General features: G+C 35.8%; 1 protein-coding gene across 1 annotated transcript; it reads right to left on the minus strand.

Moving 5' to 3' along the window:
• Positions 1-4,410: 4,410 nt before the first annotated feature.
• On the minus strand, positions 4,411-31,019 carry LOC129253700 (uncharacterized). The gene is made up of 12 exons (XM_064106823.1): positions 30,737-31,019; positions 30,313-30,424; positions 25,876-25,969; positions 20,179-20,233; positions 17,084-17,224; positions 13,137-13,297; positions 12,534-12,638; positions 11,737-11,879; positions 10,194-10,365; positions 9,872-9,984; positions 6,993-7,077; positions 4,411-6,584 (listed from the first exon to the last, which is right to left on the minus strand). Exons 1-12 carry the CDS (start codon positions 30,741-30,743, stop codon positions 6,528-6,530), a joined length of 1,245 nt encoding a protein of 414 aa, XP_063962893.1. The 5' UTR covers positions 30,744-31,019; the 3' UTR covers positions 4,411-6,527.
• Between the last annotated feature and the right edge of the window lie 31,884 nt (positions 31,020-62,903).

A 62,903-nucleotide genomic window follows, 5' to 3' on the forward strand; every position in this document is an offset into this window, starting at 1 on the left:
ACAATAAAAAACAAAAGAAATAGTGAGTGATGGACATCATGGACTCTCTCATTTGCATATCGTTGAGTTGTGCATTTAACTGTTTTGTAAAAAATAAGCGAAACTTAAAAATGTCATAACTTTCTTATTTTACATCCGATTTCGATGAAATTTGCAACGTTATGTTTGTCGATTTTTCTCTATCGATTCAAATCAAAAATTTTCTGGGGTAGACTTGACCTTTAAGATGAGATAAAGCATTTGGAATTTTCAAGCGAATAAAATAATGATGTAGTACATATATCTGATCCAAGTATTAAGGAGTACATTGATGGTTATAGATCCTTGTAGTACACACAGTCCTACAATGTACAGTACATATAGTCTAGTAATCATTTCTTGGTTCAATTTAAAATTGTTTTTTGTCATTTTGGAATATTGTATACCAATCTATAGATTTTGTTTGTGAAGTTAACTACTAGTAATATTAAGTTTCTTAAATGAACCTGGTGTTTGTGCGTACAGTGCACACGTACAATCTACTTCTTTTTTAAATCATTCTGTATCAAATAAGGAAGGGAAGTCATTCAGAAAATGAAGTAGATTGCAAATGGTCATGTAATTAAGATATATATTTTGGAATTTCTATTATGTTAGAATTGAAATATATGATAAGGCATTGTGTATATGATTTTGCTTGTATTTTTTAAAGAGATTTGTGGAGTTTTGGGATCAAAATTTGGTGTTGAATAAGCAGAAATTGTGTAGAAAAATACGACTCTACTCCAAACAAAATAATTAAAAGATATTTAGGGGGACATATGGAATAATATTCTGGTCTTAAATCATTAAGTTGCCAGATTATTATTATAAAATGAGCAGTGTGAATCCCTTATACTGCTTTCCCAAATTGATTTCTATCTAAAATAATGTCTGCTGCCATCTATTGTTGAATACACTACAATTTCATTCTAATATTCCTCTCTCGATGCAAAGGTATTAACTGAAAGAGAAAAAATGTACTTTATAATTTGGGGAAACAATGTACTAGATATTTCAGTTAATGCAAACTTTATTTAGAAAAGAAAAAAGAGCTTGGTTTGTTTTTCTCATGTTACAAATATTACATAATAATCCCTGTAATACTTGATTCATCTTCAATTTAGCTTCTTTAAAATAAAGGTGTTTTTGGTGATGTAATTTGCTGGTAATTATTCTTGTCTATTTTATAATATGCCTTTCTCCAATCTGCACAAGTATATGAAGCTGAATGTAATTGTAACTTTACGTTTAACAATTTTACTATCACATTACAGTTGAAAGCAAAATCTCATTTGTTTTAATATGTCTTTGTAATCTCTAATGTAATGGTATTGTCAAATGTTCTATTCTTTAAAGCCTACACAGTATTAATCACATAATGCACAATTTTGTGTTTATGATTTCTTTCTTTTCTATGTGTTCTTTGAAATCAGAAAGGTGATATAGGAGTTACTCCAAACAAACACAACCCATTCTTGGGTCCTATGACATAAAGATTAACGATCAAAACATTTGCTTGATTTTAATGATAAACATTGTTAGTCAATTAAGTCAATCATGAAAAAAATTGTTGTACGATGATTGATAAGCTTTGTGTCATTGGGCTCTTAAAAGAACACAATTCTCTTCATTCATCCATCCAAGAAGTGTGAACTTTTATATTTTTTCAGATTAATTTTCAGTTAATTTTCTAATTGATCAAGATGAAAGCTTTACAAACCTATTTGCCTTATTTACATGTTAAAACTAGTATTTATCTGTAACATGTTAGATTTACATCTCCCCTTGTAAAACAGAATTTGTCCTCAGAAAATTATTTGCTTTTAAAAGTGAGAATTTGGGGAGTATGTTGTCTTTAAATTCTGTGTACAGTGTAATAACTTGTCTAAAAGAAAATGAAATCTGTTTCACAATTAATGTTGTTGAATATTGTGATGTTGTCTTGTGACATCTTGGCTTTGTTTTAAATTCTTCGACCAACACAAAATATGACATGGTCCTTTATTTTCATGTGAAGGAGTTTTTGTAAAATTTACACCTTTTTGTAAATTAAGGTATTTATTATAGAATGAAAATTTCTCCCTTTTGTGAAATTTGATGTTTTATTGGACCAAATGGCATGATACTAAAGTGGGGCGTATTGCTTAAACCTAATTTAACCAAAATTATTTTCTACTTAAGAATACACAACGATAACCAAACTTGAACTATGTTATCTGTTATTTGTTTATTATGAATATTCAATATATTGGGATTTTCTTTTGATATAGAAGTATCATGGTCACAAGGAATAGGATATAATTGTTGATATTGTACATGTATAATAAAGAGATTCTGATACATGTATGTTTATTTTTTTGTACTTGTACAAGTGGAGTACGGTATGTTTGGTTAATGTTAAATATTGACAAACATGTTATATTTTTACTATTGTATGGGGAAATGTTTTCTAGTGGTCAACGTTTAGGTAGAATGATGGAAAGAAAATGATTTGCATTGATTGATTTAATAGGAATGGATTTTGTTTTGCTTTGAAAAGTTTAGAGTTAGTGTTTGCATGATAACGGTACATGTATTTTTTTCCATGTATAGTGTGTTACACTTGATGATACAAAATGTGTAATTGAAATCAAATTATTTTGATGTAATCTATTGTTATTTTTGTATATTGTATGCTTGCTTCATTAGTATATATATGTGAAGATATATATAAATCAAAGATTATATTTGCAATATCAGAGTATAATTTAGATAGAAGATTGGTTGTTGTGATGATCAATGTTCACTATTTTTGTTAAAGAAATGCACTTGTACATGTATATGTGTATAATGTCAATGAGAGACTTACAAGGGGTAGCATGATCAAGAAGAATCACATTCTTTTCAATGTCTTTTGGCACATGTATGTACATGTAGGTGGCCACTTTTTAGTAAGCTTGAGAGGTTTTTCAAGGTAAATCTCTTCAATGTTTTGTTTCCATGTTTCCTTGTTTGTAATCTTTGGTTGTGGGAAATAGATTAAAAGAATGAAAAGATGGAAAATTGATCGTGAAATAAATGATTAATTAAAAATATACAAAACTGTTTGTCCTGTGTCTACATTTGTTGTGAAAATTTGAGATAAGTTTAACATGTAGAATAAGAGTCAGATAGAATAAAGGTAAGAGGGAGAGGATGATAAAGATGGAGGGAGGGAGCGATGGGTGAGAAGGGTGTAAGGGTTTGGGGAGAAAGGGAGATTGGTTTGGGGAGAGGAAGATGAAGTGAGAGGGATTGGAAAGGGGGAGGCAGACAGACAGACATAGAGGAGAGGTAGATCAAGAAGTTGGAGTGATTGGAAAAAGATGGAGACAGAGAAGGGGCAGAGAAAGAGCTCTCGATGTTGGAATAGAAATAGAAAACACCAAAAGAGAGGAAGGGGGAGAAGTATACATTAAGGCCCAATTTACAAGAAGTTTAAGAGGGGATACAAAATCATAAACTATTTATATTATATTGGATGGCTCAGAATGGAATACCAGAAATATTTGGGAAAATATTCCACGAATCGCAGACGAGTGAAATAAAGCCATCCAATATAATTATCATCTATACACCCCCCCCCCCCAAAAAAGGGAGAAATTTGATTTAACAAGTCTCTGAACTATGAGAAATAAGTGTGCTGAAATGTCATGAAACCACAATACAGCAATCAATTGAAAATATAGTTATCAATGAAAATAGAGCTTTAACTAAAAATAAAATGGTGGTGTTTATTGTAGAGAGAGATTTTTATATTATATTGGATGGCTCATGTGCCCTAGACTGTTGAATATGGTCTCGTACTCAACGGTAAACTTTATGGGATATTTGATGGATTTCGGTCATTCTAGGGATACTCTGTTACTGCACAGGCAATTGATGCAGACCAAAAATATGTGTTTTTAATGTATGGCTAAAACGCTCTAGACAATAAATATTATTTGTGTGACCATTCTTCAAGCATATCTAGTGCCCTTTGCCAAAAAGGTGCAATTATACTTGGACCAGAATCTCTGTTAATGGTTTTGTATGCCCTCCTAGGTTAGACTGCTTTTAATTTGGGCCAACATCATCATCACCATCATAAACATCCATCAATCCCTCATCATCACCAATATCAGCAGCAGCATGGGCATCATCACTATCATATACGCACCTCTAATATTAACATTTCATTTATGAAAACGGCTAATACTCTGCCCACCAACTGATTTTAATGGTTGTTGGATGATAGTATCGTTGGTATGGTAGTGTCGCAATAAATGACAAGTGCACATCATGAAACTCATTTCAGAACCCTACTTCAGCACTATCCTCACGCTCATTAGATATCACAATAATTTAACTGCACAACAGATGGCGCCAGACTTTTTTCTCTATCACGGACTTTAATTTCATTCTTGTGCATTGAAGTAATGACCTACAGATGATTTCAGATTTGAGGCAACAGGGATACAGTTCTTGAGGCAGTCAAACTTAAAAAAAATGATTATCAAATAATATTATCAGATTGCAGTTGGAACATTACAATAGGCAAAATAACTCATTCTTATACTGCTGATAGTTTTGTAAAGTGCAATTTGACATGGGCAAGAAAAAAAAGTTCATCTACAAATAAGCAAATCACACACATCAACTGGAAAACCTACACAGCTAGAGATTTTAAGGTACATTGTAGTTGGAAATAAAACGTTTGGAGATTAATAGTCACTCAGTCACTACTGAATACTCAAATTACATGGACAGGGATGACCCAGTTCCCATAGCCAATACATTGAGAAAGTAATCTTATAGACAGTTTTTTTTTCTGTAACCTGTATAGAACATCATTCTCCAAATTCCAACTGAAATAGGTCATAATTCCTGATTTTTTAAATAAAAAGCAATTAACTTTGAAAGATTGGATTGTCATTTTCAAATGCTGATTGACCCACACAAAAGTATGGTAAATTGATATCTTAAAAAAATGATAGCTGGAGATTACAATAATGAGAAGGAATATACTTTATCAATAGTTTTCTCTGTACAAAATACTTCAGATAATAAGAGGCACTTGGCGTTTTTATGGAAAATTAAACAATCATGGTGATTTTCAAACTGAACTTGCTACGACAAACATTTTATCCCAGGCATGTCACTTTAAGAAAAAAATATTTTACATCTATAATGTTTCTTATCATATACAGACTTTAAAAATTATTTTTGCGCTGTCAAGAATACATAACTGTATTATACTGCACAAAATATTGAAAAATAATATTATATTACTCACAAACCCTCCTCCCTTCAGTTTCTAATACTAAAGAAAATTCTCAAATTATTTAATTATCTTAAGAAATGTGATATGACAAACATTCAATTTAATTCAAATGATTATCATCTTGCTTTTTAAAAATTCCATTGCAAAACTGTTAATGCTTAAATCATAATCTGATAAAGTTGAACATTACCTCTTTCAAAGTTGATAGCAATATAATTTTATAACTTGTAATATTGTGATAGTCTTTTTTAATTCATGGAATATCGAATAAACCACAACTGATAAATACAATATTCTATTTTTTATACAAATATCCAAAGTTACAGATCATTTATTTAAACATTTGGTCTCAAATTTGATGGCATGATAAGAGGTCTCTGGAATTGCTATTAAAAGAAGAATTGACAACATCAGTCCTTTATACCATTGTAATCGTACAATTCATTATATTTTATATTTTATGCAAGTTTACTTAACAAATTCAAATCAACCAAATATTCAGATCAATTTTTCAAATTGGCTTGACCAAGTATTTATTGAACAAAATAAAAATCTATTTCAAAACAAATCATTTGTTAATGAATCTAACTTGTTAAACATATGGTACTTCTTTGCAAATAGTAGAAGCAATTTACTACCTGAGAACTTGACAAGGTCTATCCAATAATTCACTTACATCTGTTTGTTTCAAATGGTTATCAAGAAGATTTGAAGTTCTCTGATTCTTTTTAGATTTTTGATCTGTGTTTAAACTCTCGACCCTGGTTAGACCACATAGCTAGGGATATCATACAGAATTAACTTATAAAGGGAGGCTAAATAATCATATGCAGCATAATTTCATACATTAAGCTATCATAAGTGCTTCTATTTTAATCAATTCATAATTTCAAATAATGAAATTGTAAAATATGAACTTAAAATTAATTCCAAATTCACATCTTCATTAATCAGTAAGCTAACAATTTTGTTGTTGTAAATTTGCTTTGAGTGCCTTAAGCATCTAATTAAGATAAAAAGTGCGCTATGAAAACCTTAATTATCATCTATCACTATCTTTCAAAGTGTTACTTCATGGCCCTTCATCTATATATCCAATCAATACAACTGCAGTTTATTATTACATTCTTATTTAGATGCCGTGATTGTGATTTGTAATACCATGGTTTGTTTATATTACAAGGTAGACATTATTAGTACTCTGTTGGTGTATAGAGATGGTCCTTTAGCTTAGGTCAGAGATAGCTACACATTGGTTCAGGTATTCTGAGTACAACTTCTCCTGGAGAACAAAGAGACAAACAAAAAATAAAAAGACAATTGTAATTAAAGACTGCAACAATGAATACAAAAAGTGCTATTTTTTCTACCACACCTAATAAAGCATGTAAAACTAATTTGGCCTCATTTGGGTATTATGAGCCCTGTGGGTTCTTCCATTGCAAGTGCCTACTTCAATGTGCAGATGATACCAGATATGGGGTGACTCGGTCTCATAAATGATAGGTTATGGGTTCAAACAAGACCAAGTCATACTATAGATATAAACATGGGACCTTCTGCCTTCTTCCTCAGCATTTAGATTGGAGAAGGGTAATTATAGTATGTTATATTATGCAGGGACTGCTGGAGAACCCTGGGTAAATAAAATATTTTTTTTATTATTATTACATACTGATTGATATCTTACCTTTGCTCCCTTTACTTGTTTCTGTACATACTCTCTCTGTTCACTGAAGTACCTCTTCTCTTTACGAGTCAATGTAGGCTTTAATCTGTATTATGATGACAATATATAAAACAACTGATTAATAACCATTATCAGGTTTAACACTTTGTCATTGATTACCAGAGGAATGTTACATAAATACAGACTTAAAAATCATTAATATGTCATTTAAGGTGAAAAGGAATTTTTTTCATGCAACCATTCGTCAGAGTGAATATTTGAACCAATACGCCAGGATAGGACGGCATTAACAAGCACCCTGGGTATTCAAGAATTGTACATCATAGAAAGTGGCATTATTTCATATATCAGATTACACATATACAATAGAACATTCAATTTGTACTTTCATACATTGGGGGAAAAAAACCCTGAAAAGTCATGCTCAGAATCTCCGAGAAAACTTATGTCTCTATATAAAGACACATACCCGGTACCCAACTAAAACTTAATCTTACATACAACTCTGGAGGACGAATGAGTGCCTCCACAATCCAATCCAAGGTTCTACTGTATACATAGGATAACTTTGCCATTATGGCAATAACCATGGTAATGGAGCTCCGTAGCTAATCCAAATCAAGATTCCCATGGCCATTTCCATAATGGAAAAATTTTCATGTATTATGGGTTTATAAATACAATAGTACCAAGTACAGTGTACTACCAAGAATGCATAGATGATACTTTCTAAAGGCGTTTATTTAATAAGATATTTCTTTAATTGGTCTTAACTTCTTACTTAATTGGGTATGAATATCCTGTCTGTTCATAATTATGCAGGAAATTCAAAAAATTAGTCTGGAATCTGATTTATTAGAGATTGCATTACAATTATACAATTCCAACCGCCAACGCAATAAGAAATTTCAGGGATTGTGTGAAATGAGATTGCACTTGATTTAGCCAAAACTAGATGCTCAACAATCCTGGGATTTGAAATATTGATGAGGACAAGGACTTAAAAGAGGGCTTAGAGTCCTTGATATACAATAAAAGACAGATTAAATTCCCCCCCCCCCCCCCCCCCCCCGGTCATACTCCCAGGTACATGGATGTTTAGAATCATAACAAAGCAATCAATCTTTTAATCCTTTATCAGAATTAGAAATAAATCCGAATTCACATGGTAGATTGACAAATAAGAGCAACGCCCATATTCTAAACATCCTTGTACCTGGGAGTATGAAGGAGGAGGAAATTTCATCAGTCTTTTGTTGCATTTCTATATGTTCATTCCCCTACCAACACTTAAAACACATCCATTAGTCTGTCTATAGTGTTAGTGGTTTCTAAAGGAGGCTTAAATATACAAAAAAAGATAAAAGAATTAAACATGGGGATACATGTCTGACTTACATTCTAATAAATAGCAAATAACAATTTATATTTGTAAACATATTATCAAAGCAAGCCTATTGTCTAAATTGAACAGAAAAGTGCATTACACTTGTTATTTATAGATTATACAATGAGGGGGGGGGGGTGGGGGGTAGTGTTTGTATGAAATTTTTAATTCTATGTATATTAAACATGCCAGAGGCTCACTAGACAAAGCAACATATGTAGGCTTTATTGCAAGTTATTTCAGTTTAATTCAGAATATTCCAGGGAGGAAATGAAACTGTCATTATTACCTACTTCTGCAATACTGCAGTATTTCATACAAAACACCCCCCTCCTCCACATTGCATAACAGGAAATGAAAGAGACATAATAAATAGCTATGAGTCTCTAATGTAAACCAGTCTGAGCTAGTCTATTTATAGACTACCAAATTCTTTCATAATCATATCAATTCCACACAAAACAAATAACATTAGACTATCACCTGCTACATAATAACAGTATGTAGATTCTATCATAGGGCATAATGGTTGACATAAAACCTAAGATGTGCTTATCAGATATTGATATCTTTCAATACATAGAGCAAATACTGTATATCTGCTAGACTTGTTCTTTTTCACACCAAGAAGTAGTTGATGCATATAAAGTCCTCATTCAAACCCAGACATAATGACATAATAGCATAAATTGATTTAATGTGTTATGCCAGGCCAGCATATTGCATTACATGAATGGGGAATGATAACGTTCTGGATATAGCAACAGCAGGGGGCCTCCCTTAACATTTAAACAGGAAGTCATTAACAGGTGAATAGCTAGCTGTCTGTCTGGATCTCATTTTGATTCTATAGACAGATTCTTATACACATTATGTGCTTCAATAGAAACTGATTTTAGTAATCATTATTGGTAGGTAGACTAATAAAGAGGTGACTGCTCTAACAAGTTTTGACTATTCTCAAATAAGATATTAGAGGAGCACAACATCTATTTACAGCATTTAAAATTATATTTAACTATCTATGATGAAGATGAAAAGAAAACAAAAGTTCCTTAATCCCAAGTGTTTTGAAAGCTCATATATACTGAAGTCTAGTTCCATATATTTGTTTATATTGGAAGTTTGTTAACCATCTTTTCTCCATATTTTAATGGTAAATTTCACTATCTTAGTTACCATTTCTAGACAATTATCAACAATTGAGCACCGAATGTGCTGACGAATTTAACGTCTAATGTTAGTGATTATTGTCGCAATTGGCTATCCATAGCTAAACTACAACTTAAGATTAGAATTATACTGAAGACCAGGGGAGAGCTTCATGAAATAAAAGGTGATTTTCACTGATAAATTAGTACTGAGCTAAACAGATGCAAAGATTTTGGCACTTAATAATAGTCAGTGAAAAACACTATTTGTTTCCTAAAACTGCTCCCTGGAATACGGGCCAAGGGATTCATGACCCTGGATGTTAAATCTATATACCCACCTTGTTGACAGCTTAGCAAAGAGAAGAAGGAGGAAGCATATAAGAGCTATACCAATCATAGCATGTAGATGATACTCAATAGGAATAGTATGCCAAATACCTCCTATAGGACTCTGAAAAAGATAAAAAAATAAATATGATAACATTTATCATCATCAATCATCATCGTCATCATCATCATCCTCAACAAAATCATCAACATTGACATCATCATTGACCAATTCACCATTATCACTACCATCATCGCCACCGATACTGATATATCAACATCAAAGATAACCATTCCACCCCACCCACCCTCATCACCCAGAATCTTATTTACCAGGTATGATTTCAGCATGGTAGCTCCATCTTCTCCTAGTAATCCTGATGTAAACTCATCAGACACGGTACTGGCCAAGAAGTTAATGAAGAGAAGAAATGGAAGCAACAATCCAAGGGCGTAGAAGATCAATGATTTACCCTTAGCTCGGAAGTTGTAGGAATTTGCTTGCCTATGAAGAATACAAAATAAAGAGACTAGGTTATTCAAAAATAAAAATTTGAAATACTAATGGAGCTTAATCTGACTTCTCTTTTCAGCATTGTAAACTATTTAACAAGGACAATGACCCATTTCATGTTCACTTTTTTCATTCAATAATCATAGATCATGAAAAGAAATATTTTATAGATGTATGAATTGATAAGGGCAGATCGTACACAGAAGAAAACTATGGTATGTGAACATTATGGGAAGTGAGGTTTCTCAAAAATCAAAGAATATCAAAAGTCATTGGAGTGACATCACACTCTGAATCTGAGGAAATGATCAGTGGTATACAGACAGGTCAATTCATTCAATGTTCTGATACATATTAGCCTATACATGTATCATCAGATGGTGTTTACAATTGTATTTTTGTACATGGTTTGCTATATAGACTTACAATTAAACTTAATCAACAATTTGTTGTATCTAGTCACAGGTATTGTAAAATAATGATTTGTAATCAATTCTCGCTACCCCAAATAGCGATTTCCCCGAGATCCGGGAAAATCCCTGTAACGCGCATTGCATTATGGGATAGCTTTTCGGTATTACAACTTCCTGTTCGGAAGTCCAATGCACTGTTTTGCCATTCAGATCAACAGTGCCGTCATGCACAACACAACGCTGCTTTCGCTCGGAAAGTTCGTGATCACAACCCTCTCTTTCACGATTACAGTTTAACGGCCTTTTCTGCTTAATTAAGTCACTAATTCTGCCCGAAGCTTTCCATTGTAAGGTATTCCTCTGTCAGTTAAGATTTTTTAAAGTTCCGAAACTGATTTTTTATCCATTTTGTGGTCGACAAAAAATTGAACGGAATGAATGCTGTATATATTTAGCGTCTAGTCGAATACGATCGTGATGTCAGGCTGGTCGCTAAATGCAAAATTTTAAGATATTCATTATTTGTTTAATTTTTTTATAACCAAATAAAAACATGAATAAAAATTATTTTCACGTGAAATATATTTTTCATTTTTATTTATAATCCAAATTGAATAAAAAGTATTATAATCTGTACATATTACGCTGATTGGCATCGATTTCAGCGTGGTGGAAAACTCAGTATCGCGAACCTCGCGCGAGCATGACTCTGAACCGGAAGTGGTAATGACGACCCGACGGAGTGAAAATTATCTCGTCTCGCGCATTATGAGATTTTTGTTCCTATTTGGGGTAGCGAGAATTGCAAATTTCAAAACCTTGCTTAAGAATGGTTTATTGTACCTCCCTGGTATGCAGAATAAAGAGCACAATTACATGTTTGTGTAATCCTTAATCCAGATCAACAAGTATCACGGATTACAGAAACATGAGATGGGAAACTACTTACCTGTCTTCATCTAGCTTATCATCAATGATTTTTGAGATGTGTTCACAATCAGTCTCTAGAGTATTGAGTGAGTTCTGAATGGTTTGTTTGATTGTTTTTTCTATATCCTTACACACCTCCTCTATCTGGTTCACACATCGACTCTAAAAGGTCAGAAATGAATGAAAAATCATTTAATTTCAAGTCAAAACATTACACATTCATTCATTTTAGGTAATGGCTTGTCAAAAATTTTAAATGACAAATTTGCTCTCGGCCAATCAAATGCATCGATTTCACTGATGAATTTGATCTCAACCAATCAAGATTAAAGGATTTCAGTAGATTTTAACACTTGTCTGAAAATTGCAAACAAGACAAGAACATTGCCCTGATCCACAAAAGCACTAGGAGAAAATCCCACTTAGCATTTTCCAAGGCAGCTTTTCTTCATTTCCTATGATTTGGTGTATGCAAAAATGGGAGGATAAAGAGCAAAAACACTGAGCAATATTCCTGCTAGGACGAGCTGAATTTGTTTTTAGTGATGATGACTTAATAAAAAAAAATTATTCTGTCAATAGTTTAAAAAAAAAAACCCTTTCATCAAAATATCAAATTGAAGGAATATCAGCAGTGTATTTCGCATATTCTATTCATAGTTTGAGCATCCTCATTATATATGAGACATTGTGTCAATTTGATAAAACTAATTTAAATTGTATCTTATATGTCCCTAGGCTCATCCCAACACTTTTAAGTATATGACCTCAGTTATGATTTCTAATTCTGTCCCAAGACAAGTGTTGATATCATACCTTTCCTGATGATAATGTTGGGATGTATATCGTTGGCATGTTGAAGCCGGCTCGGTTTAAACCAGGTCTCTTACATAGCTCCTGGACAATCTGCATGAGTACACGCTGCATGTAGGAAACAGTTAAAAAATAGTATTTCACAAATAATGTTACAGATTAATCATTCAGAATGCTTTTCTCATTAAGACTCTTCAAGAAACCTTTCCATTCTGATTTTATTTTGGATACTGCTGAAGAGTACTCATCCTGAACATCCATCCAACCCCCATTTTTCTCCATTCTTACCTCATTACATGAAATAGTCAAGCCAATACAATCTTGGTAGATTTTCAGAGGACTTTTGTATGAACTATAAAGCAGAAATAAATACTTTCAGATAGGTCCCACAATAGGGTGAAATGTACAAATGAAATTTTCATTTTGTTTTCATATGGTCCATGAATTTAACTGAAAGAAACATCAGATTCACAATTCACAATCAAATGGATTTGGTTTTACTTGTGTATCTTTTGAGCAGAAGTGTTTTGGTAGTTTATATTTCATGTCACCTAACCTGTAAAGAGATATTCAGGTAGAACTTGGAGATTGACAACATCATCTTACCTGTCTGTCACTCTCATGTCCAGCCTCATCAGCCTTCGTAAGATAGAACTTGACCCGGTCAGCATGTTTCTCATTCAGCTTCTCAACCAGGTTCATTGTCCGTTTACACAGAGCTTGACCAATGGGGTCAAAGAACACAAAGATCAGATCAGCGAGGTCACCTATAGAGTGAGAGAAAGGTGGATTAAGAGAAATTGATTATTCTGATTCTAGTGAGAATTAAAGAAAGAAATATTCATTATATTAATTCTCACATTAAGAAAATCTGATAAATAAGCTTCAGACTGTTATCAATGAAGAGTATTAATTGGGACTTCTAATCCCAGCACATATATCATATCAGTTGGGTGGAAAAAGGTGTCACTTTGGTGTCATAAAAACCAAAGTTTTGTCACAGATGTTCATATAGTAGTAGATAATTAGCAAGGTGCTAATGCAAAATGTATACTAGGTGTTCAAATCCAATTGTTCCAGGTGTTATGATGGTGCTAAATGCCAATGAGTCTATATCAATTGTCATAATCATGTGTCAGATCATCCCAGATCATTTATATCTGGGTTAACATGTACACAGAGCTGGTAAATGAATCATTGATCTATGACTTAGAGCAGATTATACCAGACTATGATTGTCGACTGACATTCAACAAATCAAAAGAAATATAATGTAATGCTGATTATCGTTGCTACTGCCATGTTTGAATGGTCAACAAATTATTGTAGAAGGAATGGTATCCCGTGTGCCAGTTGATTGATGTAAAGAGTTTCTGGTTTTGATCTAAAGAGCAAACCAACAATTCTTTTTAATTTAATACATGATTGAAAAACTATGGAACAGAGACTAGATGTGAACAGACGGACCAGAATAGGAGGCATAGAGGGGAAGAAAGAATCAAGAGATGGATAGATAGAGGGAGATAGAAGAGGTAGAACTGAAAGAGAAAGAATCAAGGGAGGGATGGATGGATAGATAGAGAGAGAGTGAGAGGGAGGGAGAAGAGGAGGGAGACAGAATAGGGAAGAGGTGAAAGAGAAAGAATCAATGAGAGGTAGGTAGAGTGTAAGCTATTGAGGTAAAGGGGAAGAGAGATATAGAAGGGAGAGGGGAAGAGGGAGGTGGCAAGAAAATGAGAAAAAATAGAGGCATGAATAACCCTTAGGATAAAGAGAGAAATAGAAAAACAAAAGAAATAGATGCAACATGGGATAGAAAATGTTAGAGACGACTCTGGAATGAATCCAACAAACAGATCAAAGAATACATGTAGTAGCTTGAAACCTTCCCCAGCCTTCCCGACGCTCCGCCATCTACTGTAAGTACCATCATCCAAATAGCTCTATCGTCACACAGCACAGATGTAAATAGATGCATGCAATCTCCAACCAAACTCCAACCAATCCATACACACACGCCCCCTCAAAAATGCTAATAACTGTCAAATGGCAAAAACCTCACCCACATAACACATCTAATGTTTCATCTTGGTGCCAAGGATGAAATATACATGTAATCACATTGCAGTCGTATTAGAGTTTGAAGCAACCGAGAGAATAACATTCACATCTGAGGAAGTTAGGTTACCAAGAGGAAATATATTCATTAGATACATTTGGCAAAAAGTTGAAATAGTTTTTTTTTATGAGATAAGAATGTTCATCTGTAAAATCGTATCCGATTTCTATTACTTTGTATTATGTTTGAACATGTTGAATGGAAATGAAATAAAGAATTGAATTGAACTGAATTGAAATTTATCCAAGCAGACTAGACTTTTGATCTTCCTTGAAAGAAATATGAAACAAATAAAAATAATTTACTTCACTAAAAATGCTGAAAAGTATCTTTCAGCTTATTAACCAGAAGTAACCTCTTTCTTCTCCTGTAACTAGACTTGTGATTATTCACAACTTTTGACTTCTATCAATAATGCTTGAAACAAAGCGTTAATTTATGAATTAAGCAGCCCAAAAGCAATATTTTGGTACTGTCTGCATAGTATTTGATTATGAAATCACACCTTCCAAGCAAAATGCACTAGATAACCACAATCTCACCAATCTTTTACTCTCATCTATTCTTGCCACAAAATAACTATATTCTTATTTTACTCCTCTATATCATATTGCTGACCCACAGGCTCCGATGCAGCCTAGCCCCAGATTTTCTTAATTACGAGATAACTGGATACATCTACTTGAGTCCCTCCCACAGGCCCCTCGCCTTGCTTGGCAACATGTCTCAGACGACTGGCATCTAGTCACAGACTCCAAGGTGAAGCTTCTCTCTCACCTCGCCCTACTCCTTCGGGTAACTCAGGAGTTAGGTGTTAGAAATCAGAGCTTACTCCCTCCCGCATTCCCAATTACTTGGGCGCCGACATTCCAAACCAGATCGCCCCGCCCAGTTCCGACAAGGTATGGTCGATCATGTCCCTCGCTCGCTACCTCCAGGGACGCAGCCACGTGAGGGCCCGTGTCTGGCTACGACTGTTGGGTTACATGTCCAGTCTAGTCGACATTTTATCAGATTGTCGCCTACACATGAGGCCATTCCAGAGGCATCGTCTTCGCCATTACAAGCCTGGCATTGATTCGCTGCAGTTAAGGATCCCCCTCCCGGCTGACATCTGACACAGCCTAGCCCCATGTACCCACACGTCATTTGTGGCTCTGGGCAAGCCATAAAAGTGCTGGAGATGCGAGGTGTGCGCAACTCCCTCCGACACTTCCAGCACAAGCTGGTAGGCCGAACTGTATTAATCCGCACAGACAACAGGTCTGTTGCAGATTACATAAACCAGCAGGGCGGCACACGGTCAAGCTCCCTCGACACGCTTGCCGCGGACCTCTGGAGGTGGTGCCGTTCGTTGGAGATCGTCCCAGTTGCCTCGTCTATCTCGGGCAGGGACAACCCGATAGTCAAGAAGTGTCTAGCGATCTCTTTATAAGTGTATGTTTCATTGATAAATCTTAATCTTTGATGATTCATGCCTAGTGTTACTAATGGACAATTTTAGAATGTTTCATTTCTGCTGCAGATATAGAGTGAGTATCTCACCACACACCTGTCTTTTCACCCCTTTTATCTCCTCCCCTCCTCACCCTTCCTGTACATGTAGACATTGTACAGGTAAGTTACTTGTAATCAATAGCAAATTAGCAATCAATCACTTGTCTACTTCCTAGATTATTAAAAAGTCTACTCCTGCAATATTAAGGATGATATGGTGCTCAATCAATTACAAGAATTGCAACTGAATTTTCAATCAATTTCAAATAAGTTTCTTGCAAATTTCAATCTCTCCTATTGTCTCTCCCATTCAGTCACCCCCTCTCTCTCTCTATCTTTGGTGTCTGGTCTTTGTCAGTGGGTGTTGAACCAACTAATCTCAATTGCGTCACAGTCTAAAGAAAGCAGAAATGACGTACATTGACTCAATAATCAAACAAACCTACAATGATAATGGAAATGTATCTTCCACATAGGAATGACTTTAAATGATGTATGCAGGAATACAGTGAATTGGATTGCTGATATTCAACATTTGATTTCTAAATCAAGAATTTGTCACATACATTTTCTAAAATTAATTCCCCCACACCAATCCCACATACTCAGATTCAGATAGAATGAAAATGTGACATTTCTATTGATAGGATTATTGAGGCCTATGCGTATTTTAAAAGAATAAAACTTTATAAATTAAAGTAAGTCGATTTGCTCATGCATTTTTTCCTTTGGATGGTACTAGTACCAATATGTAGCTGGTATGTTTATAACAGTTGTCAGTGAATGATTGGAAAGATGTTTCATAAAAGCAACCTTTGTGCCCAATTCATAAAGCACTTTAATACAAACCTTGTTATGACTTTAATTAGTATAATCAAGAGTTTTTCAAGCTATGCTACCCTTGTTTCAAATACTAAGACAATATTTATTGATTTACCTAGCCATAAGATAGCCTGCTCCACATCAAAGGGATACTTCATATCACCATCCACTAACCCTGGTGTGTCTACAAAGGTAACCAGACTAAACTTCTTCTGCTTAGATGTGATCACTTCAGTGTTCAAGTATTCCACCACTCCTGTACATAGGATGGAAACATAGTGGGTTATGGTAAAGGAAACACACTTGAAACATGGTTAGGCAATTAGCATAGTAAAAAAAACTTTCAGGGAACTAATGACCCAGCAATTGGACAGTACTAACATCCAGGTTTCATAATTGTGCAAACTTCATTTAGTAGATCATAAAATATACATTTCAGGGGACAGAGCTTAGTGTAAACAATGACCATAAAATTAACAGGGTGGTCTATAACAATGGTTACTAAAAATAAGATAATATATATTTTTCTTAAAGTCCTTCACATGGTGAAGTTTGACTGTTCATACTGTATCATACAGTATCAACAATGTGAACAAATGTCTGTTAACTTAATATAATTATTAGAACAGACTTTTAGAAACCAGGAATGATTTATATTCAGCATTACACCACAAATATATATAGTTCCTAAAGTGAGATCAAGTATATTACTCTACAGGTAAGTCAAAACATCTGGCCTCAAAGTCACTGGATTGACCTGACTGGAAATAGTTGAATTATCACTAGTATTACAGATTCTAAAAATCCTCAGATATAATTGAATGAAGAAGAAGAGGATATACTCATCTATCTGGATGAACTGGTCTTACTGAGCTACACCACTACATCATGCTGCATTTCCCTGAAACAGAAGTCACAATGCAACTAGATGTAGCAGCGTAGAGCAGAAGACAATCAAGTTACTGGTCTCCAAGATGACTCAAGTCCTCATCAAAACAACGCTCATTTTTAGAGGGTTTTTTTTTAAAAATACACTGTAAAATAATACATAAATTATGTTGGCAATGTCCTGGTGGTGTGGTAAGCTACAAGAAAGTGCATAACTTTCCCATTTAGAGCCTTCTCATCAGCCAAAACATTTTGCCTCTCTAAAAATGTGGGCCAAGCAAAGTGGTGGTTCAGGTCTGACCAAAGCTGACTTAACTTTGATGGGAAAGGGCACAAACATATTAGCTAGCCAAAATCACAAGGCAATGGATGCATGACTGGCTGCAATTTTTCATTTTTATTTATACATGTTATTTCATTCTATACATTTTTTTTTTTTTTTTTTTTTTTGGGGGGGGGGGGGGGCTGGCCCAAATTTTCATCACAGTGAGAAGCTTTTGGCATGGCCTTTGCCCACTGACCTGAAATTACATTTTCCAATTGCCAATACATGATTACCATTAGCCAATATGAAAGTTAAATGGAATTATGAGTTATAGCCTACTTGCAAAATCTTGAAAATACAAAATCTTAACTTTGTTTGATTTGTTTATATTGATAACACAACAGTCAAAGCTTGTTGACCCTAAATGACCTTTGACCTTGAAAATATGATCTGCAACTCATGTCAGATGATTGGTAATACTTGATTAATTACCCTTGTGTCAAAGTTTCATTAAATAGGCCCATACACACAACAAGGTTTAGATTCATTGACCCTAAATGACCTTTGAACTTGGTCATGTGACCTGAAACTCCCGCAGTTTCTTGAAATAAGTCCATATACCATCACAGTTATGACATTTCAAAAACTTATCCTTGGTTAAGAATTCAATGTTGATACAGCCGCCGCCGTCAGAAAAGCGGCACCAAGATTGGTTTTCTATTGACTTCTAGCTTCTTTATCATTCTTACTTTTCAGAAATGAATCCCCCAAGCAAGAGGGAAGTTGGTATTAGTCAAACATTTAACATCCTTAATTTGTAACATTCTCATGTGGCAAGCCACATCCTAAAACAGCATGCCATATTTGAATGGTGATATCACAATAGCGAGTATCTGTCAAGACAACAATTGGTTCAAAAGACATAATATAAGACAGACCGCCAATCATACCAGACTAAAAGTCTGCCACTAGGAAGAACCATTTTATAATTCAACCACCCTCCAATCCTGCAGACATTATGTAAACAGAGACGCACTCCCGGGGTGGAAAGTATAACCCACCAGTCTTTTGGTGGTTGTCAAACAAAAAGCTGAATAGTGTAATTCAGTCAAGTTCAAAAGTGCAACTTTCATGGTTCAACTGGTATTAATTTAACCTTGATATTGTCTGTTGGATCTTTACTTCTGAGAATTAATGAAATTACAGTTCCCAGTTGTGATTCATTCATGATATCTAGATTCAAGGAAGTGCAATGATAATCGATGATTAATATATATTTGGCAATGTGCTTCAAATTCCTTTCCAATCTAGCTCAAGACTGGGCTGGCCAGTATCTTTTTGATGAAACCATTCACATTACCAATATTTGGGCCCGTTAAAGTTTTTAATGATTTAAACATGCATGTGCATGCATGACCTTGAAGAATAATCACAAAAATCTGTGAATTAGCAACAGGATTAACACCCCCCCCCCCTCAAAAAAGAAAAATACTGTTTTGACATATGCTAATTCACAAATTTAAAACATTTCATCAATCTGCAATTATTTTAATATTGGTAATTCAAAAAGAAAAATGCAGTAATGAAATATATTGATGTTGCTAATTTGTAGAATAAAAGATCAAATAAGAAACTTTCTCAATGGATTTAGATACAAACTAAACATCACCTTGACAGTGTTCTCTATATGCTAACATACAGTATATACCAGCCACCGAAACACTCCCAGTGAATCCCATTATACAATATAAAAGATCAACATGTACTTAATTTATTCAAGTCAAGAAGTGTGTCATAAAACGATAAACATATTTTCTGAGTGATTCAACCATACCAACCAACATCTCGATTGAGATAGGGAGAATTCCTGATGCATGTAACCAGTTTCTATACACTTCACCGGGCAGCTGATAGCTATTGAGTCTCAACATTAACATATCAGCATGCAGATGAAGTGTACATATACTGGATAGTATGGATCCAACTGCTGCTTCCTCTTGACGTCCTCATAACATCCTGCTATAAGTCACATTGTGATGGTTTTAAAAAAAACTCACCTTCCAATTTGGCCAGCTCCTTGAAGTGTGGGTAAAGATGGAGAGTGGCATTTCCCTGTATAAAGATAAAATATGAAAGATGTTTGGGTTTGATAGCAAAATCAGCTTCATAGCTTGCACATACGCACACCTATGTAACCTTCCTCACAAAAGCTGATTAAGGGTGTGTCAAGAATATTTCAGTTTCATGTAATAATGATAATTCCAATGAGACAGTATTTCATTACATTTTCCATTTAAAAACTTCAATAGGACTGGGCAGTAAGGAATTCATTCATTTTATGAAAGATAAAGATTTCAGTGCAAATGTGTGGTTAGAATTATCTTTGTCTATTCTAAAAAAATATCAAAGAAATTTATGTAAATATCCACTGTGTTAGATAACAAATGAGAAAAAAGTAAAAGATAACATTATGTAAGCATTAATTTTGCAACCAAACAATTATTGTAAATACATTTTTTTGTAATCTGTATTTTTAAACTTGTGATTGCATATCACATTGTTCTTTAAGTGTATTTGAATTTTTGTATCACAATGCATTCTGGGGAAAACCTATGCAAATTCTCCATGTTTTCATTCAATGAACACATGGCGCTTTTCAAATGAGAAGTTTCTATAAGCTTTCAAATCTAGATCACAATGATCTTTAAAACCTTTAAATACAATGGTGTTTTAAAGTGCTCAGATAGCCACTCAATATGTGTACATGATATCCTTCTTTGGTGCATTCCTCCCTTACTTCCTCTTAACAAATGTAAGAGCCTCTACTTATTAAATCTTTCTACCAGAATCCTTGCCTCAAAATAATCCTCCCATTTGAGCACAGATTAAAAAGCATCGGTAAAGCTGACGTTACAGTATATGCACATATTGCAAAGGCAGTAAAATAAGTTCGATAACTGTTACGCTACCTTATGTCTCATTTACTTGTTAAACAGTCCCAAGACTCGCGAAGTATATTTTAATTTACACTACCATCTTTCAAACCTTCATCATAATCTAACATAAAGCAAAATAAAATACATGAACTATGAAAGCGAGTTTTCTGCTTCAGCTCCGTCCATTGTGGAGCTCCTTACAGAAGCAGTAGAATGGAAAACATGTTTGCCTAAGTGTATCAAATTCACCCTATGGCAAGACTAATCCAACCTTATGTGTTAGGAGAGCGAGTTACATGGAGAGGGTGTATTTTCATCCAGTCACTAGAACATAAATTAATGAAACACTTTGTCAGAATTTTGCAGAATCTTCTACTGAAGCTTAACACAAAGAAAGCAGTGAAAATGAAGTATAAATACAATTGTATAAAAGCCCAATGAAACATTGTAATTCTACTCAAGTACAATTAGATTTAACGAGGCCTTATTCCCCAAAAAAGTTTTGATCACCATTCCAGTACATGCATTACTTTAAAAATATAGTACTGACAGTAAAACATTCTTTGCCAGTGTTTGACTGAATAGAAACATGTTCTAGCCTTTTTTATTAAGTCGCCTCCACTGTTACATCATGGACAAACATGTAATTTGATTTCAGCCTTGGTTCCATCCTCTACATGTAATAAACTGATTTCAAGGATTTAATTTTAGAGCATAAATTCATTTTCTTCTTTTAAGGTTTTATTTTTATAAAAATTATGATTCTATCTTACTTCCTGCTCAAGATAATGAAAAATGACCCATTCCCACTCCTCTTAATGTAATAATATCATTGAAAAAATGTCTTTCCCATTGGTGCATGAAGGTCCAATTCTATCTCCTGATTGGCTGTTTGTTCAATGATTGACAGGTGAGGTTGATCTATTATCTAAAGAAGGGGTGTTTGTTGGATTACTGTAAGAGGGGCATGTATAATCACGATTGTCTATCCTTGTGGGTGATAAATACTTGTCTGGAGGCAACAATGATAATGCCATAGCCATATGAGCAAAACCTACTTCAGACCAACCAAAGCAATGACATACCATCGTTCAGTTTGGAGTTGGTCTTGATGGTCTGACTGCATTTTAGTATGGATGACGAGGAGTTTGGTGGCTACCTCTTATCATCAAACTACTGAATTGTGAAAATAGAATGATGTAGCTTCCTTATTCTACATTGTACAAGCCATCCCTTTACACTTGTAATGCAAATGCACACAGAAAATCAAAAGGACCATAAAATAATGGATTTTTGTACTTAGAACATAGCAAACCTGCACTTTTCCACTCCCCTGGGAGCATTCCAACAAGTTTCAAGATTCAATTGCTAGGCATACTACATGGGCTTGTGCATCTTCCCCGAGTACCTATTTAGCACCTGGGTGGAGTGTAGAAAAGTGTGAATCAACACCTTGCCAAAGAACACTAGGCAGTAAATGCATAAACTTTACAATATATTTCTGTCTGCACATCTAGGCCCCGTCTTAAAAGACACTTTTCTGACTACCTAGTCCCAACCAAGCCAGGGTGAAAAAATTACTTGTTCTTATTTAGACGCTCCTACTGAGGTAATGGGAGGAATTATGGGAATGACTTTTGTCAAATTCTGATACAAAGGTGAGCCCAGTGAGACATTTTACTGGCTACCGTAAAGCAGTCAGTCCAAAGATCTTGACATGATGCAAGAACTAGTCTGATTGTAGATGTGCCTTTACATGCATGATCAAATGAGAGGAAAATCGGGTTTACTAAATATGTTGCTGTTTATGGTTTTTTGTTAAAGGTAATGTCGATTGTCAATTTAAAGATAAGATTCTGTATATCAATTCTAATTTAATATTGAGCTTTACAGGCTATTTGGCCAAATTATGCTGTGCTATCCTCATACACTGTAAACACAAATTATTATCTAGCCGAATAGAGATTCCCGATTATTGCTGTTTTTTTTTACAAAGTTTCTGCATTTGTGCATGTGATTTGTTCTAATTATTATCATTGGAAGAATGATGGCTACAGAAGAAATTGCCATCATTCCATATGCCATATTTTTTTTATTTGGTTTTATTTTCTTATTGATGAATACCATCCCCACTTTTCTACCCCCTTCCCATCCCCTTTTCGTCAGGACATGGCGCGGTCTATTAAAACGTGTTTACCCGTTTATCAGGCATCTTAATAAGGCATCTAGACCCTTTATCAGCAATGTGCAAATGCCCCTGAAAACTTTTGATGGGCACAAGCTTAACTTGAAAAAAATACAAATGTTGTATCTAATTAAGATCGAAGATGTCTGAAATCAAATCTAAGATGCCCAACTATCATGATTTACAACAGGTGTCTGCAATGAACCAATCTATTACATCTCATTGTTTAATTTATCCCTTACATCAATTATATCAATAGGAAATACACATAGAAACATGGCACAAATTACCCCTGCGCTCTGTGAATAAGTCTCCCCTATCCTTGGTTGGGGCATTTAAATGGATTCGTCCAGTTGCTTGACATTACATGCCAGTCATGATATAATGGATAGCTATATAGTGCAATGTCCAGTGACAGTCCAGGCCAGCTATCTTTCTGACCAGCCAGCCAGACAACCTTGATGATCAGTTTGCATTGAAGGGGGGGGGGGGGTCATTTTGGCCAGCAAACATTAAAGACATTTATGTAAATCAGGTTTCTCTGTTATCCATACTGCTACTCAGCCAAATGATACATATAAAGGCAAGGACATTTATCTCAGTCACCCTGATATAGAATCGTTTAATATAAGATAATCCCTCTTCAGCATTTTACATGTCAAGTCTTTTTTTGTTGGGTGGGGGGGGGGTGGGGTAGGATGTAGTACAGTGGAGTCAGCTGGAATGAAGAGCAGGGATTAGGTAGATAGCCCCCCCCCATAATGAAATTAGAAATGATATGATATACCATAAAATGAGGGGAAGGGGAGAAGGTGCCCCCCCCCCCCCAACAGTGTGGAATTTTAGAAATCTTTCAGAGTGTGCAATCTGGCGCAAACTTTGATATACGTAAAGGCATTATGAAGAGAAAAATTCAAAATTAAATGTTTCTGAATGTTACTGATGTTAAAAAGTGTTCTAGATGGTTTATAAAACACAGAAAAGTTGTCTAGAACCCTCTTAATAACATCTTGTCATCATTAAACGAAGCCATTTTTTTTTACCATATACAGATTGGCTGATGTTCTTTTTTTCAAATTTTTTTAATGAAGAGCGTGATTAGTATTAGGTTTGCAGTATAGTGGTAAGTGAACGTACTCGGGCACCTCAAAAATTCATCCCACAATAATGATATGTCACTTAAAAAATCATGAAATTTTTATAAAACTTTGGAAAAATCTGGGATTTAAAGACTAACATCCCAGAAGAGGACTACCAATTTAAAAGTCAGGTGACATAGTTTGTGCATAATTTGTTCAGAAATGGCTAAATAAATCCAAACATAAACATGTGAGAAGTATTAAAGATACCAATCACATACATCACTAGATCATATTTGCTAAATAATTGTAATAGATGTGGATGCATCCCCTTCAAATAATGCAAGCAATAGGGAAGGAACTTTTAAAAAGTAAATCAATAAAATATTAAAAGCTTGGATTTTAAAACTGGTACAAATACATGTAAAGATATTATCCTTCAATGTGATTTTAAAAAATCTAGTTTAAATGTTGTTGATTTGCTGTTTTCAGAAACAGCCTTTTTTCATCTAAAATGAGACCGATCCTCGGCTTTAGTCATAATGCATCAAGGAAAGTCAATATGAAATGGATTTGATAGCACAAATTCATGGTTTTTATTTTTACGAGTATTTAAAAAAAACTGATGAAATTGGATGAAAAAGATACCAATTATAAAACTCCCAATAATCTCTTTCTACATGGATTTGGGGGCAGTTTTGTAAAGATTTTGACTAAATTAATGCCCTTGAGTAAAACTTAATGAAAGAGGCAAAAATGGTATCAAGAATGAGGGCAAAAAATGTGGTAAAGGTTACTGCACTAATTTGTCATCACCTATTGAAAACCTGACCTTCATTACCGGTTAATTATTCATTCAGCAGAGGGAGTGGCTTACTGACCATTAGCTGGACAATCCTAGCCAATGGTCAGTTGCTCACTCATTCCTATCACTCAGAAAAGCCTGGACGATTGCTAATGGACTCACACAAGTCATTCTGAGCTAGACTGACCCCACGCTGGAAAGTGACCAATAGGATGATCGCTAGAATGGTCAGAGCGCTGGTTGGTAGCTAACAACAGACAATGTCCATTTCACTATTTCCATATGACCCAGCCGCAGTTTCCATGGTCTGCCCAACTGTTAAGATTCCACGCAAAATAATGCTATGAACGGGAGGATTCTGAAAAATGATCTAATTTTTTTATACTACCAAGGGTATTGCTTTCACAATACAAAATTAAGTTTTAAAAAGATTCATACTTTCTTGGTTTAATGCTTAACAGCAGTGAAGGCGAATATGAAAAGAAATTAAGGCAAAAAAAAGTGCTATTGGGTTTCACCCCAATTTCCTCAAAGACCCTAATATTGCTATGACAATGTTGCAGATGACTAAAGATTTGACCAAAGGGAATTATAGTTCCACAATTATAGACAATCCAAATCTATAAATCAAGAGTGGAGAGTAAAAGAAAATTCTTAACTGGTGGATTTCAGGCCCTCTGGACATATTGTAAATGAAAGAAAATGTTGCTGCATGCTCATAAAGAGAGAAAGGGGGTGACAATTCTTACAGTGAGTGACTCCCGTTTACGTCCACTAGTGATGAAGGAGAAACCTTGGGTCTCGATGGCAACTCCTGTCCTTTGGACATGTTCTTCAACATACCTACAGAAAAAAAACAGAAAAAACATAAAAAGTTGTGAGTCAGGGAAGCAAAATAAAAAGAAAAACAGGAGTGAGGCAGACATAGAAAAAAATAGTGAGATTAAAAGTGGGAGAGGCAGAGAGATAAGGGAAACAAATGCATAATATAGCTCAATTATCAAGATATTAAATGCATAGTTTTGTATATCCTTTACTCAACATACAAAGTCTATTATACAATACTAAATCTGATATCACATTGTCATCAAAACATTATCATCATCCCTGATGAAAACTACTGATGAACATTAAAAAATGCTTATTTATAAATATTTAAGAATTGTGTTAGTCAAAGGCATTAATCATTCTTTGATAGTTTCATTAATGATTGATCTTATGCAATTCATTTAAGAAATTATAACAAGAGAATAAAAAGGGTTCCTAAAATGAAAGTGATTTGGATACATGGAAATAAAATCAAATTAGGGAAACAGCATAAAACGTTTGAACTAATAACACATTCATACCGTTATTACAGAATATCCCTGTCATCCTAAATCAATGACGACAACAATACAAGATAGTATTTCAGCATAGTCTTGAACTTGAAAACATGATGGCCACGGATGATTATCTCATTTCCGCAACATCATAAAAAGACCAGGCAAAGTATTCCTGTAACGATCGTAAAGCTACATCCGAAAATGAAATGGGCGTTGTCTCCTCAATTACCCATCCAAAAACTCCAAGCAGAAGACAAAGGCACTTGTAAATAAAAAGAGATGTAACAATTATCTCAGCACCTGGGATAATTTACTTCAGGTCAAGTTGATCCAAGCACTTGCACTAATGAAGCACCAAGGTTGTGGTAACAGATCAAGCCCTTAGAAGGAACAAAAATGTTGAAAAGGAAAGATTATGTTGCTCCACTATCGCTACCGCAATGGCCAACCGATATGGCCGAAGCATCCCATGCAATACATGCCAAAGCAAAAGCATGGAGTGACCACACTTCAAGCTCTACACAATACGAAAGACTAAAATAAGCAGAAGTTCCCGCCTATATCTCTACGTAACAAAACAAAAGTCTGTGAGGGGTCCTCCAATCACGTTCATGGCCCTGGTCACATGGTCAGTTTGCATTTTTTGATTAATAATCTTCATCACCTAAAAGGCTTTGACCTGAGAGAGCCTTGAGCCAGCCTCGCTCTCCTGTAGACACAAACCTCACATGGCCTTGCTACTCAACTAAACTCTTGTCCAGGGGACATACACACTGACCAACTGGATGCATGCATAGCTCAATGCAGCTGTACAGCGCCCCTCGGCGGTCAATGCAAGAACTGACCAATGTCTAGTGCTCCTACAGAGAATGCTGCCAGACAAAGTATTACAAAAGAATATTAAATGAGAGAGCGGATATGCCATGAAGCTGTGTACTACCAGGCAATGCAATACTGACCATCACAGTTTGGCCAATGGCTAGCTGTGAACTAGCCATTGCCAAATTATAGTCTCTTTCATCAGACCTTAAATTGTTGAAGCAATCTCTGGAACTGTATCATTAAAATCTCTAGTCTAATCTCAAGTCAATATATACTCAATGATCATATGATCTGCTACGCAAATATCCATCTGCTATCAGGGTTATCAAACTTAAAGGCAGTGGTTTACCCCTCCTTGTATTCTCTGCATAGTCTTTGAATCAGCTCATGAAAACATTGCCTGTCTAATCAGACTAGGTGGAATTGGTCATCAGGTAGACCTCATACAGCCTTGACCATTCAATTCAGGCCAACTCAAGGCTTGTCTGTGTTACCTCAAGCATACTGTCTGTTTTCTATTACTTGACCTCAGCATTGTCAATGGTCATCTGCTTTGGCGTAAAATGAAAACCAAATAAATATATTTTCAGGGAGGGGTCTGGGGCATACTTGTGTAATGCTCTACTTTCATCATGTTGAAAGAAGGCATTACAAAAATTGGAAGCAAAATAATGCACTGTAGACATGCTAGGGGCATCTCAGAGCTGATCTGAGACAACCTTGGGCCATCCTTGCTTGTTCAATCAGAGTGAAAGCAGGTCATTGCTAATATTTGATGGAGGAGGGGAATGGAAGACCAAGAGTACCCAAAGACAAGGCCTGTGGTCATTCCGTTCACCAACATTCATTCCCTTAGATACAAGGGTGGCGAGTTTCTACAGAATCAAAAGACCTACAGAAGAAGAAAAAAAAGAGAAACCCCTTATTTATTTGAAAGAGAACAATACCAACTGGAACACCTTACAATTACCTGATATAGGTCATCTAGAAAATACGGAGAAACCACAAACATCTTTATGAACCAGTATGGCCTACATTACAGGTCATGCTATCTTGAATACTGTCCTTAATATATTGACCCTCCTTGCATCGGCCTTAACCTACAAACAAGGATTGACCTGATATACTTCACAAGTTCATGCTTTACTTTCTGTATGGCATGCACTTAATGTCAAGATATCAGGGAGAACACATTTATCATCATATCATAGACCCTTCTCGGTAGCATACATGTATATGATCATATCAAGTTAACTTTTTGTTTTTTCTGGATCTTTTTGTTATTCCATTGAGAAATTCATTCATTGATTCTGATACAGAAGCCAGGGCCATTTCATAAAACATCCTAACTCCACCTTGATGCCATCTCTATGAAAAGCCAATCTAGACAATACCCTCACACACTTGTATACCAAAACATTATAATTGAGTGTTTATTCCTCATCTCAAATTGTTGGGATTTTTCATTTTAAAGGACTTGGTAATCTAGAAAATGAAGTTCTGTCCATATTCTAATTTTCAAACTATTAACTTTAGCCACTATCCCACGATAAGGAGATTACTCTTCCTTGGGATGGAACATTATGGTGGCCATGTTACTACTCTCAAATCTCTCTGAACTATGAGAAATAACAAGTGTGCTGAAATGTCATGAAACCACAATACAGCAATCAATTGAAAATATAGTTATCAACGAAAAAAAAAATAGAGCTTTACCTAAAAATAAAATGGTGTTTTTTGTTGAGAGATTTTCATATTATATTTGATGGCTCAGAATGTAATACCAGAAATATTCCAAGAGTTTGGGAAAATCTTCCAGATAAATTATAAAATATTCCAATCACAGATGAATGGAATATTGGCCCTAACGAGTGGAATATTTCTGGTATTTCAGGAAATAAAGCCAACCAATATAATTATCATTTATACACCCCCCCCCCAAAAAAAAGGGAGAAATTTGATTTTACAAGTCATATCACTTATCACATTATGGCATCATCACTTTAGGATCAATTTTGGTCATTGACATGCGACTTACATGTAGAACATTATGACGTAATTGAGCGTAATTGTGATCTATGCTGCACATCGCATTGCTTTCATTGTGGTACGTGCAGGATATTTCACAAATTTGCGCATGCACACTAGACTGTTGAATATGGTCTCATACTCAATGGTAAATTTTGTACAGGAGCTTATGGGATATTTGTCGGATTTCGGTCATTTTAGGGATACTGTATGTTCTGATACTGCACAGGCAATTGATGCAGACCAAAATGCGCGTCTTTAATGTATGGCTAAAATGCTCTATATAGATGATAATGGCTTTTATTCATGGTATCATTTTATAATTGAGATAAATTTAAAGTATACCTCAAAGTCAAACCAAACGAGAAAAAGCATGCATCATGTAATGGTAAACCATATAAGTGGTCAATGTAAGGAGACAAATCATAAACATAACTAGATGAATCCACATGTATATCACCAGACAAATAATAATTAATTTGATTGTATGGCTTTGGTTTGCACTACCATTAATTCCATTCAATTATAAAGATTTGATTTTTCCTTCTTTATTTTTCTTTCAGAGATTTTAGAAGAGACCCATCTTTCTCATTGGAACATTATCTACATGCCTATGAAAAGCCAATTCAGTAAATTATACTGAAGGAAACATTTTGTAAAAAAAAAAAAATTCTGTGTGTGGAGCAAAAGCATAAAATCCCTTGTGATCACCACATTTAATATCTGGTTTAGCAACAGTAAAATTGACATTTTATTTACAGGAATCTTATAACTTAGCATGAACCAATCCTATTTCTGTGCAATTATTATACCATATTGAATTTGTAACAGAGAATTGTGAATACATCTAAATTGACACTAATTTGACTAAAAGCAAATCAAGCCAATTACTGATTTAAAAAAGAATTCTTACAGGCATAATCTATTGCTACTAATTCAGAACAGCAATACATTGGTCGTATTGAGCGACCATAAAGAGAAACAACCCCAGAGGAAAGAAGATACTCTTACCAATTGATAAAGGAACTCTTTCCTGCTGAGTGATTACCAATTAGAAGGACATTGATCTTCTTCCGTGGTGCTAGCAGTCTCAGACCAAGCTTCTTGCTGATTGTATTTAGTCCTGCACAAAAGACAAGAAAATAAAAAAGAACATTACTTTCAATATCAACTAAGAAGATGATAAACCGGAAAGCTCTTATTTTCTACCACTCAGATGGTTACAAAGTGCTCTTACCATGACTGCTGGTTTCATAAAATATAAGTAGAAATCATATGCAAGAAAACTTATCCAGATAACATTCCATCTTTATAACAGATATTACTTGATTCAGTTGCCTACGATGAATTCTCCTTCTGTTCTTTTACAAGCTTGGTCCATGATGTTTCCTGTGGACAGTGATTCCTCTCGTATAGAACAAACTCAAACCCATACCATTCATGCAGAGAAGTCTAACCTCCCACTTTCCTGATTCATGTATGCTGCATTAATGTTACATACATGGTAATGACTCCATGGTTTGTCACTGGTCCAAGCTGATCAATACACCCAGTCTCACCAACATAACCGACAGATAGTATGTCATTGGAGATAAAGGTAATACCTTTGGTTGGTCTGGAGTCAGTATCACCAGTGTGACTATGGCTTTACCCTTGCATAGTCTGTTTGTAGCAGTGGTATTCTTTAGACCTGTTATCAACCCAACACCCTCAATAATAGAAAAAAAAACTCCTGACAATTGCCCTAGCCAGGCTAGCTCGGGTATCATCAAGGTTAAGTATGAAGATTGATTGAAGACAAACAATTGTCTTTGATCTGGATGATGAAAGGATTAACAAGAATGTATTTCTTCATCTGTGGTTGACCACAATCATCATCCATGGCTACCAAGGTTTGTTTCTTCTCTTGTCAATCATCCAACTTAAGGCACAGTCTCACTTAACCTTCTTGGGGCTACAGATGAGAAAAGCTGTTGTCAAATGCAGTAGTTCAAATGATGGTTTCACCTTTTCTCTGTTGAGAACACTTATTGTAAACCACAGAGAGCTAGATTTCAGATGGAAATTTCCCTAAAAATGGGGATTCGGGGGGGGGGGGATCTACCATATCACAATACAAACTAATTTACTGTCTACATATCTGATTTCCAGCATGAGTATGAAAGCCTGTGAATAAGACTCATGGCCAAGTAGACCTTTACTGTTGGTCTTTTGCTCATTAAAATTCAGCAGAAGCACTAGGCCTAGTCCAGTGCACCACATGTTTGGTCGACCATGTGCATTACTACAAAACATCCATTCTGCCTTCTATAACTCAACTTTAAAAAAATCCTTCTTGATTCTGGGGGCTTTTTTTATAAAGCTGTTTGTAAGTTAAGAGCGACTTTAAGAATGACTGGTGATCCTTTCTTATGCGCTAAACCATTGCTAATGAACATTTTGGTATAAACCATTTACAACAAGAGATGATCACCAGTCGTTCTTAAAACCATTTACAACAAGAGATGATCACCAGTCGTTCTTAAAGTCGCTCCTAACTTACGAACAGCTTTATGAAACACCCACCTGGTATGATAATACAACAATACAGAGTAAAGGAAAACAAAGTCTGTACCAAAAAATCATAGTCTACAAGTACAAATGTCCAAACCAATGATTAGTGAACATTACTTGTAGTGTCTCTGTGATGAAGTGACCTTTAAAAGGTGCGTGCAGTACAGTGGCATAGAATTCACATACTATAACTGAGAAATCATTCTTGAGCAACTGGGAGTAATTCAAGCCATGTCCGCAACAAAGTAAGACCCAATGATATCAATTTCAAACTCAGATATCAATATATTCAAAGGAAAATACATCCAAAGAGATGACAGAAACCCACATCCCTCCTACCTGAAACGGTTCTAATATAAACAATATTCTTAACATTCAGAATTAACAAATAAAAAGTTTTTTCTTGGAAAGAAATAGGCCTAGTGTAATCGCTTTTGCTTTCGTGAATCATTCTGCTTTAGTTTAGAAGTACACTTCCACAACTTGAAATTAGTGGCAAAGTATTCTACAAAAATGTTGGCCCAGCCTACAACCTTGTGCAAGCAAGGTATCCCATTCTGGAATATAGTGGACATGTCATGTTCTTGCCGATTTGAAAAATCTTGACTACACGGCAGTGTAATGCAGCTGCAGCATTTTGAGAGAATACATGCTTTCCACAGCAACCATGACAAAATGGCTCCTACATACATAGCCTCCTATACAAACGTACACGCACAAACCTTGCGAGCTACACACGTGGAAAAGATCTACTCCAGTTTCAACTCACTCCTGCTGCCTTTCTCACTAACAATTAGAATTGACCTCATTCGGGTGAACCTCAGGTCAACAAGATGATGACGCAGATGGAAGAGAGAGAGAGAGAGAGGGGGGGGGGAGGCACAATAGTGAGTGTACATCGTAGTCAGGTCAAGGACTTTTCTTCTTGGGTTATTTTGTGTTATTTTGCTCTAAAAAATGGGGCAAGTAACTAACCGCTATACTTCCCCCTCTCTCTCTCTTCATCAAAAAAAGGAACCAACTTTCTCAGTTCTATATAATGACTCATTAATCACTGAGGTGGGTTTGTTCTTTCACGGTTTGAGTTCTTGCCAAAAAATTCTTCTGCGAACTTGACCCCAATTCTGAGAAGGTTGTGTTAGCAAACAAATGCCATAATTCATGCCAGTATGGAAAAGTGAATTGGGGCACAAATTTATTATTGTGGATATTACTGGAAGAGCCTTAGGTAAGAAAACATAGGAAAAGATTGGATAATTTGGTACAACAATAAATTTTTGGAGGTAAAACATCTGAAATATTGTCTCACTAGATTATGAATTGAATTTTGCACTATATCACTACATATGTTGATGTTACCATGCAATTCTTTTCCCAAAAAAGTTTGACCCCTCTAACATTTGACTAAAAGACTGTCAATATTCTAATAAGTATGGCCTTTTTATACCGAAGAGACCTGTGGCAGCTGCAAAGAAACGTTGTTAGCCTAACAGAGCACTAACAGTAAGCCCAGTCACATCATTCGGATTGTGAAGTCAACGTTTATTTCAATGTGTATTGTTGTAACATTATCACTGCCACATTACCGGTTGTAACAGGTCATTTGTTAGCGCACTGTTAACACTAACAACGTTTCTGTGTGGTCAGTACTGATCTTTAAGCTGGCTGTTGTGCAATTTTACCATAGACAAACCCTGCAAACAACTCATGGCATTGACATACAATGTAAATGGCAAGTTTTGTACAGGTGGATCCAAGTGTGTATTTGGTCTTACAAATATCCATAGATATTTCTAAATAGGTTTGGCTATGTAAACAATCCTATTTCCTTTCATTCATCTTCATATAACCATATATCTAACGTAAAGGTGAATATAAATTACTTTTGTACTCTAGTTCACCCAATGATGTTAATATGCCGGATCTTCCAATTCTAATTTCTTGTTGATTACTACTAGTATAAAAGGAGAGTTTTAAAGATAAAATGAATGATCCAGTAGAATAGTTTCCGACCTTTATTAACCTGGATCGGAAGGAGGAAAATAGAAGAAACATATAGCGAAGCCTAGAGGCCATTGACATAGCGCATGCCTGAACGTAAGCGACACCGGCGCTGTTGAACTCCAGCGCAGCGCACACACATACACCCACCAGTGAGGCAAGAGCACAATGGGACAATGGAAAGGCTTTGCAATGAAGAGTAACATTCACAGAGGATCAATGACATCATGAATCTATTCAAGGGCAATGACTTTCTGAACTTGCATGACACCTGGCATTAAAGAACACAATATCCATCTGGTATTTAGAGCAAAGACCTTTTAATTGACATGAAGAGACATTTCATGATTCCTTGATCTGACTGAAAAGGCAGGGATTGAAGATAATGACGCGCTGTTTGCTGTGGAGAGAGATTTGAAAAGATGAGAGAATAATTACATTACGTCTCTTTGACATTTCCCAATATGTTTAGAGCTTAGGGAATCAATTGGTGTGGTGCGTATGATTTGAATAACATGAATGTGAGGAGTCGTTAAACTCTATTCACGTTCATAAACGAGTCCTAGCATCTATGTTGGATAGCTTAAGGGGTGACAAGTAGGCTAGTGACAAGACAACCCTAGCTGCCTCACTGATATGCAATACTTGTAATGATTGAAGAGCAGTGTCAAATTACTTAATGAAAAATTGTTAAATTCAAGCAAAACGGAGCAGCACTGCCGTTTTGTGAAATTTCAAAAGAAAAGCAAGAAAAATATTGATTGAACATTAGACGAAAATCACTGCCAACATGTGCATTCGTTTGGATAATATTGTGGACTCTAATTCATCCCCTTTAATTTAATGTAATTTCAAGCTCTTGTGTCTTTCAACACTAAAACACATATAAAAACTTTATCTTTAAAAATATAGCATTGATTACTTCTTGCAGCGCCCCTTGAATAGTTCCACAGCCAACCAATAGGCCACCGACCATCGTTTGAGAAGCGATATTATATGTAATCAGTAAAATCAATATTAAATATTGTATAGCCAGTGTAAGGAACATATTTCCTGCTGGTATTACCATCAATCACAATCAAATGAAGTTTTGCCTTGTATTTGATCTCGCGCCACATCATGTAGACAAAGGAATGACCAACACAAAAGAAACCATGGAACAAACAAATAGTGAATTTCACTGAAAACTGTTATAATCTACTGACATTTTTGTGTTTGATTGGCTCAAAGCCAAACTTGTTAGTGAAAATCAGAGACAAGATGCTTCTGGTAACACTGCCCAGATCTTTACTCATCAAACAAGTGCCCTTGTGATTTCAAGAAGAATGTTGGTTGCTTTGCTACAGTACAGGAGTTTCATAGAAGAAAACTACAAAATGATAAGTGCATGTAGCTACATGTATGTATTGATCAGGTAAACTGAAAGATTTGAAAAAAATAACATTTCAACATGATTTGCAAAATGCATTACTTGGAATAAAAACATACAACAGATTAAATATTTACTGTCGCCAGGCAGAATTTCCCTGTGCAACTGAATACCAGTGAAAATAATTCCTGTATAGTTTCATGGAAATGGATTTCTTTTGATGAGAATAAAATACCAATAGAAAGGGAGTAGATTAGAAGTCTGTCCAAATCAATATATTCGGGCAAAAAGAAAGATTTCTTGGAAATTATAAAAACCACTAAATAAAAAAATATCTGTAAAGTGCAGACTGGAATATAGAAATCTATAGGAAGACAACTTGCAGATGACTGATAAATTCCAGTGAATGGCATCCATCATAGAACTAAACTAATCATTATGTTAAAGGCTCATTCACAGAATTAGCTTTGTAGGGTAAGTAGAGTAAGGTCCCTTTTTAAAAGAAAACATTGTAGAGATGGCTAGGTATATCTTTAAAAAATCGATATTCAAGTTACTAAAATAATCAATGCATGAAAAAAAAGAAGATTCACCAGTCACTACACTTTATATTAGAATTTGAGATCCTCAAGAACAATTCAAATTTATAAATGCTTTACCAAAGCTTTAGATGGGCTTTATAAGTAAAATCATATACATGTACACGATTAAAAAAAAAAGATATTAGACCTTGGATGTAGGCATATAAAGTTAATAACTTATTGCCTCTCAATGACTTCTCATGAAGAATTCCAAACACTTTTAATGGCGCTGTACAGCATTTGAACATGGACAGGCAAAACTTTCATTATATATTCAAAGAAAAATTCCATTAACTGATAGATGACAAAAGATGAAATATGACAAATATGCTAATGCCCTTTTCCTGCCCCTATAGAGTACTAAGTCAATCGTGTGTGCCAAGGTGAATTTTATTGTTGGCTTTCAGTAGAACAGGAAATCAAATCGTATTTCCTTTGTACTTATATCTAAATGGGCATGTGAAGAATATGTCATAAGCTGAGTTTTCCTTAAATTTTAGATTATTTCTTTTGATAATTACACAAGGAATACAGCTCAAAGAGAAAAGAAATATCTGAGAATGGGTTAAAGGAAAGCACAATGGTAATTAAGATTTAAAATCAGATTAAAAAGAAATGATGAATATCTTTTAAGTGTCAAAGGTAAGTAAAAAACAAACCTACAGCATCGTACAGCATTTGTATAATCCATTATGCTTTATTTATCAAATCAAGTATACATGCCTGATGAAATTCATTCAGATAAAATCAATTCTGTTAATACTTGGCATAAAATGGTCAAAATAAATATTCATACCCTATCTTTGACGCATGCTGTCCAGCTCCTATAATAACAAGTATATCCAGTAAAGATCAGATTCCTTCCATCATTATAAAAATACATAAGCCTATATATATGAACGGTGTGATGGAAACAGCCCATTCCTAAAAGTGCAAAGGCCATTGGAAATGCAAGTCACTATGCCGAGTGCAAACGGACGATTAACACTTTCTTGTAGCCATCCAACATGACCCGACCTACAAACGCTACACTATCAAAGAGAACATAAATGCAGAAATATCAAATGAGATTGAATCTAGATACATACCGATGTAAGTCAGAGCAATCACTGCATTATACCACCACTAAAATATGAAAAGTCAAGTTCAATGGACACAAATTTGAAAGGTTTTCTGGCAGCAATAGTTGACCCCCATGTGCCGCAAATCACGCGAGTTGGGCTTATGCCAAGAAACCTTTGGTCAGCGTTAGCCTGCATTATCCCTCCACACGTCATACCATTCATCAGGATTGAAGAAAAAAATAGACGGGGCTCCAATGGGGTGACAGTGAAGGGCAACAGTGGTATATACCAATCACTATAACTAAAATATATGAAAAAACTGATGGTGCCCAAAGCCTACGGACTCCCTTTGCTCAAACCTCACGATGCCATTGGCAGTTACAAGGGCGGATAACCTTTGAAGAACTGTGTGCACTGTGCTGTAGTAGTGTAGGTATACTCTGCAGTGCTACACATACAAAAGACACATACCTGGCTGAATGGTACTGAAGGATGTTAGCTATACAAGCATCCTGTTTGTTATTTCTTTATTTTTCAGTCGTACAGGAATTTACCTCCATGGCATGCACATCATTATACTTTCCGAGAGTAGGTCATATTAAAAGCAGTAAAAGTTTCTAAAGCTGATTCAATTTTGAATTGGGATGAAAGTGGAAGAATTCATTGTGCAGAATTATTCTTTCCCAGTAGGCGAGAGGCATGCATGAATTAGGGGGTGAACTGTAGTACTGTACATGTGTGAAGGTTGCTTCCTAATCACTTTTGAGTAGTTCACATCGATGGATTTTATCTTCTACTTTAATAGACTCCCCTTCAAATAACTTCTTTTGATACCATAATATCAAATTGCTTCCCCCCCCCAAAGAAAAATGAAGGAATCAATCAAAATTTTGCATTTAAGAAAAAATTACTTACATGTATACCCTCTCCCCTGTCCCCCCCCCCCCCCCCCAAAAAAAAAAATAATAATTTTGCTCCGCTAGTACTAATTAAACCTGAAAAATATTTAATCCTCCAAAGATTCAGAATAACTGGAATTATTTCAAGCAGGTGGTATATTGTAATATATTGATTTATCCGTCATTGGCAGAAACCAGTTGTCCTTTTAACCCTTAGTGTACATGAAGGATACTATTTTGATAGGCTTACTCAACTCAAGACAGGTACATATCCAGAATTTTTTAAAATCTAAATTATATCCACATCAAACCAAATTGTTATCCCCAGTTTGGTTGACCGTTTCTCGTTTCATGTTCAACTATTTTTTATGATGATACCTCCATGGAATATATACACTCACCATTTGAGTCCATTTTCACAAGCCGATTCTATACTACATGTGATTAGACCTACAAATTTAGGTAGATCTACAAGCATTATGAAGCTTCTATGTATGGAGCCATGGTAATGGTAGGCACGGGTGGTCAATATGAAAGAAATATTATAATGCATTCTTTTATCCTTCAAATTACAATTATCCTTTAAAAAATCCATCATGGCAAATGGGAACATTAACATCAGTGCATAATGTAACCTTCCTCTTTCCCTTTTGTCAATGAGGAATGCATACTGCACAACCAAAAAATTACTTTTTTTCTTTCCAGGGCTCTTTTTGGAGAAACTTAAAAATTTTCCAGGGCTACTTTTTCATTTTCCAGGGCTCTTTTTCCACTTTCCAGGGCTACAATTTCTGGAGCTATTTCGCGGCTTTTTTGCGTTTGTGTGTGTGTGTGTGTGTGGGGGTGTGTGTGTGTGTGTGTGCCACATTGAAGGGATGCTGGTCAGCAGTGCAGGGCTGCTCTGCTGCAGGCTCTGCTTTAACAAGATGTACTGTACATGCGGTGCGTTCAACGCTAGCGGGCGTGTATATTTTGCTTATTACATGACGTCATCCAGCCACTGCCGAGAGCCAATTTATGAATGAAAATATAGTAAGCATGCGCAGTGCAAGCCTTCCATAGCCCCACACAGTATTCCACCAAAACAAGTGTGCAATACTCTATCACCTCGTACCAAAATCGACCTAGAATTTCACTTTCCTATAATTTATATGAATTATGAAAGGTATTCTCGGAGGATCTATTTTCTCACCGATACCGAACAGGTAAGCGAATTTCGATTACTTCTTGATTTTCGGTCAAAATCTTACGAATTAGCGTTGATATAGCATCGTGTTCGTTGGAGTCTGTAGAGTCTATCGCAACGTGTACAAAGTCAATTGATTTCCGGGTTTCGGAGCGTCGCGTGAATATGCATGAAATTGCCGAGTCTCGATAATTTTCGATCGATACTGGAGCGATCCGATCACGAACCAAGACCATTTCCCGCGTAGACAATGTGACCGGATATCGTTATCGCTATCGATACTTTCGCACGCAGTCCGAAGGAATTATTTTGGCGACCAGGTAGTCATGACGTGATCTGCGCGATTGGCCAATCAGCGGTCTCCGATTCGCTGAGCCGAGACGGTCTATTCGTTGTACACAGTCTATGGACAATTTGCCACTGTGAAATATACAGTGTTGACGGGGGCGATTATGAGTTTTGCAGTCGCCCTCGTGTGAATGTTTTTAGCCCTTTTCCGGGGCTCTTTTTGGACTTTCCGGGGCGAATTCGCCCGCCGCCCCCGTGTAATTTTTTGGTTGATACTGCATACCTAGTTTAAATTTTTATGTAGCTACCATAACAACTATATAAAAATATGGTATATTTTTATAAGAAAACGGGACAATGACACGGCAAAAAGAGTATTCGACTACCCTTGTAAGTAGAACTAAAGGTGACTTTTCAAAGGTGCAATCTACCTGCATTGTTACAAAGTTGGTGTCATTTACATCCAAAAGAATGTGATACCAGTGAGTTGATAATACTAATACATGTAACAGTCATGGCATAAGGAAATTTTATGAAAATAGCATAATAAATTGCATGTCAAAATCAAGAATCCATACACATATATTGACCAATTCCAAAAGGGAATAAAAATACATGATTACTCACTCGTAATATTGACTTGAAAATTAAATGCAACATAATCTCCACGTAGAAGCAAATAAAGCTAAATATATCCCTTTTTGAGACACTGCATAGATAATACAAGCCCCACTGCTATCCATGTTACGCTCAGCTGATGTAGTGAGAGAAGGTGACTGTTCCGGCTTCATGCAACCACCATTTGACGTCACAGTTTGGTCTGATATAAAGTGTGCCCACTCATTCAATACGACACTGAGGCCTTCCATGCTTAGGGTCTACAGTTAAAAGAACTGTATAAAAAGTGCCAAGCCTTCAAATAATTCACTCCTGGGTGTATCCTGCAAATATCTTTGAAATATTTCCAGAGAAATCTGGTGGCTGGGTCTAGAACTGTAGCATCTGCTCACTATTCTTTTTCCTGATAATACAATTCTTCTTGTTCCTTCAAGATGTTTTCCATGAATGAATTCCCCCTTTTCTATCTCTCGCTTGAGTGAAATTTTTCAAAGCACTTCAGATGCACAAACAGTCTGATCTTCTAGACTGCTCAGACAGACTTTGTTTTTCATTGTCTACATTCTTTTTTTCAAACATATCCTTGTCTGCTGTAATCAATGCCTTTCCATTATAACACAAATGCTCCATCAAGGCAAATAAATTCACAAACAAGGGAATTTACAAACCTTGTGGAATTTTAGTGGAATGTTTCAATGAAAGGTGTAAAGTTATTGATAAACTTTTACTAAAAAGATATTTTGTGAAACTTAGTTGCATAATATTTAATTGATAGCATCTATAGGCCTGAGCTTAGTTTGAATTAAAATATGTCTACTCTAGAAGAATATTATCCCCCATAAGATAATTATGTCTCTGGGACTGAAATGACAGACTAGATGCATGTTAATCACCTAGAACATAAAATGATGTCATACCATGGGTATCAGTTTGGAACAATAGGTCTGGACCTCTCATTGACCAAACCTACCCAATGCCTTGACAAACAAAGGATGGTCCTTTTTCAGTTCCTGCTTCTCATTTATTTAAATAGGTGCTTTCACACCGGCCTAATTAAAAAAAAACTCTTTTCTGATCCTGAATGGAATTCCATCCAAATCCAAAAGAAGTATTGTAGTGAACGCAAAGGATTAAGAACATCCCCTAACAAATCACCTACAAATTACAAAAGTAAATATTTTCAAAATAATAAATTCACAGGAATTTCTGTAACGTCCGCAGGGATATCATCATAGTGGTAGCATGGTAAGTACACCCCTTTCTTCAAGAATTCACCATGTATAGTTCAAATTTGATGCAGCTCGGAATGTGTATTGGCAATAAAATTGTTTATTTTGGGGTCTGAACCAATTTGTCATAAGTAACAAGATATTTTACTCCTTGAGCAGGTGTGAAGACAATTTTGAGGATTTTTACTTTGAACCAAACACATTCAGGATAAATAGCTCTGCACAATTTCCATGATCCCTATACATGTAGATGTAGTCTTTAGTTGATACAGCACTGGGGTTTTAAGACGTCTCTTCTCGCATCACTGATGAAAATCAATAATGCTTTAAGCATGTGACTATACCTATCATTCGTTCATAGAACTATCTACATTACACACATCGTATATGCTTCACAAATTCACAATTGAAACAATTATTTGCTGCATGGAATGACATTTGCACAGGTCAAACCATTGTATAATATAAGATTCAAAGCCAATTGCCACAAAAGACAGGATATATAGGCTAAGCAATGTAGCAAATTTAGACTGGTGAGTTACAAAAAAAGTAGCCAGGATAAAAAAAAACCTTGAATATTAATTGAATAAAGTTAATACAACATTTAATAATCCACCATAATTTAGGTTCATTCAAGATTACTTCTTTGTATGAATTTTCCATGCAAAAAGGTGTAAAAATAAGTATTCTGTATCATTAATCATGATAGGTCTAGACTATAGGCTTTTATGTATCAATAATATGCATGATTTCTCTCTTGGCTCAAATAGGGCATTGTATGCACTATGCACCCATAGGCAAGATGCCCGTCAAAAGCGTACATTTACATTTCTTCTCATTGCTCATCAAGCCCCTTCGGTACCATGGTGGACGGATACTAATTATAATAGATGAATGAATAGATTGCACCAATAATAGTAGCTATCCTACAATCCCTTTACAATCGGAGAGCCTCTAATGCTCAGGAATATTATTTTGATTATAATCAACATTGTTTAGTCTATAAAAGGGCCCCCTAGGCTAATTGGGTAACCTTTATGGCAACATTTGCCAAAAGTAGACAATGAGTTAATACAAAAATTAATAAATTACATCTATGTTGAATTAATCAAATGTAGGGGAATCCAACCCAGTTGAAAAGGAGTTTTTCACGAATAAAGAAAGAAATTTGAACAAAATTGGAAGAAAAATAATATTGTTTCAAACAGAAAAAAGTAAAACGAAGGGCAAAAAAGGGTCAATGAATATTTCTTTTTTCATGATTTAGATGAACAAGTCAAGACAGACTGAAGAACTGTGGTTAAATTCACAGAATATGTACAAATTCGTAAATCTTTTCTTGGAATAAACAGTCTAAACCACATCTCAACCGAAATGAGCAACCTCAAAGTCTAAAGCCTCAAAGTTTAAAAGCCTAACATACAAAACGAAACCAGAATATACGGGTTGTATAAATCTCTTTCAACTTTTCACCCCTCAATAAAAGCCCTAGTTTTGAGGTATTTTCCCTGTATTGAAGTAAATCACTTTCATTATGGGCCATGTCTGGGCCACAATTCCATGGAGAACTTTCGGTTAAAAACAGTGATATGAAAATAAAATTAAATGCATGATTCACCATGTTAATAATGTTTGATTAAATCAGACACAGAAATTTGTCCTTTAAAACTTTAATAAATCTATTAATGCTTCTAATTTGTTCAGTGGAAATAACATCTTTATACAGCTTGAAATATTGTTCAATGTAGAACCAACCAGACCTATGTCTAAGCCTGGTACTAATACTGACAAAGGTGGTATATGATATTACATGATAAAGGTGACAAAATAGATAACACTCATGATAAAGGCAATAATAGTGATTTAAACACTGATAATAATAAAAGGTATTGTATGATCATAGAGCTATTACAGAAGGAGGACTGACTCTCTCGAACGCTTTGCCCCATGCGCGGCCCCATGCGCGGCACCGCTAATCCCCTCACAGCAGGGTGGTTCATCACGGCACTTTCACACTTACAGGCGCATGCCGCCCGTAAATCAGCCCTATATCTGATTGGGAAAGTTGATCGAATGCAATTTAAAACGCTGTCATTTGAACCCAATGGGTAATATTAATATAAATAAAATTTACAGATCATAATCAACGAAATATCATAAAAGTTAGGTCTAGATCTATCTCTTCAAGTGCGTCAATTCTAGTATTTCTCCGAAACGGTCCGGAGCTGAGGCCTTTACAGTGTGAATGAGCTGAGCGCGCGAGCTCGGAGCTCAAGCATCACACTCACCTTCAACTTACACAAATAGGAGTATGTGGGGCACCGGATGATACTCGACGATGCATCAATCAACGTAGAAATGCCCCGTAGATTCGTAGTTATATATTATATTATATTATATACACGACCAACAAATAATCTTACCATCTGAATCAACTTTGAAGTATGCTTTTCTCCCTCATTGTAATTTTTAAGACAGGAGCGCACAGGAGAAGGTTTAAATAATGCAAGAAAGACAGACATACATAAATGACTAATATCCAACTTTCTCCGTACGTACCGTGGCTGGGTTGAATCAGATTGTACAGTATTTGGTATGTATGCAAAGGGGATCATCTCAGAAGTTCAACCATACATAAAAGACGTACATCAGGAATCCGTACGAAGAGATATGGATGTTGGAAGAACAGCAAGTCGTGTTTTCGATTTTGAAAAAAAAAACGGAGCTCGAAGGGAAGTTATGTGGGAGAACGTCGTTTACGGCGGTGCCTCGCAGGGACCTTCAAAAAATCTCTGACCTCAGATTTTACGAGCGGGCTTATCGCGTTATGTAAGCGGGCTCTAACTTTCGCCTGGCGGCTCGCCGATTGATGTTAGATATCGTTCCTTCGCCCGAAGGAAGCTATAACAAAGGATAAACAGAGGAATTGGAAGATGGTTCTCCTTCTGTAATAGCTCTATGGTATGATTAATCACATTGCTACAATCCAAAGAGCCTCCATCTTTTTATTATATAAACCTCCAGTTTTCAAGCCCTGACCCAATATTGATTGTATGCAGTCTCACTCTTGAATTAAACACTTGTTTTGCCTCCAAGCACAGAGCTCGAGGCTGATGACATCACAGTGTGGTTTGGTGAAAATGCCATCAAGGATGTAAGTGCTAGAGAAACCCTTCTTTAGGGCTTGATCTCCGGATTTCTGAGAAATGCCAGTCAATGACCCAGCTAGGGCTGCAGTAGGTTAGGATATTATAAACAGTTCCTGATGACACTGCTCAATGAAACACAAGAGTCAAGTATAGGGGAGACCTCTTTGTTCACATTGGATGTGATAAATACAGATCTATTCTTTGCATTTCGAGGTTAAAAAATGACTCAGAAGGCATTGAACTTGACATTAATCTACAATGTTATATATGCCTAAATGTAGTTGAGTAAATTAAAGGGCCTCATATGGAGACAAACTATCCATCACTGACTGGGGTTTTCCTGTAATAAACAACTTTTGAAATCTACATTTTCTTGTATTGTAGTTTTGTACAGCATTCCTTTCTTGACATCGCATCGACCAAAATCAAACTAATCAATGCTGAACAAGTCCAATCCAGAGTACTTCTGTTCTTTCTTAGTGTTGCAACATCAGCTGGATTTTTGTTTTCGCTACCACTGACTGTATTAACCTCATCTGGATCAAGCATGGCAATAGTTGATACATGTTTTGCTATCTGAACAAAAGTGAATTACAGATGAGAGAGAATTAAATGAATCAGATGCCATTAGGAAAAAAGTTACATCAGAGATCATATGGAATGTCTAGTTGTTTACCATACTTGATCAGAGACAGACTTAACAAAAAATTATCCAGTCCCATTGAAGTTCAAAAAGCTATCAATGGTTTCACTGCGTACCAATCTGAAGACTAAACAAAACTCAGTATACACTATTTGCTAATGGGGGCAGAGAGAAAAAACAGAAGGCCTTGAACTAGATATAACATAAGCAACTACATAGTAGTTTTTGCTTTGAAAATCTTTATATCCTGTGCACTGATTGCTATAGTGATTTTATCTACCTGTTACAAATCCTCTACAAAAGTAAAAAAGAAAACCTTCATGATATACTCTAGTTCTGGAAAAGAACTTGAAAAGAGGATAGCTTCCAGAAGATCCTTTACTCACCAGTGCACTTTGCCACCCATGAGACTTTGTGTGACCTTGTGTGTCCATAGTATCAGGTAACTGGACATGGCTTACATGGGTTCCCATATGACACAGGTCATGTGATCTGGAGCAGAAGGAATTAGATAATCCCTTTACCCCAAACACACTTGTCCTCATCAGGTCATTGGTTAGTCTACATGCATCAGGCAAAATCAACTTCAGTCAAATTCAGCAGGGCAAAGTGGATGAGGGGACAAATAAAGCAATAAGCAAAATGGTCACCATGGACAGGTGAGTTTTATCAACAATCTGGATGACCAATAAAGGCAGGTGGTCAGCCACTAAGATGGACTTGACAGTAGCTACAAACTTTGTAATGATGAATTCCTACATTTTTTACCAGTAATCAACCGTTTTAAAAAGGGGATCAAATCCTACTGTGAATTTTCGATTACCTGTGAATATGTGTAACATATGAATCACTATATATTTACAATCAATTAATTTCCAACAAGACATAAAGATTGGAAGTCTAATGATTCATAATTTCATAACCATGGATATCTAAACAATTATAATTTCAGAAGTCAGTATTTGAGAATATCAGTTTCATTTCTATTTTTAGAATTGGAGCCTTATTGCAACATCAGAGTTATCCAGTTACTTCCTTAAACACTCAGAGCTTGACTGACCAGACAGCTTAAAGTACAAATACCCCTATCAGTTATATGCAAATGAGTTTTGTCCTGTGGTAGTCTATTGGGTGTGAATGGGCTTTGAGGAGTTAGTGGAGACATCTATAGAAATCTGAATGGTCATTCACACTAAAGACCTTTTACATTTCAATTGCCCTTATGTAACTCAGCCAACAGGCTGTTGCTATTGTGATGTAGCTCATTAAAGGATGAAAAAAAAAGGAACTTAAGATCAGTAGATTTTCATTTTCTTAAAGCCTGATCCATTACTACATTTCATGAGCATGTCTGCCATATATTATTAGGTGGGGGAAAATAATCAAAAAGTGTTTTATAAAATAGCATTTGTGATTATACATAAAAATTCTGATCAAAATAAACTATCTGCACATTTTTTAGTTTTTATTCTAGTTATACAAAACCACTTCTTAAGAAAGGGGATTTATGTAAAGAGTCAATACAACTAAACAGTGAAAAACAACTGTCGTTGATAAGGCACTGTCAGAGATTATGGGGTAAAAAGTCAAAGGGAGGGAGAAATAGAAAAGGAGGAAGTTGAAACATTCAGATTGTTTTTAACGATCAATAAACTGAATTGACTTGAAGTTGAACTGAATTGAAATTTGAATTGAATCGTATTGATTGTGGGGAAATATAGGCCTAAATTTATGTGACAATTTGTTATAATTAATCAATTTTCACCACTAAAATATTTTATTTTACATCTGCCATGGTTAGCAGCCTGGTATTAGTTCCTTATGGTAGTCCCCCTGCAAGGGTGTTGTTACCTGGAGTCAAACCAGATAATACATCACCTATTATCATGCAAATGAGGATAAAACCTAAATGACCTTCTGGACAGAGACTGTCCAGACACAAGTCAATAATACAGTCTGTGGGAGACGTCTCAGACTTACATTCATCATGCATGAAAATGAGTAGGCTTATCCAACCAAGGCACAATAGAAAAGGGGACCTACAGGTTGCTATCAACCTGCTCTCATTCCCGCTGAAACATGAGTTCATGACGTAGAAAGGGGAGGGGTGGTTGCAACTATGTAACAGATCTGATAGGCGAGGACCTAGTTTTACTAAGGTTTAGAAGCCTTATTTGCTTAAAATAGGCATGAGGGAATAGCTGCTACTTGGGTAAAGATTTCTATTTTAAAAACAGGACAAAATGCTTTATAATGAATAATTCATGAACTCAAACCTGTATTTTTCTGTGAGTCACAAGCACAGACTGAATCAACTGCTTTGAAAAATTAGAGCAAAGATAATGACTACTTACTGTTATATTCATGATTGTGAATATTACGCACATTAACCCCATTACACTCTAGGCTAAAGTCGCTACGCATGTGAGCTGAAAGATCCAGATATCAATCATTCTTTCAAACATTTGAATATATGTATTAAATTAATCTAATTGCAATATATAATCATTCATCTGTTTAGTATTACTTCTATGCTTCTATGCCTTTAAATTTTTACAAATTGAACAAGGCTTCAATCATCTAGGCTGTCAAACAAAGCTATAAGTGTGACTTAAAGTCGCACTCAAATTCTCACTTGCGTGTGGGATATAGAAGGCATCATCACATTGGTCAATTCATGCTAAGAAGATGAACGCTAATGCATATCAACATGATATCAATAAGACTGTGTTATCACATGCGCGTTGGCCATAATCATGACTCACTAGGCGGTGCTGCACCATCCCGAGTTTGCTCAATCTCGAGATTTTAGCCCGATCAGCCCTCTTCGCGATTAATCTCGAGATTCAAGAAACCCCGTCTGCACCATCCCACGAGGAGCTATATCTGCTCGAGCGAGGCAACAAGCCCGATATTCCGGGCATGCGCACTTTCGGATCTTGGAGTTTCAACGGCCCGCGCTTTTGAATAACTTCCCGCGATATGCAAGCAATGAACTCCTTTCACTAGTACTTTCGCCGAATTCAACCGGTGTTATGCAACAATCCTTTCAGCTCAGCGAGTGAAGAAGTGATGTATTCTTCGTGAAATATGATGGCGGAGTAGGAGGCAACGACAGAGAGAGAGAGAGAGAGAGAGAGAGGGAGAAGGAGGAAAGAAATGCTATTTGCTCACATTTTGCGAAGGAATAAGACAACACGCTGTCAGTGTTGTTATTGAATATGACCATCGTCGATGCGATGAGCGCTTCCCCCTTCGGTCTGGTCTCTCCCGGGGTCCCTCCCAAAATCCATTCACTGGTGGGGACACCATCGTTGCTTATGAACGCTATTCGCATGTATAAGGTTGACTTTCGCACGTGTTTATGTTTTGACCAAGGCGGAAGTGGAACGCGAATTGCATTATGGACTGACGTCATGAATAAATTACCCCGAGTCCAATCTCGAGTGCGTCTGCACCGACGAATTAGCGGGATAATTCGTAAAATAGCGCGCTATTTTGCAAATAAACCCGAGTTGACTTGGGATTGCAATCTCGAGATTAATCCTACGAACTAGCGCGATAATTGCGTCTGCACCGCCAACTATCTCGAGATTTTTCAGATCGGGATAATTTGCCGGATCAGAAATAGCGCGCTAATTTGAAACTTCGGGATGGTGCAGACGGCCCTTATGTTACACTCAACTCTTGGTGAAACACCCTACCTGGATTTTCAGATAAAACAAACAACAAATCAAGTCCTTATTGTGAAACATCGACACCAAGAAAATACTGTATCAACCATTCAATTTAGAATCTGTACATGTTATTAAACTTGCTATTCTAAATCCCAGAAGTATATTATGGATATAGGCCTATGTAAAAAAACATCTATAGGAATTAATTAAAGAAGACATAGTAAATAAAGCAAATACATAATATATATCGATAATAGATAAACAAATGGATTAAGTAATATAAGAATGGGAGAAAAATATATAAGAAAGGGATGGGGATGAACTTATGACAGAAAATAAAAGAAACTATACAAATGTAGATGAGAACAGAGAGAAAATAAACGAAATAAGATATTTTTTTTAAAATAGAAATAGAGCAAGAAAATGAATACATGAGAGAGGGATAGTTGGGATATATGTAGAAGTTGCAAACAGGATCAAGGAGACTCGTATCTCATTATTTGAACCAAAATGAATGCAAGGCTGTGGAATACTGTTCCAAATCAAAGACAAGGGAAGGACAAGATGTTTAGACCAATGGGGCACAGAAGCAAATACAATTAAAATTTTTAATCTATCTAGCATTGAAATGAAGGAAACATCTCAATCATTTTATCTCCCATAAAATAGTCAATGATATAAACAAGGGCAGAGTGATCTAGTTTCTATCCTGTTCATATCATAGTCCCTATAACATCATCAGGGGAGGCCATGCATGCTGTCAGCATTCTTCAATATTTATATCTTTCAGTTTGGGGTGTGGTAATCCTTAGTTTAATTCAAATGATCTTCAACCTGAAAAAAGTGAATAATGTCGCATGCAATAGACTAGTTACTAATTTGTCATGTTGCTAGCCCTTTCCTACACTGGAACAATGGGGTGTGCGAAAATATTTTGCTAAGGGCGTTCTTGCACCAACATGACAAATTTACAAATTCAAATGATAATCTTTTTCCTAGTTTCAAAGGATGGTCTGGACACAATCAAAGATTGGGGGTTGTCAATTGTCAGACGTAGCAACAAGTATGCAAACTAGACCTATTCAGTTATTGTTCAAATTAATGGATGTTTCTTTCCTGTGGACCTGATATTCCATCAACCTATTTCTAAGAAAGAAAGAACTTGGAATAATTTTACATACAACACTTGTTATGTCTGGTTAGCATCAAGCATGCTTTCAGGTCACAATAACAACTTTTGCTTCTGAAGGAATGAATAAGATTTGAATAAGTTGACTTGATTATTGTATTTCAGGCAATGTAGTTATTTCATCTAAAATATTAATAATGAACACTTTTGTATCAGGATTCAAGAAAAACGAACCATACAAACTATTAAAATTATCATTCATCTATGTAAATCATTTAAATACCAATCATGTGCATACCTTACCTTGCTTTTTATCAAGAGATTTGTTTTAAAATAATGGAACAGATGAAAATCAACTCTAGAAATAAGTGTTTGGAGTGATGATGAAATGAAAACTGGGCAGATTTAAAAGAAGCAAATGGGCCTACAAAAGTCACACATTCTAAACTACAAATGCCTATTAAAGGGGAATCCAACCCAAATAAAAACTTGTTTTTATAAGAAAGAGAAAAATCAGACAAGTTGATAGGTGAAAGTTTGAACAATATTGGACAAACAACAAGAAAGTTATGAATTTTTAAAAGTTGTAAATATTGGTAATCACTATACCCATGGAGACTTCAAATTGGCCGCATATGGGATGTCATAGTGATGTCAGGCAAGGACTACTCTTCTATGTACTCCAATACATATTATGGCTAAAATGTCATTTTTCCCAAAAGTTTTATTTCAAATTATATTTTTCTTTCATGAGGACATAAAACAATATACTACCTGGGTTATATTTAGATTACTGCCCCAGGGGAATGGGTACTTAGGAGAAAACCACAAATCCCTGATAATAAAGTATATGGCCTGTGGGAAAGTTGTCCTTGCCCCTTGTCATAATTTACTTACCCAGTTGCCAATTTGAAATCTACATACTATTAGTGATCTCAATTTTAAAGCAGCTATAACTTTCTTATTGCTTGTCCGATTTCTTTCAAACTTTCACCATTCTGTTTAATTTATTTTTCTCCTTCCCAACACAACATTTTATGGCCAAGGCTGGATTCCCCTTTAAGTGATATACTACCACCATTGAAAGGCCTATATGCCAAAAATCTTCCTTCAAAGGGGCACTGTATTCAATTTCTATCTCTCTTGGAATTAATCTATAGGCTGGTTGAGCTTTTCAAGAGCACCTCCCTTTTTTAGAGAGCGAAATGTAGCTGGTAACTGTTTAATGTTAGAAACGGAATAAAATATTGTGGAACATAAAACAAGGAAATAACTAGACAGCAAGTATAACATGAAATCTCTACATCTTTACAGACACACCCCAAGTCAGGTGTATAATCCTACTTCTTTTCAGATAAATATATTCAGTTTAATAACATAATGAAATACAAGAAAGAAGTACAACTGAATGATATCTACTTCTATCCAAAAAATTTATCTAAATATGAACAATATGTCAAGAATTTTTCAAAAATCATATTTACCTGCTTGAGCGGAGGCATCAGATTCCTCAATTTCCGTCTATAAAGATCTTATTCTCCTAAAATCTCAACATTAAGTATATATATTGGCATACCAATTGTAGATTTAAACTTCAGTTTAGAATTAGAAACAGGCCATGCCTTCTGTGCATGCAGCTCATTTCCTCAATATTTGTGAACAATTCCCTAACTTGATGTCCCATCGACATAGTACATCATCAGTATATGGTCTCAACCATGTTCCATATCCTCTCTGCACAGTACTGTTTATCGGCATAGCTGAGAATGGCGCGAAAGCAATTGACCTGGGGTGGGAGATATCAACGAGCTTGCCTTTGCCTGCCTGCATGCATACTGTAGCCCTCCTTAGGCTTCCGCCAATGATCTGAATCTTTTTGAGCTACGCATTGTGTATGCAGATCTTTGCGAGGCTCGGAGAGGGACTATGTCACACAGAATGTTTTAATGTGGTGTGAATGTTACATAACAATGGCTTGAATGTGTATCTTTTTCACATACACCCTCCGCATTAGGTTTCTATAGACATTCGTGTATGCATACACAGCATGTCTGGGCTGAAATGCCTGTCTGACCCTGGTGGCTAGCCTTGTATTGTCTGGCCAGCCCAAAGAGAATGGACAGTTTGCCTGGACAGTTCACCTGATCAGTATCAAAGCGTGGATGGAACATTCCATCAATGCGTGCAAAGCCATGCTCGCTGCACCGCCATTTTGGATAGGTGGTGGCGGCAAGGCGCGAAGCCTCGGTGTGCAAGGAAACGTGAGTGGTCAGTTGGTCAGATATAAATATTCATGAATGATTGATGAGATATAAATGTAGCCTTGGTCTCCACCACAATCCTTTCTCATTCTGACATATTCCCAATGTCTAATACATTAGAAAGAAGTCAATTCATCAAGCTTCATTGTTTTTCACTATTCATCCACTGATCCACTCTGTCAAAAGCTGGGGATTTTAACCACATCACTCTGCAACCTTACAGGTAGAATGACAAGTAATAATAACACAGTTCTTGTATAGCGCATATCACATTATGTCATAACATCCCTATGTGCTTCCTAAGGACTCAGATATTGTTGGATATTAACTACATTATGGAGAAATCAGAGAATCATAGCAGAAATTCAAGATGATATGTAGCAGTTCCAGAAAACCCCTAAATAAGCGAAAATAGCAATCACATGTCATTCACAGATCTGGATATTTCTGTTGGTATTCAAAATTGAATGTCTAATATCACAAAATTGGGTCCCTATTGTCACACAAAAATCCCATATCTGAATAGGGCAATTGCTGCAAAAAAAAAGCAACTCCACTATCAAAATCATGAGAATTGCAACTTCAGAATATTTCTAGGTAGACCTAAAAGATCAGTGAGGTGTTTCATAAAGCTGTTCGTAAGTTAAGAGTGACTTTAAGAATGACTGGTGATTCTTTCTTTGCGTGCTAAACCATCGCCAATAAACATTTCGGTGTATACCATTTATCACAAGAAAGGATCACCATTCGTTCTTAAAGTCGCTCCTAATTTACGAACAGCTTTACGAAACGGCCCCCAAATGAAAATATGGTTTTAGCAGCCTTGTATTATCACGACTGACCTAGCAATTAAAGTGATTGCAAAACATTAAAAAAGCACACCTCACACACAAAAAATCACTATTTATCTATATTGTATTAGAATATCATGTATGCACTATAGTTGTAGCAGTGATTCAACTTGTCATTATGTGGATTAAAATTCTTTCCAATTTTTTTTCTAATTAAAACCTCCATTAGAACCTACCTGTTGGTTTGTCATTACTTATTATAACATACTTGTTTATTTACTATGAGGGGCTCATTTGCATCTATACACCAATTACCACACCTACACAAGAGATGCATGCAATCACATTGTATTCACAATAGTTCAATTTATGTAGAACATAGTACATAATCAAGCAGTCTATGCTCCAAATTTTTCAAAGATTATAGGCCTATTGATTTTTCTTCTATATCTTGTTTTCTTTACTTGATGGTTGGTATTGAAAAGCTTTACATACTAGAATGGGGGTCACTTACATGTAGATAATGTACTACTCACCAAGTAGGCCAGTATGTCCAGGCAAATACAGCCCTTCATGGCCTGTGTAAGGAAATATGTTTCAATTCCTTTGAACTTTACTTCAACATTTAAATTATATTCTAAAAAATATCAGGATCAGCCCTATTCAAATCTTAACAGTCCAGTCCTTTAAGTTTTTCATCACATTATTGTCAGGCTTGCAAAGAATATGCCTAATCAATTTGTAGATTATTTGCAAAATGCAAGCAATGCAACTTTTGATATTCTTCATCGATAGGTCTACATACTCTTATTCAGTTTTATGTAATAATTTTTGTGTGAAATTTGTATAAACAATTATTTGAAATGGCACTATATGCAGGTAATTTTTGAATATAATTTGATCCTTCTACATGTACAATGAATAATCAAACTGAACTACTAATGGGAACAACCTCATATTCATGTAAGTTCATCTCACACCCCAAAAGTACACTCCAGGTATAACACCAATGGTTATGGAAACAGATCATTGATCAAACCTCTCCCTTTACTCAGCCCCATCCACAGATGTGCTTTTCACACTGCATTTCCTTAACCCCATACTATCCTTAACCCGGACTATCCTTAACCCCATACTATCTTTTTTTTTTACACTGCCTTTCTTAACCCCATACTATTTGCTTAGCCGGGTTAACGCCTTAACCTCGGACTATCGCACAGCTCATGAATATTGATGATTTTGCCATACAGAGTGTGATTAACGTGCAATTTCGACTTCTATGATTGGCTAATACTTAGCCCCACTCTTCCTTAGCCCAGTTTCGTTTCTAACTGCATCTCTTAGCACCGCAATTGTGGTGCTAGCAAAGCAATTAGCCAGCTAACCCTGCTTTTTGCAGGGCCATACGGTACTATAGTACTATTTACAGTGCTAGCCCACTTTGCTAAAACAGTGTGAAAACGAAGTGGGCTAAGCTTGACCCCAGGAAATTGGTGGGGCTAAGACCCCCCCCCCCCTTATCCCCAATTTCCCCGGGGTTAAGGAAAATATGTAAAGTGTGAAAAGCATATGACTGTACTATAAATATGGCAGTGGTTGAGTGAGGTCAGTTGATAGTAGTACTGGTCAACCAACCTTGATGTGTCTGGAGAGCTGGCCTGGTCAGACATTGATAGTCTTTACTATCCAGACTCCCAATAATCATTACAATACAACCAAAGAACAATGGACTAGATACAATCAGATACAATCTATAAGATTATCACCACTGACTTAATATGATAAATATAAAAGTGTTTTTGTAAGAATATAGGCCCTTTATATGGCAGCAGATTTTCAGCCTTTCAAGTTACATTGCACATAATACAAGATAGCCTGATCAATAAATGCTCCGATTAAAAAAAAATAGATCACTGTAGAGAATAATGACCAAGCCCCCTTTTCCCCAGGATAGTGACAAAAATATTGATTAGTAGGCCTAAGGTAGAGGAATGTGTAATGTTACAAATGTTAAAAACAGTTATCTAAGTCTGATCCCATGGAGGAAGTTTCAAAGCTCAGTCACTACAGTCTTTAGGAAATGAAAGTGATATACATGATCATCTAATAAACTGTTTCTCCTATTGCCTGCCTTCATGAGATCATGTTGAAATATACACATGCATGAGAACAGATACAAATATTGTAGGAACTGAATAATCCTTTTGAAGTTAATTTTGGCTATGACATTTAACAGTATAATTTTATCAGAGTATGTGGTTTTCATTTAAGGACTTTGTTAATATTTCATACAGGAATTTCACTATCGATATTCTGTGAATCCATAAATCTACCTTCTTGTTCACAGATTTGTAACAGGTTTCATACAAGGACCAATAGACCATAGGTATTTTACATGTATATTCAACTTGAAGAAATGTCTCCCAGTATATATATATATATATATATATATATATATATATATATATATATATATCTATACATAAAATATAATGTTCATTAATTTGTAGCAGAACTGTAATAGACCAACTATCTTTTATCATGAAAGGTCCAGGAACGGAATAGACTATTTCAGTGCTAGTCCATAAAATAAAGGCGCACTCGATCAAATGAACGCAATTCTCAAAAAGTACGATCTCTGTGATCAAAGGTCTCAGTTTCCTATAAGTCTTTGCACAAGATACAATCCGATCGAACACCGGATTTGCGCGCTTTGCCACTAGCTGTTAAAGTAATGGGAGTCTACACTATTAAAATGGTACAATAATCTTAACGTCTTTGGGAAGTTTTGGGTATGACACCCCGTCATTGTCACTCTCATGGAGTGATCCCATCAGAAAAGTTGTTTCCGTTCAATCACATCATCAGCAAGCTAGTGTGTTGCTATGGGAACACTAGCTGTTGGTCAATGGGATATGTTCACTTGAAATTTAAAACTACCAGTATTCAATTTGTCTTTTCCATTCATGCACACAAAGTTTCAATGAAGTAGACAAAGAACTCAAAACGAGGATTGCTTCCTGGTATGGTTTCTGACAAAAGTACATAATGAAAACTAATATCTGAAGGAAGGGATTCCATATCACAGGTCTTCTGGATCCTATGTTAGGAAGAGTTGTCCAGCTATTAAAAAGATTATTCTCATCAAACTTCCATAGGCTACATAATTGCTTTTAATCTCATTCACATTGTCAATCTAAAATATTGGAAATTTGAAAGATTATTAATTAATAAAAAAGAAACTGCTGAAGACTATCACCTACTTCCACTTGCCCCTCAAATTAAGTGCATACTATAGCCAGCAATAATTCAGACACTTATTCTCGCAGGAACGTGGTATTGCATATTCACTTGTTTGCATGAGAAATAGCACACATTAATATTAGCAATGGCTTTCTAAAAGGCATACTTCATAAAACTGACTTAAGTTCTAAAACACAAATTTGCTCTCACCTCATCCGATACAATTCCACTATTTCAGTACATTGTAACAGTAGTGTCACTAACCAATTCATCAAAAGAACCCAGGAGCTCATTATGAAAGTCAAATTTCTCCTCCTGCTTTGAGTGTTGGCCTGTATATAAAGCATCCATAGGTGGATACCAGCTGAGAGAGTGTGAGATGCTATTGAGTGGACAGAGACCAGTCTATAAAATAGGATCATGTAAAGTGGCACGGCACAGAGCATTGACAACATTCTTAGCTGCAAATATAATGCATTCATACCAGGCAGTAGGGAGTCATTACACATTCAGGCAACACATTCTCTGTGGAGTGTGGGGGTGTATAATTTATGCCAGTCTACCTTTGATCTGTCTGTGAATATTGAATATCATATCAATTCTAAACTTCTTCAAATGTTTCATCAACATTCATGCATACCACATTCTTACATGTTCCCATCTTTATCTGTGCCCCCCTGTCTCCCCGCCCCCCTGTCTCCCCCCCCCCCCCTCCTCTCTCTCTCTCTACCTAGCTCTCTCATCTCCCCTATCTTCAGAAATATTCAGAATATTGATGCGAGTCAGATTTAGGCCTACAGTATTATTTGAAGTGCAAATAATAATATAATACAACAATTTATTTATTTGAAGGGGAAATTCACCCTGAAGAAATGTTGTACAAACTTGTAATACCAGAAAAAATAAAAGATATTGGTGAAGATTCTGAGGAAAATCCAGAGATTAAGAAAGTTATTATAATTTTAAGTTTTTGATTTGCAAAGTCATATACAAGCAGCTGCCCTATTTGTTATGTAATATAAAGAATGCATAAATTTCAATTTTTCAATGTTCATGATTCATGAACATTGAAAAATTGAAATTCATTTTTTTTTACTGTTACTAGGGTTTGAGAGTGATAATTTGTTGCAAGTAATCGCGAGGCGAGGTCATCAAAGGAAAGTCTTATCGCGTGTCTGAGCATTCACACTGAAGGCAACATTGCCATAGGTTATTGGGGCAACTGTGAATGCAGTATTAGTAACTAGGAGTTTCCCACTGTTGCTATCTCAGGGCAGAAATCTCATACATTTTTATGTTATCCAGCCTAGTCTATATATTGAAAGTATAGTGACCTATTCATACATGTATGTTGGCAAACCAGGCTATTACAAAAAGACCAAAAATGTGTGTATTGGGAACAAAGAGAGAAGGAAAAAAAAAATTGATGAGAAAAATAATCTTTAATCTATTTCATGTTGAACTTGAAATTGTGAACTTTGTTGTAGTTCTTCCCTTGCTAGAGGTTCCTATAATGTGAGCTGATCAGGAAGAGAAGCACGTTGTGGCAATCATTTTCATAATAGTTCATAATGTCAAGGTCATGTACACAGCATGCTCAAATCAGCATGACAATAAAACAATATTTATATTGGGTGTTTATTTCTGTTTCGTTCAATGCCAAGATCGTGAGCACCAGGGGACGGTTGAGCTCTGAAATATCGTGCACAGGTTACGTTCACAAGGGATCACATTTTATTTCATGTTAATGATGGACATATGTTGCACAGTATCTCTGATGTGGATTCATTAAAATGATAATTACACTTGACAGTATCTGATGCTACCATACCCAGCTTGTACATTGATTTAAAAACATTAATCTGAACTTTAATAAGTTCTAGCTGAGTTGCCATGGCAATGATTGTCTCTAATAGATGAACAAGATAAAAATGTTTGATGAAGAGATGGGTCAGAGGTAACAAGTGGAAGCACATCATCTGGGACAGTAATTTCCCAATTTCCATGCGTGTGCTGGTGGCATTTTTTTTTTCTTCTTTTTTTTCTCCGCCTTATATGCTGTCATTTATCACTTATGAATCTAGTCAAAATGAAAGCAAATGATGTGCATTGACAACATCAGCTTTTTTTTCTCCATTTCAATATTTTTTCTTAAACATGTGAAACAAAAACAGATAATTGGGCTGATTTTGAACAATTGATTGAATTGAAAAATTGTGCAACCAATCATGAAATCAGCTGTATGATAAGTAACCAAACTTCATCATATGGAGCTCTTATGGATAGTAATATATTGGTCATTACAAATAAGGAGATTTTATTACTAGTATTGGTGGGGCTAAGGGGGGGCCTTAGCCCCACCAATTTCCTGGGGTTAAGCTTAGCCCACTTCGTTTTCACACTACGTTTTAGCAAAGTGGGCTAGCAAGGTAAATAGTACGGTACTATCTGGCCCTGCAAAAAAGCAGGGTTAGCCGGCTCATTGTGGTGCTAGCACCACAATTGCGGTGCTAAGAGATGCAGTGTGAAACGAAACTGGGCTAAGGAAATGTGGGGCTATAAGCAATAGCCAATCACAGAAGTCGAAATTGCACGTTAATCACGCTCTGTATGGTAAAATCATCAACATTCATGAGCTGTGGGATAGTCCGGGGTTAAAAGCGTTAACCCCGGCTAAGTAGATAGTATGTTGTTAAGAAAGACAGTGTGAATCCAAAAAAGATAGTATGGGGTTAAGGATAGTCCGGGGTTAAGGATAGTACGGGGTTAAGGAAATGCAATGTGAAAAGCATATAGGTTTCCTAAACATTTTGAACTGCTGAGATCCATTTTTAGAAGGATTTTGATGTATTCAAGAAATCAAATATATTGCAGATATATGTACTATCAAGTTTATACTAATTTATGTTTAAAAGCTTACCGGTACATGAAAAATTTGAATTATTCTACATTCTATTCCGGCTTAAGCCTACATACCCAGGCTGTAGGCCTTTCTACTAATATGAATCTTCATTCAATCTGATGCAAGCACACTTTTCATCACTTGGAAACCATACATTGTGACCTTAACGCATGTGAAAGTCATTTTAAAAAGTGCAAATGGATCCTGGGGTGATGAGAGAAACAATTCTACACTGGTACATCATGCCTCTGCAATATGGAAACTCTTCGTTTTAACGACTGCATATATCGCAAGAAATGAAATTACCAACATATGAGGATAACCTTCAATTACTTACTACCCTAGAAATGACGTAGATTATTATTTTTTCATGATTACAAAGCTTTTACAGGTCTACAAAGTCAAAGGAGTGAACTTAAAAAGATGCATCATCCATTCAATGCCTTTCCATTGGAATGTTAATGAGATGTTTCCACAACCATACCTACCTGCATCATTCAACAAATACATCGACAAAAAATGGAAAATCAGAACAAAAATAAACACTCTTGGATGGCATTCACAATAACATGAGCTGGCAAATATACAAAATTGATGAGTATATTCCACTTTTTCCACACATACCTCAAAGTCAAAAGAAGATGCAGCATATGTAGGCCTAAGTACAACTGCTCCTCACTTGTTCTTCTGCAATGCATGTGAGTAGGCAGGAAGCAGTGAACTTTCCATGTCATTATGTACATGTATGTGTAATACCGCACATGTACAGAGCATGCTATCGTCGCAGCAAACCAAGAACCATCTCATTTGGGCACATACGCATTTAACATGTAGTACAGAATAGCATAAGAAGCACTACGCCATCATAAAATCCCTCCGGTGAGAAAAGAACGCAACACATCGCAATGATTTTTTTCTTATGGTTAACAGAACACGTCAATCCACAATTGGGCAAGTTGACAAAAAAAATCCTGCTGCTATGTGCTTGGTGAACTTTGTTCTCTTTCTATTATTCTTCAAAAACCATCAAAACAAATGGAAAAAAATGTAAGGGTGCATGAACAGTCCGGTTTCCATCATCATTGCTCCATCATCCCGTAGAGGTCATTTCAAGGTCATCTTGGACTGTTATCTGTGAGCTTGAGAGAGAGCACACGGATATATGGAAGACCGATCGACCACATCCCGTATTTAAACAATCAATTGCATTTGCGCACTTTGCTCCTGTTAGCAATTGAACTGCGTCACAAGCAGTTGACTCACAATCATTCCACCAAATCTATCATTTTGCATTTCTTGGAACCAGTGGGCGAACAGGAACTGTACTCCTGAGTTAGTCCTCTCTGAAACTTAATATGAAAAAAATGGGTGGAAATAACAACTTGTACATGGCATGGCACTGGGGTCAAACCTAGCTCTATGCTTTCAGATTTCATTTCCCTTCTAAAATGAAACATAGTGAAAGCTGCTTTTGAAATTGCCTCGCGACCTTTTGACCTCCAGTGATATGATAAGTATTTCTCTATCTCGACCTGACAATGGGATAGCATTTAATTTGGTATCGTGCAGACACTGGTTTTGTGGTATAAACATTATCAGTTTGACAAATTCACAGAAGACAAGACAAGAGGAATAACCCTGAAGAGCGAACAGAGAGAGATTTAAAGGGCTGGTGGCATACGTTAAGATTGATCTTCATGTCATATGAGAAGGAACAATGTTTTTGTGGTTTGGATGACTACTAAAAATTTATATGCCAAACCTTGTTTAGAGACATTAGAAATTATTATGTTCTATTTCCACCCATATTTTATCAAAAGGAAAGATTATTGCCCAACTACAATACATATCCCTCTGATTGAAATGTCAAGAGTCAAGATCACTAGACAATACTTCTGCAATATCAGGCAAAGAGAGGATGGAAACCAGAGTTGTCTACCAAATGACCACCACTATCTAAAATAAAGAGTATGCTATAGGCCTACATTCTCAACTGAGCATAGTACTACAGGCTTGCTAGACCTCCATGTATGTACTACATATACACAGCTATGAATCATGAAGGCTATACTCCTTGAAAAATGCAGTTCTTCATTAAATTAACATTTTCTGGACCTGTACATAGGCCCCCATTTTCATACTCTTACAGGACATCTATTCACATCATGAAAAACTGTAATACCTCCATGTATAGACCTACAGACTACAACCAAGTTCATGTGGGGTATTGTGTTATCAGATTCCCAAGTCATTGACATTCAATAAAATAAAATAACTTTCTATTTAAAAATGATTAATTTCTTATGAATCATAGAAATTCATGTCACCCACTCCCCTTCCTTGCCTTCCCTTCACCTCCCCTTCCCTTCCCCTCTCACCATCTTCATACAATCTACTACATGCAGTCAGCATAGGCCTACACCAAAGAATTGGTCACAATGGCCTACAAAAGCTAAAGTATAGCCAGTAATGGCTGGAGCTCCGTAACACCAAACCCAGAAACTGATCATAGAGCAAATTTTTACAACTGATTGCACTGACTACAATATAAAATCGATTGTTACAGACAATGGTACGATCGGTTGCTAAGCTCTGTGTTAATGGACCCATGGTCAGAGCTTTCATCCAGGCAAGCCAATATGCTACCCTAGCTGACCAGGCAAGACCCACTGGAATATTCATGAGTGTCCAAGCCAGCTCTCCATCTCTAACGCTAATGAATGGCGGTGGAATACAGTGATGGAATACAGCAGAGGGGAAAAAAAGAGAATTAATACATCAGGTCAAGGAGAAATTATTTTGTCCTACAGTTAAGGGACACCAGACAAAGTCCAAGTTAAAAATGAATATTTTCAAAGGAGATAGGCAGTGTACAGTAGGGGATGTACATGTGTAGCATGCCTGTTGGTCAATTACTCGCATGATACTCATAGCAAATGGTCAAGCATATGTTGATATCATTCTTGATCATATTAGGTTGGGTCAGCTCTCTGGTCAATATCTGCTTTATTACTTCAGACCTATATGTACCCTGGAAACTGCATACAATGTATTTACCTGACAAATTATGAAAGGAAATATCAATTTTCTATGGACAGTACTAATTAATTATAAAAGCATCTTCTAGGTTTCTTCAGGACAAAGTTTGATCTATAATACAGATGAGGCAATTATTCTCCAGGTTTTATCCCAGGGTGAGCGTTAGTGGTATAAATGCAGTTTGCAGAATTTAGGTCGGAACACAGCCCGGACATAAAAGAAACATCTGTCAATGACTCATCCATTTGCGATTATTTATCCATTACTGTAGTAGAAAGTAGGAAAATTGAGACAAATTATCATATCATATTGAATATCATCACAAAATAACTCCAATACTTGTACACAAGGTGTATTCAGATCACCTTGATCAACAGGATTCCTGTGAAATTACGAGAACTTGTTCTGCCTGAAAAATACCCAATAATTATTTTCCAAATTCATACCGACCCGAAGGACATTCGTTTGGGGCAAGTCTGACCTTGGAAATATCCCTACAAAATTTCTTGTAGTTTCAGCAAGTACTGTACCTTCTATTTAGTGAGTATTTTCTTTCAGAGATATTACAAGCATTTTCTTTTCACCATGGCAAAACTACTTTACCTGGCATTTTCTGATCAGAGTAGATCAGGGCAAATTTCCCAATCAGAGAATACTTGGTATTCTTGAACTTCAAGGTGGTCAGAATATGCCTAATGAGTAAAAGAGATAAAGATAAAGGGACTTGCCTTCCCCTATCAACAAAACATACAAGACTTTTATAATGAAAAAAAAAATATGCACAGTATTAGGTCACACAAATTTTAAAAGCAGCCTTGGATCACTATGTTACAGGAAGACCAGAGTGGCAATATAGATATATTTTTGTGCCGAGATGCCTGCTGCATACCGGTATCTAGATATTACATAATATTAGACCCATTATAGTACAGATCATGACAAGTTAAAGGGGAATCCAACCCCAATAAAAACTTGTTTTT

The sequence above is a fragment of the Lytechinus pictus genome, chromosome 2 (assembly GCF_037042905.1).
Source record: "Lytechinus pictus isolate F3 Inbred chromosome 2, Lp3.0, whole genome shotgun sequence".
In the NCBI taxonomy this organism is placed as follows: Eukaryota; Metazoa; Echinodermata; class Echinoidea; order Temnopleuroida; family Toxopneustidae; genus Lytechinus; species Lytechinus pictus.

Bases quoted from the DNA above. Each gene is read 5' to 3' on its own strand.
- LOC129253700 (XM_064106823.1), bottom strand. The intron at 17,225-20,178 runs GTGAGTTTTTTT...TCCTATGTACAG, and splicing joins GGAGCTGGCCAAATTGGAAG to GAGTGGTGGAATACTTGAAC. The intron at 12,639-13,136 runs GTAAGATGATGT...TCCTACATGCAG, and splicing joins GACATGAGAGTGACAGACAG to CGTGTACTCATGCAGATTGT.